This window comes from Cupressus sempervirens, chromosome 7 (assembly GCF_028749045.1).
Source record: "Cupressus sempervirens isolate cs-2001-9-10 chromosome 7, ASM2874904v1, whole genome shotgun sequence".
In the NCBI taxonomy this organism is placed as follows: Eukaryota; Viridiplantae; Streptophyta; class Pinopsida; order Cupressales; family Cupressaceae; genus Cupressus; species Cupressus sempervirens.
Window position 1 is genome coordinate 54706154 of NC_143124.1, and position 72089 is coordinate 54778242.

At 36.7% G+C, this 72089-nt stretch overlaps 1 protein-coding gene and 1 long non-coding RNA gene across 2 annotated transcripts; both read right to left on the reverse strand.

Annotated features, from left to right (window-relative positions):
- Positions 1-3032: 3032 nt before the first annotated feature.
- LOC149545451 (ABC transporter G family member 32-like) lies at positions 3033-15480 on the reverse strand. The gene is made up of 5 exons (XM_089793769.1): positions 15340-15480; positions 15174-15257; positions 14765-14898; positions 14662-14677; positions 3033-3155 (listed from the first exon to the last, which is right to left on the reverse strand). Exons 1-5 carry the CDS (start codon positions 15478-15480, stop codon positions 3033-3035), a joined length of 498 nt encoding a protein of 165 aa, XP_089649895.1.
- A 1393-nt stretch (positions 15481-16873) lies between these two features.
- LOC149545452 (uncharacterized) lies at positions 16874-17372 on the reverse strand. Its single transcript, XR_016354256.1, has 3 exons — positions 17298-17372; positions 17079-17194; positions 16874-16989 (listed from the first exon to the last, which is right to left on the reverse strand). It is a non-coding gene; the product is annotated as an uncharacterized LOC149545452 (long non-coding RNA).
- Between the last annotated feature and the right edge of the window lie 54717 nt (positions 17373-72089).

Consider the following 72089-nt stretch of genomic DNA (forward strand, 5'->3'; position numbering starts at 1 on the left):
ATTGTCGTCTCTAATGTCGCCAGCTAATTTCTTCATCAAACTGTCGTTTACGCGCAAATTAGCGTCTGTGTAGATTAACATCTGCGCAGATTGGCATCTCCGCCTGTTGTAGTGTTTTCTAAGATTTATTACCTAGTTTTTGGCTGTCTTGTTTAAGTCATTCTTTTTACATGCTTTCTAAACTCTAAGAAATGAACCTGTATGTTTAAGAATACCAAAAATCACTAAAAACAATCTTGGAGCTAAAGTTATAATGCCCTTTTGAGAGTCAAAAGCCATCAACCATACCCTTATGATGCCAAATTGAGAGCTCATAAGGCTACTAATTTGCCATTACCCACTCCCATCCATCGAAGCATTTGAGCAAGCAAATTGAGCATACATCCACATCAAAGGACACATCTACAAAATCAAGAAAACATTGAGTGTTTCATTTTTTGGGTTTGCATTCCTTAACTGTTTCATTTGTCTAATCTCATATGTGAATATAGTTTTAGTTTGTGAATGTTTCTCTTATTGCTAATATTCTTTGCATACTAAAATCTTGTTTTACATTTTGGCACGTCCAGTGGGACCCCGCTATGGGTCATTTTTTTCATCCATTTCAATCTATATTTTGTGCTTAAAAACTAACAATTTAATGGTTTTTGTTGTTTGAGTTGTTGCAAGGTGTGTTTTCTTGTTTTTCCAGGTGGAAGGATGCACTAGAGAAGAAGACATACCCTAAAAAATTCAAAAATAACCAAAAAAACAAAAAATTCTAAAAAAAACTCACGTCCGTCGGTTCACTTCGCGCAGTGTCGTCTCTGCAATTTGGTGTCCCTACAAAACGTCGTTTGTGCAAACTCAACCGTCGTGTTTGCCATCTCAACTGTCATCTGTGCAAACCCAACCGTCGTCTTCGCAAGTTCAATCGTCTTCTACGCCTGTACAACTGTCATCTACGTGAGCTCAACCGCCGTCTCCGAAAGTCCAAACTGTGGTCCGCAAATTTTGGCATCTCTGCTTGTCGAACTGACGTCTCCGCCGTCGCAATCTGCCAACTATCATCTTCGACGCCGCCAGCTACTTTTTTCATTAGACTATCGTCTACGCAAATCAACATCTACGCAAATTAGCGTCTGCGCAGATTGGCGTCTCCGACTCTTGTAGTGTTTTTTAAAATTTGTCACCTAGTTTTTGACTGTCTTGTCCAAGTCATTGTCTTTGCATGCTTTCAAAACTCTAACAAATGAACCTGTATGTTTAAGAACACCAAAAATTACTAAAAACAATCTTGGAGTTAAAGTTATAATGCTCTTTTGAGAGCCAAAAGCCATCAACCATACCCTTATGATGCCAAATTGAGAGCTCACAAAGCTACCAATTTTCCATTACCCATTCCCATCCATCGAAGTATTTGAGCAAGCAAATTGAGCATACATCCACATCAAAGGACACATCTACAAAATCAAGGAAGCATGGAGTATTTCCTTTTTTGGGTTTGCATTCCTTAACTGTTTCCTTTGTCTAATCTCATATGTGAATATAGTTTTAGTTTGTGAATGTTTCTCTTATTGCTAATGTTTTTTGCATACTAAAATTTTATTCTACATTTTGGCACGCCCGGTGGGACCCCGCTATGGGTCATTTTTTTCATCCATTTCAATCTATATTTTGTGCTTAAAAACTAACAATCTAATCGTTTATGTTGTTTGAGTTGTTGCAAGGTGTGTTTTCTTATTTTTGCAGGTGGAAGGATGCACTAGAGAAGAAGAAATACCCTTAAAAATCTGAAAATAACCAAGAAAACAAAAAATTTTGAAAAAAATTCGCGTCCGTCGGTTCACTTCGCACAGTGTCGTCTCCACCTATCATCTCTGTAATTTGGCATCTTTGCCTGTCGTCTCTGCAAAACGTCATCTGCGCAAACTCAACCGTCATCTCCGCCATCTCAACTTTCGTCTGTGCAAACCCAACCGTCATCTTCGCAAGTTCAACCGTCATCTACGCCTGTACAACTGTCGTTTGCGCAAGCTCAACTGCCATCTTCGAAAGCCCAAACTGTTGTCCGCAAATTTTGGCATCTCTGCTTGTCAAACTGACCTCTCCGCCACCGCAATCTACCAACTGTCGTCTCCGATGTCGCCAGCTACTTTCTTCATCAGACTGTCGTCTACGTGCAAATTAGCGTCTGTGTAGATTAACGTTTGCGCAGATTGGCGTCTCCGCCTGTTGTAGTGTTTTCCAAGATTTGTCGCCTAGTTTTTGGCTATCTTGTCTAAGTCATTGTCTTTGCATGCTTTCAAAACTCTAACAAATGAACTTGTATGTTTAAGAACACCAAAAATCATTAAAAACAATTTTGGAGCTAAAGTTATAATGCCCTTTTGAGAGCCAAAAGCCATCAACCATACCCTTATGATGCCAAATTGAGAGCTCACAAAGCTACCAATTTGCCATTACCCACTCCCATCCATCGAAGCATTTGAGCATACATCCACATCAAAGGACACATCTACAAAATCAAGGAAACATGGAGTGTTTCCTTTTTTGGGTTTGCATTCCTTAACTGTTTCCTTTGTCTAATCTCATATGTAAATATAGTTTTAGTTTGTGAATGTTTCTCTTATTGCTAATGTTCTTTGCATACTAAAATCTTGTTCTACATTTTGGCACGCTCGGTGGGACCCCGCTATGGGTCATTTTTTTCATCTATTTCAATCTATATTTTGTGCTTAAAAACTAACAATCTAATGGTTTAAGTTGTTGCAAAGTGTGTTTTCTTGTTTTTGCAGGTGGAAGGATGCACTAGAGAAGAAGACATACCCTCAAAAATCTGAAAATAACCAATAAAACAAAAAATTCTAAAAAAAACTCGCGTTCGTCGGTTCACTTCGCGCAGTGTCATCTCTGCCTGTCGTCTTTGCAATTTGGCGTCTTTGCCTGTCGTCTCTGCAAAACGTTGTCTGCACAAACTCAACCATCGTCTCCGCCATCTCAACTGTCATCTGCGCAAACCCAACCGTCGTCTCTGCAAGTTCAACCATTGTCTACGCCTGTACAACCGTTGTCTGTGCAAGCTCAACCGCCGTCTCTAAAAGCCCAAACTGTCGTCCGCGAATTTTGTCATCTCTGCCTGTCAAACTGACGACTCCGCCATCGCAATCTTCCAACTGTCATCTCCGACACCGCCAGCTACTTTCTTTATCAGACTATCATCTACGCAAATCAACATCTGTGCAGATTAGCGTTTGCGCAGATTGGCATCTCCGCCTGTTGTAGTGTTTTCCAAGATTTGTCGCCTAGTTTTTGGCTGTCTTGTCCAAGTCATTGTCTTTGCATGATTTCAAAACTTTAACAAATGAACTTGTATGTTTAAGAACACCAAAAATTACTAAAAATTTATTTAAAAAAAAAAAAAAAAAAATGTTGCTCAAAACACTCTTGAATGCCATGGATAAAAATCAGCCTTTCATTGGAATGCATGCTTAAAATAAACAAACTCAATCTTGAATGCCTAACAATCAATGAACATTGCATGGTTTTGATGCATCTCAATGATGCTCGCATTTTCTTATGTTGACGATCTCTCGACTTCCATTATGCTGACGACGCTGTCAAGTTGGAATGAACATTGTATGCCATAATCACGAGTGTCTTTAATCATAGCTTACAAAATCTAAATCATCAATTGGAAAAGAACTCTACTTTTTAGTCCAAGGTCATCCAAGTCTTCTCTCCCCTTATCATCTTTCGAGGCCATCTTGGGTGCATAAGATTAGGATCCAAAACCTTGTTTCTCTTTTTAGGAGGCCTGCTTAGAGATTTCATGACCCCTTGGGATGACCTCAACTCTAGCATTCCGGCGGAGTATAAAGATCGGGAGGTCAATCGAAAGACACCTCTCTTGGGATCAAGATTTTTTCACTTGGGCTAAGCCTCAAGGAACTTTATACCCTTGAGAAGTGAAAGAAGAGAAGTGGGTTACCGCTCCTCTCGGCTGTGTGACATATTTTTGGTTTCATCTATGGATATGGGCCTCACGTACCTTGTGTATATCGAGGACTCCCTAGCTAAACCAAATTTCATCCTTGAAGAAAGCTTCTGAGGATGTTGGTGTGTTTGACGTGCTTGCTCCAAAATTTTGTCTGCTTGTTTGTTCATAGCCTTTGAATGAATGTTTGCCAACTTTGGTCAAAATCTCAGAAAAGCAGAAATCTCCTAGCTCAAGGCATACTTAGCGTAGTCACTGCCTCATCAAAAGATCATCCAAGCTCCCTTAGTTCTTTTCTTTAGAACAATCCGAAATCCAAAGTCCATCCAAATCATCCCCCCCCAGCCAGCTAGCAACCTAATCCAAAATCACACCCAAGCCTTTAAAGAGTTGTTGTCACTCTACTAGAATTTGCTATCCAATCAATCCTACCAATCAACCAATCTCACCAAAGTTATCCCTCTGACAAAGCATTGTCTAAGGTAACCCAACTTTGTCACTTGTATCCCTCATCACCTTGAGCTAAAGGTTGGGATCCACAAGTGGTCAATCCCGTGTCATGCCCATAGGATCATTAGTCTATCCTTAAGTTGACACAATCTCCACCAATCCTGCACATAGGAAAGCAAAACTCTCACTTTTTGACAGCATACCCTTGAAAGTCTTCCATCCACATGAAAGCCAAAAATCCCCAGCCAATCCTCCTTAGGTCTTTCGTACAGCTTTGACTCGCCCTAGGAAATCTTTCATCGGCCAATCCAAAATCTAAACTTAATCCAAATTCGACCATGAGCTTCCGTGTTCATCCATATGCAAGACCCCATCCCCATCAAACTCATCATCAAAGCATGAAGTACCAATCCTATCATGATATATTCGGTCGTATTGTCCTTGCTCCTGCTACCTCCTATTCCAATAATGATGAAGATCTTGTTGACTATGAAGGGTATCTTGAGAGCCTTAGAAACATTCCACCAACCATCCCCCAAAATCCAAGAGTTATTCCAAACTATCTAGTCATGCCATCTGATATCCCAGCTTCTCCTCCATCACCCAATCAACCAAGCTTCCAATCTTCCACCCCCATCACACTAGCTATTCCTGTTAATCCACCTCCACTTCTGACACACAAGTCTCCAAGGAATCTCCTAAAGGAAATACAAGAAAAGCCACCTCCAACAGTCGATAACCCATGTCATCTAATCCAAACATTTGAAGTAGTCAGTAATGAAGCTTCCCCATCTATAATATCACCTCCATCTCCCATAGCTATCATCCCCATACCATCTATCAAATTGCTTAAAATCCTTCCACTTCCCACAAGCACCAAAATCCCACCACCTATCAAATACCTTCAAATCTTATCCACATCCCCTCCAAGCATTTCCCAAATCTCTCGTGATGACCCTTATGCATCCATCTTCTACTCACCCATTTCCACTACTGAATCTCCCATCTATCCATCCACTGCCTTTGAAGAATCTATCCCTTGACCTCCTATCACACCATCCACTCCAATCCAATCCTATCAAGATCTTGCCCAAAAGCATGTTGACATCCCCCAAAGCATAAATGAAAATATCATCGTATCATGTCTTCCATCCATAGCGCAGTCACCATCCCCTCCATCTCCAAAAACTCAAGCCATACCTCCTGTACTAAAGGATATCTTTTCATCCCATCAGCTAAATCAAGATCCTATCCTACCATCTCCTCCGCTCCATGCTTCCATCTTACCACCTATCCAAGCTATTCCACCATCTATAATCTACCCCCTTGGTTCACTTACATTCATCCATGGTGGCGTCCTCTCAGCAAAAGAATTAAGAACAGTATCTCCCCATTGCAGTACATTTGATAAAGCACCTCCACCATTTTCTGCAAGCAAAAAGTATCCTCGTCTAGTTCAAATGCTCAATCAATGGCATTATCAAGGTCAAGGTTTAGGACCACAAGAGCAAGGAATCAGAAAGCTTATTATTGCACAAAAGAATCAAGGATTTCACGGTCTTAGATATGTATCCAAAGGCTCACCATCTAAAAGTGTTGGTACACCACACCCCCAAACCAAGCCTATCTCCAAACCCACCATGCCAGCCTCCCATCACTCCTTCAAGAAAGCTTATGTCATCCCCCCTCCACCACCCTTGCAACCCAAAACAACTTACCATATCCCCCCTTCATCTGCTAAATCCATTTTGGGTCCCTATGTCCCAAAATCTACCATCCTCCATCCTCCTATCAACCATCATTCAAATCCTATTCCATCCGTTCCTATGCAAGATCAAAAAAGGCACATATCAGGGCACATCATCCATCATCATCCTCCTACATGCTCTTCCATATCCTCTCCCTCTCACAAAGCTTCTCCTAACCATCTTCCCAAAGCTTACCACAGCAATGTAAATGCCAACTTCAAAATGCATAAAGCTAAAAATCCACATCCTAGGAAATCATATGTCTATTTTGAAAGACATACTCCAAAAAGGAAAAATCCAATCAAAGAATGCAAAACAATGCAAAAGCCTATGAAAAGAAAATCCAAAACTATGTGGATCCCAAAGAAAAAAGTTGAAACCCGATGCATAATGGCATCCACCATTGCTAATCCTCCATCTAGTGACTCATGTCCCCCATCTCCTAACTCCATCTTGGGTGCCTATATCCCCAAGTGCGCTTCCACAAATCCTCCATCAAGCCCACATCTACCATCTATCCCCCATATGCTCTTTTCACACCTGCCCCAACATGTGCCAATGTTGATCCTGCAAGCATCCCCATCTCATGCTCCTTTCCATCCTTTTCATCCCTCCATATCCTACCATCAATCCCATCTAATCCAATCTATTGATTAAATCACACATCCGGTGTACCAATAGCTAGCAACAAAATTGAACATTCCAATAGCTAGTGAAAAATTCCAGAGAAAAAGCCAAAAATAGCTGAAGAAAGCCAAAATCATTCCAGCTAAGTCCAAAGTCAAAAAGTCAAAAAGAAAAAGAAAAAGAAAAAGAAAAATAAAGCATCCAATGGTGAAAACTTGGCAATACAAGTGCCTTGGACAAGTACCATGATGAAAATTTGGAAAACAAGCGTCATGCGTAATCCAGCCATCCCCAGCTTAGCCTATCATCCTCATGCTTTTGGTCACATCTTGTCATCTAGCTCCATCTTCCAATCTATCCATCTATCCTCCACCCTCCAGCTTCCATCTCACACCATCCACTTATCTCCTACAGCTTCTGCCAACCATCACAACTATCATCCATCTCCCTAGCATCTTCAGCTTTTTCATCCTAGCTTCAATCCTATCACATCTATCATAAGATCTCCTTCCGCATGTCATCTTCTGATTGGGGGCATTGTATTCCTTGGAGATCTTGTCTTGTCCATCCTCCCTTGTCATTGGTATCTAGCTCTAGGCTATCCTCATGCAAACCCAATGTCAGCTCTTTATATCCATCATAATCCTCGCTATCTACTGTCCTATCCAGCCATCTCATCCTGCTCCTCTAGCTATCCTTGGTCACAAAATCTCTCATCATCATTAGGAGGCATCCTCTCCAAATCCATATCTTTTGCTATCACCCCATCCTTAGCTTTTGCATCTGGCACCAACGTCGAACCATCCTGCTATCCTATCATCCTAAGCTATTTGCATGCTTGTAAATATCTTGGTCAGCTCCAGCTTGTAAATATCTTGGTCCGTCAGCTTGTACATCCTCTTTAGCTTGGTACCATTATATCTATCCGGCTTTCGTGTTAGTTCATCCTTGGTCAACATATTGCACACATTGCACACCTTGGTTAGCTATTTCAATGCATCTTTTAGCTAGATTTCCTATCACCAAAGTGTTATCCTTCTTAGTTCAGCTTGCCAGATGCATCACTCATCCAAATCCACTAGCTTAGGTGCTCTCAAATAGGTCCTTGCAGGATATAGCTTTCCTTGTGTCTGATCTTGGTGCGTTAGTACCTCATCCTACCCATCTCATTGGCAAATGGTTCTCTTTTGGATTTTTGCTTTCTTTTGATTTGGGATCTTCCCTTTTGGGTCTTGAAATATCTTTTCCAAGCAATATCCTTGTTCCCTCAAGGTTGCCACGATCTTCCATATCATGGTATGCTACGAATGGGGCAATTAAAGCATAAGGTCTTGATCAGGTCTTTTGCTTGTTTTCTTTTTCTGCTTGTGGGTTACCTAGTGTCGTTTCCACGCTGCTTCCTCTGGGATTCATATGTGATACGGGGGCAATCCTTGTGTGTTTGTTTCGAGTCATTTCGTCAGTCCTCTGGACGGTTGGTGAAAAAGCCTTGATGTTCTTGGTAACCTTGGAAATTAACTAATAGTCCTATAGAAAATCTAGTGCTCAACTACATGGTGGTACTTCTCTTTGAAGTATCCCCCTGCTCAAAAAGCTTCAATGGATTCCCTTCATCTCCATTATCCCCCATCCATATCCAGCACTTATCCTAGCTTATGCATCAGTATCTCTTTGGATCACTCCACACGCTTAGTTTTAGGGATCCACAATCCTAGTCTTAGGGATCCACCAATCAAATCAATCCACCAAGCCTCATCTTTCGAGATCCACAATCCTAGTCCTAGGGATCTCTGAAACCCATCGTCCGCCAATCTAACTCTTTAAAATCCCGTTGCATCAGCTTTATCATTCCATCACCCATCTCCCTACCATGGATTCCTTTCATAGCGCTCTGCTCCTCCACCCCCCCCCCCCCCCCCCCCCCAACCTTGGAAAGTCTTAAACTTGCTTTACTCTTGTGCCTCTAATTTTCCCTTTATCATTCTCCCATAGTGAGAGTTTGAGCTAACTAAACCTCTTCTCTTTGCCAACCTGTGTCTTAGCTCATCTCAATTTCTTGTATTTTTTAAGTTGTCGAGCCTCATTTCTCTCCCCATCGCCTTCTTAAGGGGGCATCATCTAAGTCTAGTCTCTCCTCTTCTTATCCGAGACTGTGGCAACCTTGTTGCTAAAACATCTTCCTCGTGTCGTCTTCATTCAAACTTCTTTGAAATAGTATTGTCTCAACACTATGTCAAAGAGGGGCAAAATGTAGACACCTAAATTTGATTAAACTATTTTAGTAATCTTATTTAGTTATCTAAAAAGACATCATTAATTAAATTCTTATTTAGTTAATCCTTTGCCATCCCCTAGCTGATTAATTTAATTAATCATCTATAGTCCTAATTGATAAATCAAATAACCTTTTATTTATCAATTAAATCCTATTCTTCTATCTAATTCCAAAAATCTCCATTTATTAAATAAATCTATTTGATAAATAAAATCCTCAAATCCGAAAACCCCTAACTTATCCCTAATCTTCCATTTAGCCTAATCCACCCCATCTACCCATACTAACCAAGCTTAGCCACTAACTCACCCAACCTCATTAATTCCATCCACTTGCACATCTCTAACATCCCTAATCTAATCCTAAACCCAAGCCTAATCCACCCCCTAATGTTGTCACATTCCTTAAACAAGTTTAAGACTTTCCTAATCCAAACCAAAGTCTCCCCTCAAAAATCTCAACCACCAAGTCATGAGTGCTCTTACAAACCATAAAAGACTCTTACAAGCCCACTCATGACTCTTACATCCATCTTCCACACTCTTCCCTCTTCCACACTCATTCCTCTTACATCTCTCTTACATACTCAACCCCACTCATCATGCCTTTAACCAACCCTTTACCCTATCCTCTCACACTCATCCTCCTTGTGACAAGTGTCACCTTTCCATTGGTGCTAAACAAGCACAATCCATGTGCTCCCCTTTGAGTGCATCTTAGCCCTCCTTAACCATCTCCCCATCCTTGCATCTAAGCCCTCCATCCCTCTACCCCTTAGCCTATAAATTGAATCCCATTCCAAGCCATTTCAATCACAATCTTGGAGCTAAAGTTATAATGCCCTTTTGAGAGCCAAAAGCCATCAACCATACCCTTATGATGCCGAATTGAGAGCTCACAAGACTACCAATTTGCCATTACCCACTCCCATCCATTGAAGCATTTGAGCAAGCAAATTGAGCATACATCCACATCAAAGGACACATCTACAAAATCAAGGAAGCATGGAGTGTTTCCTTTTTTGAGTTTGCATTCCTTAACTATTTCCTTTGTCTAATCTCATATGTGAATATAGTTTTAGTTTGTGAATATTTCTCTTATTGCTAATGTTCTTTGCATACTAAAATCTTGTTCCACAGACATCACTCAGCATCCACTAGAAACTGGCACTTAGCATCAACTAAAAACTGGCACTTGACATCACTCGGCATCAACTAGAAACTAGTCACTTGGCATTGACTAGAAACTGGTCACTCGACATCAATTGGAAACTGGTCACTCGGCATCAACTAGAAACTAGTTACTCGGCATCAATTGAAAAATTGTCACTCGGCATCAACTAGAAACTAGTTACTCAACATCAACTAGTAGAATGAACAAAAGTGCAAGATTAAAAGGAAACCCAAGATTCTCTTGCATCATTAAATCACTTGTTTTGGTAGTGAGTTCTTCTTTTACTTGAAGTTGCATGTTTGGGGAGTGGGCTCTTCTTGCATACATTGTACTACAACTCCTAACAGGGATTACAAATCTCCTAATAGGGACTCATATATACTAAATGTTGTAATAGAATCCTAACAAGGTCCATCCTCTAACAAGGAATATTTATATTAGTACATAATCTTGTGGGCATCATTCCCACCATGGTTTTCCCTCTGATCGAGGGTTTCCCTAGTCAACAAATCTAGTGTGATTGTCTATGTACATGTTTGTATGGTTTTTGTTTACTTTGGTTGAATGGTTAAGTTTGTTTAATGAAGATAAATGGTTTAGTTGTTGGACAACTAATTCACCCCCTCCCCTCTCAGTTATCTTGGTCAACTATTATTTCTAAAAATTGGTAGTAGAGCATCAAGTCCTTGAAGATAAATCTTAACAACTTTGGGAGATTAGTGGCGAGTTATTTTAGAAAAGATAGTCCTAAATCTGATGGAGGAAATTTTGACACCTAAAAGATGGAGCTTCTTGTTAAGAGATTGGAATTGTTCACAAATTTGAGCATTGAGTTTCTAGATAGAGGCACAAGAAAGGATAAGTTCAGATCCAAAGAAGACATGAAGATCAAGGAAGGTATTGATCTTGTTATGAAAAGAGAGAAAGAAGGTATGGAAATTTTTTCTTGTTGGATATGTAATGAGTTTGGTCATTATGTGTCTACATGCCTTGAGAGAATAAGGAAATCTAGAAAGAATTTTCTTTTTGATGAAGATGAATAATTTAAAGCAAGTATGGAAGGATTCTTGAAAGATTGTGATGATGAGCTTGAATTGATTAAGGAAAAGGAAGTAGTAGAAGAGATAGCTTTGGTAACTATTGTTGATCCTAAGGCTAACCATGAAAATGTGGAAGTTATCATTAGCAATGATTTGTAGAATGGGAATCAAATTGAAGAGTAGAGATCTGATCCTAGAGCAAAAGAAAGAGTTGAGTTGAGGACTCTTGATGGCATTGTAGAAAGAAGAAATAGACCAGTTACAGAAGTTGCAAGAGCTATGTTAGTTGAGAATGAAGTATCCAAGATGTTTTGGAGAGAAGTTGTGAATACAAAAGTCTACACTATGAACATAGTACAAGTCAGGAAAGACACAAACCCCTTATGAATTATGGTTTGGTCACTTACCTAAAGTTAAGTATTTCAAATTTTTTGGCAGTAAGTGTTATATCAAAAGAGATGATATTGGTAAGTTTGATTCTAGAAGTGATGAAGGTATGCTTTGAAGTTATTCATTGAAAAGAAAGGCTTATAGATGTTATAATTAGAGAACTAAGACCATTATGGAAAGTGTAAATATGAGAATTGATGAGAAATTCAGGATACAAGAGAGAATAGTTGATTACAATTTAGATGATGATGTTGTTACTAAGCCAAGAAATGATGAAGTATTTTTTGAGACTAACAATGATTTTTAGAATGAAGGAGAGTAGGTACAAAGATCAGAACCTTCAGTAGAGTTAAGAGTTGAGATAACAACTCCTACTTTAGGAAAGAACATGATAAATAATCACCCATCCGAGTAGATCATCACAAGAAAAGATAAAGATGTGATGACAAGAAGTAGAGTCAATGAAGAACTATGTTTGATATTTCAAGTTGAACCCAAGAATTTAGATAAATCATTTAAGGTGATTATTGGAAATGAGCTATGAAAGAGGAATTAGATCATATAGTAAAGAATGAGACATGGGAATTGGTTTCTAGACCAACAGACAAGAATGTAATAGGAGAAATGAAATATTTTCTAGGATTGTAGATTGTATAGAATAAAGAAGGAATCTTTATTTCTTAGACTAAATACTTGAAGGATTTATTGAAAAGGTTTGGTTTGGAAACATACAAACCCATTGAAAGATCTATGGTAACTAGACACAAGTTATCTACAAAGAACGAGACACCTAGTATTTAGCATAAAAAGTACATATCTATGATTAGAGGATTGCAATATCTGACTCACATAAGGTTGGATATAGAAAATGTAGTTTGAATTGTTGCAAGATTCCAAGATGATCTTAGAGAAGCACATTATGTAGTAGCCAAAATAATATTTGGATATCTAAAATGAACATCTAAGTTCAGATTGTGGTATGATAGATCAAATGATTTTACTCTAAGTGATTATATTGATGCTAATTGGACATGCAATATGGATGATAGAAAAAGCACCAGTGGTGGAGCCTTTTTTCTTGGAGGAAGATTGGTTTCTTGGCTGAGCAAGAAGTAGGATTGTACATCACAAAGTACAACAAAAGCAAAATATATTGTAGTAGCAAACAATTGCAATCAAGTTGTTTGGATGAAGAAAATGTTGAAGGATATAAGGATAAAAATCAATAAACTTGTCATAAATTGTAATAACACAAGAATGATAAATATGTCTAAGAATCTAGTGTTGCATTCACAGACTAAGCACATTTCTATTATCACATGTTGAGAGAGAAAGTTTCAAAAAAGGAAATTAGATTAGGGTATGTGCACCAAGTTGTGGTGCAAAAAAAATGACACCTAAAATTATTTTTTAAATTTTACAAAGCACGTATGCGCTATAGTGCGCATGAACTTTGAAAAATTAGAAAATTTTATAAATGGGCTACAAACTCGTAGACCATTTTATCATTCTTTTTGGCGTTTGCATTTTCCTCAATAATGCACATACGGATTGAAGAAGTTGAAGAATTTTGTCACCTGTCTCCTTGTCACCGAAGTTCAAGATTGGGATCATGTAGTATGTTTTCTACCCTTGTTTTTGCATTTTTTAAATATGTTTTTGTAATGTTTTGTAAGTTTTTACATTATTTTGTAGGTTTTTTCAATTTCGCTTTAATTTTTTTATTTATTGAGATTGCAATTGGTTTCTTATCAGGAAATGTGAATAATCAACTGTCAAATCCCCAGCTAGATCAACAAAATCAAAATGAAAACCTTCTACAAGATCCTAATCAAAACCCTCCACAAGATGAAAATCAAAACCCTCCACAAAAAAGAAAGAAATTTCGCAACCTGCACTGATTGGAAGACCTCCTCCTAGCACCCAAGCCAACATAATGAATGAAATAGAAAGAGGAAAAAATGAATTAGAAGCACTCATTGGTAGGTTGAAAGCTTGTAGTCAAACCAATCCAATAAGAGCACAATTAGCATCCTCCCTCAAGTCCATTATGAATATGTGGCTTCCATTAGTGGTCAGTTAAATATTTGGTGTGTTAAGTGAGATGAACAAAGAAGATATTATTCAAAAAAATTATCATATCAAGATGTAAAATAAAAATAAAAATACCAAAAGGTAGCATTTATGCATTGTTTAAAAAGCCTGGTGAACAAGATATTGTTAAAACTACAACTAAAAGATTTCCCATCCATTGGTGCATATATGATGGTATTAGAAATAACTTTTGGGATAGACTGTGGATGGTCTTTGATGCCCCTCCTTGCAATAATCATGAGGTTCCAATGTATTTCTTAAAAAAATTGTATTGTGAATTTGTCCTTGGGGAGATCCCTACACTAATAGATTTGGCATCGATTTGTGACGGCTATGTGTCGCAATTACGATAGCAATGTGTCGCCACTGCGATAGACATAGACGTCATAGTTATTTAGTCACAATTTATGATGTCTACCCTTTCCGTCGAAATTGTGACGCCTATCCATCGCTATGCAGCCACCTTGTTGTCCCATCATCCTCATCGCAATTCTTGTATTTTCCGTCGCAATTGCGACAGGGTTGCCGTCGCACCTACAACAACCCCGTCGTAATTGGAGGGTAGGTGTGATTGACAACTGCGTCACAATTCTTGTGTTTTCCATCGCAATTACGATGCCAACCCCTCCAATTGTGTCGGGGTTACTATAGGTGCGAAGACAACGTCGTCGCAATTGCGACGGTTGAAGAATAAAAAGAATAAATAAAAAAATTTGTGCTTTAAGCTATCCTTCAATTGATATTGGAATACCTTTATTGAGGGTTTATCCAATAGGACCAGTGCTGCTTCCATAGGAAAGCCATGCATTATGCTAGAAAGGGCTGAGAGTACTTTGTCTCAAAATGAAGCTCTCTTTAGCCTGGAACTGGCTTGCTCAAACTATCTACCAGTGCCATGTTTTGCCTGTGATAGGAAAATGTACAAGATAGAAAATAAAATGTAAAATCCATTGGAACAGGCTGAAGAGATCAATAAGGCAAACTCACTCACCTATACAATTCTGATGATTTATAGATTTCACTAAAGTTGACACCTAGACGGTGCTCTTCTAACATAGAAGTTACTTCCAGCATCCACGTAGCTGGATTATAACCTTCCTTGATTTGTGGAACCCCCTCAATGGCCTACATGAATCATTTTCAATTAGCTGAAACATATATGATGATTGCAGCTAGTGCTTGACTCTTAAGCTCAACGTATTGAGAATGTTTGCTAAAAGCTTAGTGGTCAACACTATCGGCCATGACCAATTCATTGTATATAAAATCAAGTTCCTATTGGTTCTAGTACAATAAACTATGACTACTTACAACTCCAAAATTCAAACTACTCATCAAAAGGTACCAGATTCAGATCTAAATCTCTCAACAGAATAAAACCGTAGTGGATGGCATCTTACTGAAAAATATTCTATAAGTTTGTTAGAATTGTGACCAAGTGGACCTGCATAGATAAGCTGACCTCCTCGCTTCATTAAGAATAGCTGCAACATATTTCATTTAGCTTTAAGAAGATGCCAATTTCAAATGCTTCACAAAGCTATTTTAAAAAAACCAAATCTTTACCTCGTCAAATACCTCAAAGATATCAATACTAAGCTGATGGATTGTGCAAACAATAGTTCTCCCCGTGTCAACTATATTTATTACTGTTCTCATAATTATAGCTGCTGCCTGAGCATCCAAGCCTGAAGTTGGCTCATCCATGAATATAATTGAAGGATTAGCCACAAGCTCTACTGCTATTGTTAACCTCTTACGCTATTCAGTAGATAGGCCATTCAGTCTAGGAAGCCCAACCAAGGCACCTCTCAAAGAAGTGAGTTCCACAAGTTCCATTACTTCATCCACAAATATCTGAACATTGAATTTCACATTGTAATATTACATATATAATTAAATAGAATAAAAACAAAAATAGAGCAATGAGGCTAGAGTAGGAATTTCGAATATTAAAAAACAAATAAAAAAGATGGTGCCGAAAGAATTCCAGATTAATATTCATCGGGAGTTCAATTTAGAAGGAGATTGTTACAGTGAATATTTTTGTAACACTTATCAAATCTTTGGTAGCCAGCAACCTCTTTGCACTGGACTTCAACTAGGTTGTTTATCTGACAATAGTGAGTCAAGGCATTAATAACGAGAAGTCAAATGGAGATCCTGATATTCAATGCTCACAAGATCAAAACAACTATCGTGTATACACCAAATTTATGGTTGGCAATGAAACTAGGGCTAGGTTTGAGGCACCTACCAAGCTTCTACATGCTCAATCTGTCAAGTAGATGAGGACACTACCAATAATCTATTTCTCAATTGTAAGTGGACTGTTCAAATTTGGTGTCTACACAGCTACGATTCTCTATAGCCATGCTTGGATTGATGATCCAGATATCAAGAGATTTAAATTTAATTGTGTTATATCCATAGTAACAATACGGTTAATAAATTAGAGGTAAGCATTAATTAGAGAGAGATGCCTATGTTCCAATTATGAAAATACAAGGAAGCAAGTGGGGAAATGATTATGAACCATCTTCCCCAGTGAGTGATTTGAATTGCTCTCACAACTCCTAAGTTGCCAAATTGGAATCATAATTGGGAATGGGTAGTTGAATACAACATACCAATACAACAATGTTTTTTGGGGTTGGGTAACTCCATACAAAAAAAAAAAAAACAAAAAGGTGACATTAATTTATTTTATTAAGTATCCTATACAACTAAATAGAAAATATACGCAGTTAACAATACTTAATCATACTATAAAATAATCTGTACATAAATTGTAAGACTAAAATATCCAAGGTAACATATTTACGCAATTTGGTTACTCCAAGAAAAGATGGTGACTTATTTCAATTTGGAATATGTATCAAGTCTCAAGTCTATCTGTGATATCTTATTCAGAACAAAAATATGCATAACCTTGCAATGAAACATAGTGGTACAAGCCTTCCATAGAATATTCAACTATATGTTCAAAAGAGTTAATACATATACTATTATTGCTCGGTGTTTTCAAATCTGTTAGTACTGTAATTGTTGAATAAGCAATATAATTGATAAATTGTTATATTATCTCTATAAAAGAAGTGACAGATTTAAACCAGAGAAGCAATAATTTGCAAAATCACTGATTATACCTGATTAATCATGATTGTGGAGCCAGCCAATATCTTCCCTGAAAAAATCTCAATTCATGTTTCCTTCCTTACAAAAACAATAGATATATGTAAGATTATATATAATGATCAGTTCAAAGCCAGATTCAATGAAAAATAGTATTTTGCACCACTAACCCTGTTCAAGGAAATCACTCTGCACATCACCATCATAATTTTTGCATGCCCAAACATAGGCACCATCACTCTTCAAATCATAGGCTACCATGTCATCAATAAGCCTATGCTCATACCTGTTCATGAATCAATCATTGAAAGAAGTTATTGTGTGCCCAACAGAATCAAGATAATCAACATTGCAATCTTCATATTATTGTGCCAAGAAACAAAACCAACCAGATTCCTGCTGCGTCATATTTATCTTTCCAACTAGCCTCATATACCTCCTGGAAGATATCTTTAAACCTACCAATTTAAGTCACATATAAGAAGAATCTTCGAGAATATGAGGATCCTTAAGCTAGAGAATCATAAAGAATGATAACATGGGAAGTAAGGTGTGTTAGAGAAAAAGGTAAAAATAAGATCATCAATCCTTGTATTGATTTGAAAACATACCTTCCATCATATTTTTTTAAAATTGTGTTTTTAGTACTCAGGAAAAGTGGCCATTTCTTCTCATAAGCTGTTTCCATTGATGCATCAACAAATGCACAAATAGACTGCACAAAAATAATTTTATGTGCATCAATACCTAATTTCTTCTCATAAGCTATTGCCATTGATGCATCAATACCTATGACGAATCACAGAACACTCTAAAAAAATCAAATCTAGAAATTTTACCTTCTTATCAGCCACCTGGAAGGGTTTCAAGGCTGCACACGAGCACTCCTTCTGACCAGACAATGTAAGATGTATGGGCATCAAACTAGCTATATATTTACATCTAACATGAAAACTATAAGGTCTTTCTGGTTCTGATGTTTACTTATAAGTCCATGATCAAATTAGGAATGAAAAGATACAAACTTTGGTCTTCACAAAAATTTAATACACACAAAACTGAAATACCAGCAATATCTATTGTGGGGCTAGATGGATTTATACCTATTTGGGCCTGCTTGCATCTTGAAATATGGGATGATTGGAAGATTAAAACTGGGTAGAGGACACGTTTTGCATAGGAGGACTACTCATTTTCTCGTAGCAATGGATAGAGAAAAGAGAAAGAGAAAGATGAATCTCATCCTTACCCCAAGATTGAGTCTTTGCACTGTGCTTTTTATTCAGACTAGGCTTTGATAAGAAGGGAGACAAGGCTTGAGAAGGAAATGGACATGGCGAAGAAGAAGAAGAAGCAGATGGATTACGCATAGGCCAAAGGGAAAGAGAATATAGTTTCCGAAATCCACCAAGAGCCAAAAAAACTTGTCATCTTGTGCAGCTTTATGCCATATCCTATTAACACATGAGGTTGTTGCCAGTGTTCTTGCATCCATGTGTCGGTGTAATTGGGAGCCTCCGAGATGACTTTAGGGAGATCAAAATTAAAGCATTTGATATTGGGGAAGGAGCAAGAAATAACGGATCTTGCACTTTGAGTGCATTTTACATCATTTAGGGGCTTTAATAGCCTATTACATCATGTAAACACTACCTTCCACCCATAACTCTTCCTAGGAAACCCTAGGACTTCAAATGACCCCTTACATCATATAGACTCCCTATTTGTGCCAATTTGAGCTTCACTTACATCTTATTGAGCTTCACTTTGTTTCGAGAATAGTTTAATATTATCTACTAAACAGGGCCAACCACGTAAAGGTGGAAGCTCATTTGGCCCCACCCCCCTCCCCCTAACATCACTCTACATTCCCCATTAACATCTAACATTCATTCATTCTTTCAACCATTAATAAAATGTAACATTCAATCAATATCACATGATAACATTCAATCAATATCACATGATAACATTCATAAACACATTAGATTCATTAACATGCAACATTCATCAATATTCTGCATTAACACATAATTCATGAACATTCATTAGCACATAATTAAATTCATTGAGACATAAAATATAGTCATTATCAATTAAGGTATGTAGTGACAATCATTTCTTTTTTTTCTTTATATTTCTTTTTTCTATGTAAGCTCTAAGAGGAGCATCAATGTCATCATCAATTCCCCCCTCATCAGTTGTTCTGTTCTCTATTCTTGATGATCTCAAATTCCTATGCTGTTGCAAAGGGGGGTCCTCTGCAATAAAAAATAAAAGAGTTAAATTAAAAATAATTTATTATAATTGTTACAAGTATTTAATTATTTTAAATAACATAATTGTGTCTCTTTACCTGATCTGACCACATCATTTTGTCTGGACTCAATGTCAATATGGTCATGAACATCGACCCCTCGATCCTCTACAGCTGCTATACAAACTGTTACGTTAATCCAAACACCAATTGCAATTACATATAAAAAATTTAATAGCAAATGTATACCTCCACCACTGGGATGCACATCATGCGGACCTTCGACATCCACAAATTGTGTAGAAGGATTGTCAGGCTGCATTCCAACATCCTATGCATTGTTATCATTGCTTGATTAAAACAGATATACTCACTTTACATTGGAACTTAACATCAAATAGACTAATTGGTAAAGTATTCAATTTGAAATAAATTTCATTTAGCTTATTTACCTGTGGCTGAGATGCATCAGTATTAGAACCTTCCACACTAATTTCAGCTCGTAGCCATTCAGCCATGGCTCTATAGCCTTGTTGGAAGCCAATTCTCTTATCGTCTTCTATGGGGCATCTCTTGAACTCTGAGCCTTGCATTTTTGTGTGGTATGGTGAATTTTACTTGCATTGTTTCACCAACCAATGGAGGGTAGTTAAAATATCAATAGCAAATCATCTATATCCATCACAATATAATAGGAGAAAAATCAAGCATTTTTGATGGAGCAATCTACTATATAAATGTTGCATGTTTGTATGCTTTTCTTGTACCAACATATTTTCTCCAAATTCTTAAGTTGGGTAAGAGTTAGTTCAGCTCTTTGGAAATAAAAATGGCTGCAAGTGCTGCTGCATTCCCTCATTCTTTCAATCACTACCTTTATTCTCAACTATTGGAGGAAAATTCAGTCAAGGGTGAGATTTTAAATAATGTCATATTAGTGAATCACAAGTTTTCTTCACTAATCTAGATTGCAGAGTCTTGACTTCAAATGTTGAATTGTTTATATTGAATATGAAAATCCACTACTGTTATTATATTCTATTGACCTATTTATAATTGATGAGCTAAATAAGGGAGTCCTAGCATTTCCCTTCACATTATATAAAAAATTTGATACAATTTTTCATTTACTAATACTTACAACTCTTGCTTGAAGTTTTGAAAAACCACCAGAACCGAGCTTGTGTGTCCCGTGCTTTTCTAGTCTTGCCTTTGTTGCCTTTGATGTGTCAGGAAATCTATGAAAAGTTTGAAATATGTTAGATAGTATAAATATGGAGGTTAATTAGTACATAATTAGATTCTCAATAGTATCACATACCTTTTTGTACTCTCCACTGGTGTAATATTATTTTTCTTGTCAGCTTTATACTTTCCATCCAAAATCAGAGCCTGCCACTCAGCCTCAGGAACATAGGGCGGTTGCTCGTACCTGGGGTTATCCCATAAATTTTTTCTATACTGGTCCCTAATATACTTCAAACATAAACCAGCTTTTTCAAGGAGCTTGTTTCTCTCAAATGCACGAGGTCCAAAGAGTTGGGTCATGCTTTCTATAAGATCATCCTTCAACGGTTTGCGTTGGTGATTCCACCTTTTAAGTAAAAAAAAACATGTTAGACTCATAAATGAAGTGAAGCTACCTTTAATATAGTTCAAGAAATGGATGAAAAGGAAAAATATTATAGCAATGATATGAAATCAAAATAGTGGTTTGGGGTTTTAGTTAGGATATGATGTTCCACCAGGTACGCATGGTGGGCCCAAATATTCACAAACACTCATCACCAAGTTTTCTCCAAAAAGATCATTCCCTAAAAAACAATCATGGGATCATTAGTCGATGAAGAGTGATCAAAAACTAAATTACTATTATATCACTATAGAATAATAATAACTTTAAAGTACCTGGAACTTTGGCTACTTTTAATGGAATACCTTCATTGTCGCTGACGATCAATGTGACATCCTTCACCGTTCCTGTACTAGGAACATAGGAACATCCAAGAAATGATGTTGCAGGTCCTATTACAAAAAGTTTCATAAGTTTCATAAGTCTTTGTCACGATCAAAGTATAAAAGAACAAATGATAATTGATGTTATAAAGTTGTAAAAAAGAAACTGTTTGTTGCTGTCATAAGAGAGAAAAAGAGGGATTTGTGTACCAGTAGATGGTGCAACAGTCGATGCATGTAAGCTACGTGTTTCTAACTCAGTAGTCGAAAAGAGATTTTTGGTTGTCCTGGATGGAGGCGGCATCATCATAGGATTCAATTGATGTGAAGCTGAAGAATAAAATTGTTAGAGCATGCATAAATATAGAACGCGTGGACTAGCATGGACAAGATTTTTAGAGCATTAAAAAAAAGGATTGTTTGAGCATGTATTGTCAATGATTATGATCATTCCTATATATATTCAGTGGAAAATAGAAGTGGGGAATGGAACATGCGATCTACCTGAACCACCTACAACACCCTCATCATGGGAACGGGGCTCGAAATCAAGCAAAAAACTCTGTAAAGACAACGCATCCATATTTTAATTAATGCCATAAAAGAGCATAACATAAAAACCATTATTGAAGTCTTGTTATAATTAAAAATTTCATTAATACTTACTTTTAAGGACTCAGAGGTGTACAACAATTCAGATGCCCTATCTTTTATTTGTTGAGTCATAGGCATTATGGTTGCCAAACGTAGAATTTCTTTGCTAATTTTCTTGAAATTAATTTTAATCGAACCGATCGGGTCATCGGTCTCTGCTAAATTGATATAGAAAGGGTCCTCCTTAGGGGGGGGCCTGCTGAGGGACTGCAGGTTCCTTTCCCTCCCTCCAACCACTAGCCCTCTGTGACAACAATAGTATTAGTATTATCAAAATTACTCCAAAACAATAAAGAAAACAACATTAAAAAAATAACATTTTGCTTCTATCTAGTTTGCACAATTACAAATGAGTTTTACCTGCTCATGTGTAGATGAGCCGGGAGCATCGTCAGCATCCCCTCCAGGCGGTTGCTCCATATTGTGCCCCTGTGTCAAAGATGAAGTATAAAAATGTTAGCCAAAAATTTATTGACTAAATGGTATGTTGGAGTCATTGATTAGAATTTGGTTTAATAGTATGTACCACCCCCATGATAGTAGCCTCATTTGTATCTATGCGGTTCAAATTGTAATCAATAAGAAGCTCTTCCCCTGCACGTATTGATTTTATTGCACAGATGAATACACGATTTCCCTCACGTGCCTCAAATATGCAATTGGGTTGCTTTATAGTTGACCCAGGTTGTGTACTATTTATAAAACTTGCAATATTCCCTGTTGCTTTTAGCCTTCCATCAATGTATATAGCCACACTTTTACTTTGATTATTATCTTGCTGTTGTATATAATTTGCGGAGAGGGCATACCTATGCATACTTTTTTTATATTTAACAATATGCATCTAACTTTTGTAATCGTAACATGGTCAACCATACTCCATCAATTCAAAAACTTTGTTGTAAGACACCTTTATGTCGTCCATAGAAAATAGGCCCAAACCATGTAGTGATGATGGTGCTATGCGATATATCCTCTCGTTAACACAAAAATTAGTGTTTATTGGAGGAAGTTCCTTGGGTACCCAATGTTTCCATAGATGTCGGTACCTCAAGGGCACCTCGATGTCGCCTTTCGTCTCATCATCATAAGAACATGACCCCCCTTGAGCAAGGAAAAATTTCAAGCGTTTATTGAATTTCCTTCTAGTCCTTTGACCTCTAGTTAATCTCCCTGTTCTAGATAAACTGCATGTCTCACTTTCCTCTTCTATTCCTATATTTCCCTCACTCGAGGAAGACACTTCTGACAAATACCTATTCATTGGTACCTGCAAATGGGAGAGATATTAGAAGACATCAATCTTACTATTGATAAGTGTATTAAATAGACTGTCTATAAGGAGTATTGACTTATACCTGTTGATCCATGAGACTGTGCGGGATGCTCCTGAAAGGGGTTCAATTTCCTGCAAATGTAATTCAATTATCGTGAGCATAATCACATCATAATCATAATCACATCCATCATTAGCATCACATAAAAATAAAAAACATTAAAAGGTACACAATAAAACACTTAAATCAGGCTCACATTATAAGCCTACTAGGGAAGTAGGCCTAGTGAAGGGCTAAAACTGGGTTTTTGTATCAGCTGATGAGTTGAGGGCTTAGTCACCTTGGGGGCATGCTATTTGAAGTTGTTTGATGCGTGTGGAGGTGGAGGAAACACCTAGACTAAAGCCACTTGCATAACATTTTGAAATTCAGTTAGATATTTTATATTAATTAAGATAACTGTAATTTCTTCCAAAACCCATTATAATAATTTTAAAATGGATTACTGGTTTCTTTTTACTTACCGTGTAAATCCCATAGATCCAAATACATGTACTGAAATAAGTTTTCTAGTTTTAGTCTATAAATCAACATACTGATACAATGTTATTCCTATTCTAAAATGAAATGTTAGAGATACTTGAATTATTAACCAACAAATTGGGTAAGCACTTATATTATGTTTTCCCTATGAATTTTATTCTAGGTACAACTCCCTTTTATAGATATTTAATGAATTCCCTTTTCTAAACTAAACACTTACAAATGCTTCTGACCTGAAAGAAAATAAGGCTCAATAAATTCATGCATCAATATGTGTTTTAAATAGTTTTATTTAATTAATTTAGATTAATAGTTAATTTAGATTAGCAGTATTCTATTTGTAGTTGAAACTTGTAGCTTTTAAATAGATAATGAATAAACTATGTAACCATATATATAAGACAAATATATTTCTATCAAGAAATGAATATTAAATAGATTAAGGATTGATGGCATACCTCTAAATTCCATCATCATCATCCTCATCGTCATCATCATCATCATCATCATCATCATCATCTTCCTCATCATCATCATCGTCGTCATCATCATCATCCTTGCCATCATCGTTGTCGTCGTCGTCATCATCAACATCATCATCAACATCAACATCATCTTCATCATCGTCATCAGTAGCAGCATCATCGTCATCATCATCTTCTTCTTCTTCATGAAAATTTGTGTCAGGAACACCATCCAAAAACTGTCAATCGTGATCACCATCTACATCATCTTCTACTTCTTTGGTATCTTCTTCTTCCATCGCATTATACTTTATTGGCCTTCCTCTCGGTTCATGTCTAACAAAAAATGACCAACCCAGTTTATGTGGAACCTCTGAGTAAAATACTTGCTCACATTGGCTTGGAAGAACATAAGGCTCATCCCCAATTGGCTCAAACGACCTTGTATTAACCATTGTAAATCCATTATCATGTTCAATAACAGTTCTATCAGGATCATTTGGATTAATTCATAGCCTATACCATTTGACAACGAAGAGTACTAATTTGAAGGAACTAAAGTCACACTCAATTATCTCATCCAAAATGCCATAGTATCGATTTTCAGACTCTTGAGGATGTAAGTTGTTTCTAGATGAAATATTAGTCACTTGAAAGACTGCAGTTATTCCTGAATCACAAGTTTTCTTCGTGTCATCCAACACTTTGATGCAAAATTTCTGACCATTACAGAACATAGCCATGTGGTGTTTAACCTGCAATAATATGTGAAACATATCAAAATTATTGAATTGTGAGTTCATAAACATACAGGTGATTAATAAATTTGTACATACCTGGAAATATCTTGAACCACATGCTAAATCTATTTCCCTTTGTGTAACATTGGAATCTCCATTAAGATGAGCTTCTTTAACCAATGAAGATACACCTTCCCATGTTAATGTGCGACAAGAATGCTGACATCGTTCAATCCATACTATCATCCAATCAAGATTGTTTGCAATAATGTACTGCATCCCACTCTCGAGCACCTGTACAAAAAAAAAATAGACAACTTACAACTGATTTATTTTGAAGGTTAAGAAATAATTTATTACAATAACATCTTATAATTTATTACCTCTCACTTTCCTCAATGTACCTTTCCCCATCAAGCACTCCCCTTCTAATTTTTTAAAAGGCTCGAGATCCCAAATGCGATCTACATGGATATTTGATGCAAACTTAGGAAGATATTCAGTAATGTACACCATAGTCTAGTATACCATATATCCCTCTACCATAGAACCCTTAGGGTGTGCTCTTTGTCGAACCAAAGCCTTCAAAGATTTCAAATGCCTCTCAACCATTCACATTGACCTAGTGTGTATAGGTCCACACAATTCAATCTCCTCAACTAGGTGTATTAGGTAGTGTTTCTGTGCATTGAAAAAAGTTGGAGGTAGACACTTTTGCATTTCACACAGTAAATGAGGAATTCTTCTCTTTCAATAGTTTATATCTTCTTTATGGATTTCTTTAGATGAAAACCACCTACATTAAGAGATTCAAGTCACAAAAAATATATAGATATGAGACTTTACAAAATAATATACAATAGATTACATAGCAAGAAAAAAAAATCATGAATATAATAAATATATACAACAAATTGAACAGATATTACTGCTTACCTCATATATTTTCCAAGATCGTATATCACTTGTTTGATGTTATTGTTGAAGTGCTCTGGGAGAGATAGAGGAAGCACGTACTACAGTAATTATAAACCAATCATTTCATTGTTTTCTAACATAAAATAATGAAAAATTCACGTAGTTTATGAATATATTGTAAATATAAAAGAACATAACTTACCTTGACGAAAGTATGCCAATCATGCGTTTTGAGCCCTGGCCCAAATTCACTTTTTTTTGATATGAGATTGTTTATGTTTGCAGCAAATCCTGTGGGAAATCGAATTTTTCGTATGACTTCTTTTATGGCATCACTTTGCTGCTCCGTTAATAACCATGGAAGGGCACTTATATTAATCTGATCTCTGTTGCTATTTGAGTCAATGAAATTTTTCAATGCATGATTGGATTCATGTATGTCATTACAAATTTTGAAAATTTTTTCTTTGTCACGCCTTCCATCCAATATTTTCCACAATGTCTCTGTTATATTCTTTCCAATATGCATAGTATCAAACAAATGCACAATTTGTAAGTGCTCGTAGTAGGGCAACCTACTAAATTGTCTAGGATAGTTTTTTAGTCCCTTTGGAAGGTTGTCAGTATTGCCTTGACGACCTTCATGATCATCAGTTACACAATTAGTCAACAAAAATCACAATAGAAATATATAAATTATAAACATAAACCATTAGGTGGAATGACATTACCTTGACAATTAATTCTATTATATTCCAACTTCCATAGGCAAGGTGTCATTCTTCGTGGCTTTGATGTAGTCTCTTCTTTCCCATTGAAAAGATGTTTTTTCGTACTTCGATACTTATGATTCCTGTGGAGGAAGTGTCTACACTCATCAAACACCTACTTTCCTAAACTTTTTGAATGACGAGATTTCATCTTTGGACCACAAACTAGACATGCAAATTTTCCCTTTGTTTGAAGACCTACAAGATAATGATGTAATTGGATTATTAAATATGTTGATTTTTATAATTAGAATTATTGTGGGCAACTTGAATTCACTATAACATACCGCAAAAATGTGTTAGCCCTGGGGCATCATGTATTGTCCATGCAAGTATTGCATGGAATTGAAATTGTCATTGTCATATTGGTCTAGACACATCATACATAGTGACATCGTTCCATAACTCCACCAACTCATCGATAAGAGGCTCAATATATACATTCATATCTTTTACTTGATATTTACCTACTTGAATGAACAATAACATTACATAGTTATTGTGACCGTTCTACTGCAAGATTTGTAAGTACATGTAAATTAATAACTATCAAATGATAAGATACTTGGAACAATCATTGCCAACATAATGTGCTCCCTCTTTATTGACATCCACGGAGGAATGTTATTGTTGATAACAAAAATAGGCCACACCGAGTAAACATATCTCATCTCTCTAAATGGATTGACACCATCCGCTGCCAATGAAAGCCTGAGATTACGAGGTTCTTCTTTGAAGTGTTGCCACTTTTCCTCTATGTGCATAAATGCCAAACCATCCGTAGGGATTTGAATAATGTCATCTCGACTTCTATTGCGTGCATGATAATCCATAAATTGAGCCAAGCTACTACACCTGAATAATTGTCGCATCCGTGGAGTAATGGGTATGTAACGAAGAACCTTTTGAGGCACCTTTTTTGTTAGTCGATATGTTCGATATCTACTCGTATGACATACAGGGCATTGTGTTGCAAATTCATGTTCTTTATAATATATAATATGATAATTGGGACAAGCATGTATTGCTTTATAATCCATTCCAATATCTTTCATAACAATAGTTAATTCTCGATATGAGCAAGGTAGAATATTTGATGATGGTAACAGAAACTCGCCTATCAATCTACAAAAAAAAATATAAGTTGTTAATATAAACAATATTAGTGGTACATTATTCACCCTTTGTTAACTATAAAGACATATATGACATACCTTAACATACGTGACATTGTTATGTTGGATAAACCATTCATAACCTTCAAGTTCAACAACAAAAATACAACAGAGAGAAGAGTTGTTTGGGAGTCTTTGTATAGGGGCTCGTATGCCTTCTAAAGTAGAGGTACATCGAGGCTATCATCATCATCATGATCAGATACGCTTGGACTAGATGTGTCATGGATCATTGTATTTATACCATCCTCTTCAATTGTGTTTTCTGGTGCATGATCGTCATCTTCCATGGGATCATTATCTTCACCTTGGATATTTGCACCTCCATGTTCCTCCACTTCGAAAACCATATTCTTCGGATTGTTGTGGTTCATATCATGTACTTCCCTGGGAAGATCAACCTATATAAAATTGATTAACATAAATAAACCATGATCATCAACTCATCATCAAGTGATTTCATATGTATATAAATTGTTAAAATGATATAATGAACGACTTACCAGTGGATGATAGTCATGCCCCCCTTCAATGTGACCATTCTCCCTACAATGTCTCTTGACTGTTTTGATTAGCAGTCTTCTATTGTTTAAGCCCTTACAAATATTGCAAGGACAATAACATTTTCCATCACCTTTTCTTTTCAAGTTAGACCACAATCTAGCGATTGTCTCCCTATTTTGTTCTTAACTTATATTATCTCACATGATCGTTCTTTGTAGGAAGCAAAAATCGGGCTATGAAAACTTCGGTCTACTGCAACTTTCAAAAACTAAGCAAAACTGTTGAAAGTACACAAATCTTCTTAGACCTAGCTAAATACTTTAATATTTTAAAAATACTTTCTTTGACTTTATTCCTAAGCTTATTTGTAAAACTTTGACCAACCACCTAAAGGTCTTATTTCAAGAGACCTTACAACATTAAGCCACTAAAAGCAATTTCAAAACATATAAGCTAAAAGTCTAGTTAAAATATACATTAGAATTAAAAAAATAAATTTTCATACCCGAGTGCGCGGCTATTACTCGTGCAACGACCTTCTTGGTTAGCTGTAGAAGCTCTCCATCAATCAAATTATACAAACTACAAGGCCTAACAAAATTTTTAAAACATATAAGCTACAAGTCTAGTTAAAATATACATTAGATTAGATTCAACAATAGCAAGCAATGTTATTCAGAATTAGATTCAACAAACCTTAGCATTGTAAATAGCCATCTCCTCTAAACTGGACTCCAAACACGAGGGGGCATTCACATACTCTTCCCCTAAAGGTATCCTGAAGAACAAAAGCCACTATTCTTGAGCTTGTGAATTGCACCTCAAGATGAATGAAGCTTAAAAGGAATGAAAATTGTTTTCATACATTTAAATCAGGATGTAATATTTATTCATAAGTATATACCTTGCAAGCACTTAAAATTGTTGTCATATGTGTTGCGGGAAAAGAAGAATTTTATACTTATGTGTATAGATGCACTTCCTGTATGCGATCCAAAGCTCGAATGTTATCAAGTGTGTCCAATGATGGGGAGAGACCTCTGTGCAAGTAGAAGATCTGCAATGAAACAAAAGAAAAGAAATTTTTCTTATAGTAAGAACAAGTTTGTTGTGCTGCACAAGGTACCAAAAAAATAGTGTATAATATCTTTTTCTTTACCTGGCTTTCAATTCAGCATGAGAGCCTTTAATAGAAAAGTCAAGTTGATAACATATATATAATTTTTCCATAACTAGATTTTATTTTGACTAGGTTGGGCTAGGTGATCTTGTGGAGATCTCTGGAATATTTCTTCCTATGCCTTACACAGGCTTTCGAGCCATGTGAGCAGGTTTGGTGGCTGATACATACCTAGAAACAATGTCAATTACTCATTTCAAGAAAAGATATGAGTGAGTTTTAGCTTTTCGTATGTCATTAAATTTTCTCTTTCTTGTTTTGTAAGGGCTTCTATTTTTCCAGACATGATCCTCATTTCATATAAGAAATACCATCAGTGAAGCTATATCACACTTTATGCTAGGACCAATAGGGGAATAGTAAAAATAGATTTGATCAAATGTCAAAATCATTCCTAATAGAAAAAGTGATTACATTTTTAGGCAGCAGGATGGTTTAACTACTATATTCATTAATAATTGAAAAATTGTTTACAAGGCTTGTATATGAGCTAACCTTGGTTATTGACACATTAACATCAGCTATAATGACATTAAGAAGTATTTTTGAATTACTTAAACTTCTCTTGGCTTGGTATTTTGGTGGCCTGGTATTTTGGTGGAAACATTTGCTTGCTGATTTGAAGGCTAATAGGTCTATTAGTATGGCAGCTTAAACTTGCATCGACTAATTTAGTTGTCTTGATAGGGTTCAAACTTAGATATTGATCTTATTGTTTTTGCATGTTGCAAATTTTGATAATAAGCTCGTGACATTGAAAAGTCTCAAACTTGATCCAAATTTTGATAATAAGCTCGTGACATTGAAAAGTCTCAAACTTGATATGAGACTGGTTCTGACAGATCTCAACTTTTCATAATGAGCTTGTTATTTTGATAAATCTCAATCAGGGACTAGTTTTGCCCATTGCTGCAATTTGAAAAAATGACCAAACATCATTATCTAGTATGAGTAGCTAGCATGATTCTAGAGTAACTTTGTATTATCAGTGAAGAAAATATCAAAAATCACAAATTGGGTACAATTAGTATGTTATGGAGGGACATGTCTCCAGTTAAATTTGCCACACAAGTTATCTAAATAGCCTTAAATAATTGGAGTAAATTAACAAGAACCAACATCATCATATTGTAACAATTGAATGTGTATCAAATGTTGTCAGTGACATCTTATAAGTATCAATATTAACTCTAGTTAATGTAGGCTAAATGAGATCTACCGGCATTAGAAGAATATTGAGTAACATCATCACCATTGTAGTAGGCACATTTTTCACCATCCAAAGTAGATTGAACTCTCGCAAGATCTAGGTGGTAAATCAACCTTGGATCTCCACTACGAATGGTTTATCCAACCAAACTTCATATGCCTTATAGAGCTTGAAGATGACTTTGATGTACACAGTAGGAGCAAATTTGAATATTATTAGATTTAGTACATGTTGCTTTTGGGTTGGTTAGATGTTTGAACTTTCTATTAACAACATTTGTAATCTCAACATGAGATACACTTATATCTCCCCTTGATATAGATTTTATGGGTTTCGAATATTTTGGGACATTAAAACCAATGGTCTTTGTAACCAAGCCTTTTTTCTCGTCTGCTTTTTGAGGCTCCCAAACTCTCCCAATAGGTTTGGATAAGTAGTTAATTGTGACTTAACTTATTCTTGTTTTCGTTACTTTCGTAATTAGTAGCTATGGACAATAGGTTTAGACACAACACTTTGGCCTTTTGACTTAAAGGAACACGTGATATTTTTCCAAGGACATATAAGTTTTATGTGTTTATATTTGTTGAAATATAAGAAGAAAGTGCAGCATGCTTCAGATCTTTTCTCTTTGTGAGCTAATTGATCTTGTAATCTATTGAGTTCTTTTCTTAGCAATATTGTTAGCTACAAAATTGCATGAGTGGAAGATTATGTTGTCTCCAACAGTCGTATATTAATTCTGCCTCGTGTCATGCTTACATGAAATTGTAGAAGCAATAATCCAAGATTCACCGTATATTGTAAACATGAATGTAGGAAAAAACTAAAAAATTATTTGATACATTTATAACATCAGATTGCACATTTATTACTACATACATCCTTATTTTTCCCAAAAATAACCTTATTTGTCTATAATTTACAGATGTTGCCAAATGTTAAAAGCAAAATCCTCTATACCCAAATTTTTTTAGTAAATGTGAGCCATTCCAGTGCATAATGAATTAGTTTAAACATGTTTTCTTATGGCAAGAAGAAGCTATTAATCACTGTGCAATTAGATTCTCTACAAATGAGAATACTCTTTGCAACTGCAGTATACTTGTGAGGTTTCCATTTTCAATGCTACTTACATTTTCCATGTATATGCATGAATTTTCAATGCCCCGACCCTCTCAATGCTGCCAAAGTGATCTCCCCCGCGCGCGCCTTTCCTTTCACAAGAACCCTGTGTCGTGTGATTTCATGCAAATGAGGGTTTTTCACTTTTTTTTTTCTCTTATATCCCGCTGGTGTTGCAATTGCGATGCTTGTCATCACAATTGCGACGAAATCGAGCTAAAATTGAAAAAAAAAGACAAAAACACATTACCTTTTCTTTCCGTTTCAAATTAACATCGCAAATTGAGGTCTAATGTATTAGTGCTAATTATTTTGATATATTGGAATCTCAAGGTAGAGGAGATGGTTCATCATTTGAGAGGCCAAGGGTACATTGTGACCCTAATGTAGTTAGGGCACCTGTTGTTAAGCCATAGGGTGAGCATGTGATTATTCCTTTAGTTGTGAAGGAACATGTAGAGACTAGCACCCTAGGGACTATTAATGCTTTGACACAGAGCCTAATTCATTACATGAGTCTATTAGGTGAGGAGGAGCCTTCTGTGCATTATAGTCACATGTGCACATCATGTGGATCCTTATGCACATTTGGCAGTCATGTTGGAGATAGTATGGATGATGGGCTAGTCACTGATCAGTTCTTGAGTCAGACATTTGGCATTAACACACAATTAAATTTCAATTATAATAAATTAATTTGATCATATTTCATATGTATAGTAAATGACTAATTAATTAGTATGTATTTAAATTGTTCAAAATTTAGGGTAAAAGTGTTGCTAGCCTTAGTATAGATCACCTAGCCCCATTTTTCATCCTGTCAATGAGTCGAGAGGTATGTATCAATTTAATCATTTAAATTAATACATATATTTATTAAGTAATCATATGAAGGTTTGAAATTTTTTATTATGCATGTGCATCAGTTCTCTATTGGACCATCAACATTCACAAGGGACTCCAAGCCTAGGCATGATATGAACTTCGTAGAGGTAAATTTGTTTGATGTTAATTTAATTCATTTGATTATATTTGTTTCATGTTTTATGTAACATGAAAATTGTATTATATGACATGTAGCTATTGACATTTGAGACTCTTCCTCATCTTCACTAGTCCACCGATCATGGAGTTGATGCAGCGATGGCTAGTTCAAAGCCATTGACTAAGGTATGAAAGAATTTTCTTGGTTTTAGTTGTTTTTTATAATAGTTAGTATAAAAAATTTGAATGTTATTTATAAGTGATTATATTGATTGAATTGTTGTAGGGCCTTGTTACACCGGATCACCTATGAGCCTTTGAGGTGGATGTACAAAGTGACTATTTGATGGTGGTAAAAAAATAATTAATTTTGTGTGTACATATATTTTATTTCAATGTATAGTAATTATTGATTCATATCTACTTTTTTTTTATCATCTCGAGTTAGAGAAGAGCCTAAACAAGAGGACGAGTGAGCGTGTGTTGAAGACCTCATCATCCCCATCATCTCCCTCCACATAACAACCAAAGACCTCTACGGATTTGTTTCCTTCCAGATATAGTTGATAGATGCACATGCATAGGCATTAGTGGACATAAATGTTGGATTTTATGTCAGTGAACATATTCGATATTCATTTGATGTGTATATGACATTTTATATTTGATGTATGAAATATATTTGATGCATGACATTATTAGACTTATGACATTATTGGTTAATATATGATATGTTTGTTCATGTATGACATTGTTGGTTATCATAATATATTATTTGTGTGTTAATGTATGACATTATTGGCTATCATTTTATATTATATGTTTGTTCATGTATGACATTATTGGTTATCATAATATATTATATATTTGTTCATGCATGACATTGGTTATCATAATATATTATATGTTCATTCATGTATGACATTATTGGTTATCATAATATATTATATGTTTCTTCATGTATGACATTATTGGTTATCATAATATATATCTTATTTTTATTGTTTACATTTTAAGTACATTTTATGTATTTCATTTTAATGTAAATTATATCCAAAATGATGCAGAGTGTTCACACCAAAAGCTAGTAGATTCCTAGCAAGAATACTTTTAAGGTAAACTACCTTTCCCACCTTTGTAAGTGTCTTCAAAGACTCTTTCCAACTTGGTTACAACATTGAACAAACTTCTACCTAACTTCAAAAAACTACTTGATCACTTTCCCTATTCAAGACTTGGGAAGCAATACGGGAAAAATGAGAAAATTTGAGAAATAGATCATAATCAACTTCTTGCTTCAAACTAACATCTTAGACACTTCAATTAACACCTAATAACTATCTCACAAACTTCAGTCTATCATCTATTCCATCCTTATAATAGATTCTTCAACATCCTATGAGTGAAAACAATTTTTCAACATCCCATGACTGTATTTTCTTTGCAACAACATGTAATTTGTTATTTTTTGAACAACTCTTCACAAAGGGAAGTGATTATGTTTCAAACCCATGAAATGACTATTAAGACAACCAAGAGGATCCTTAAAATCTTCCACTAAATTCATTCATTGATAACATGCAGTTATATAAGGTGTAATGACTCAAAACACTTATTAACTTATTAACAAAAACAACAAAAAAAGAAAAATTGTTAGGACTAAGGAAACTTGGGTTTATAGGTGACCTCAAGTTCCTTGACCTTGTAAAAAAGGATAAACTTATTACCATAAAAAAATAACACATTCAAATGATGTGTATGATCACCCCTTTACCTTTTATCACGAGTCTCCATCATTGGATGAGATGAAATATCTAGTTGCCATAATAAAAGATCATTGCCCTATGTCATTTAGTGACTCTTAGGGATGATTTAGTTTGACATTCCTAAGAATGTTCAAGTGCTCAATAGGATGGGAGGATATTGGGGCTAGTATTGACCCAACAAGCTAGAGCTAATGGAATAGATAGTTTGATCCCATGACAAAAGGTGAGAGATATTTGGCAATTGGCAATTTCGTACTAGCTAACACTAAAAGTTTCAGCATCACCCTAGATGGCATTGCAAAATTAAAATGAAATAAGATCTCCAAAAAGCGAGACAAGTTATTATAGATCTCTGTAACACAGTCCTATACCACCCAGAATCACATCCATACCTCACACAAGCTCAAAGATCTGCCTCGTCAAAGATCGCTGCCCTATGGCATTTAGTGTCTCTTAGGGAAATTTTGGTTTAGTGTGCCCAATAATGTTTGAGCACTAAACAAGATGGGATGATCTTGGGGCTAGTGTTTACTCAACCACCTAGAGCTAATAGAATAGACAGTTCAATCTCATGACGAATGGTGAGAGAGATTTGGCAATTGGAAACTTTGTATTGGCCAACACTACAAGTTTCAACATCACTCGAGATGGAATCGCAAAATCAAAATGAAGTAAGATCTCCAAAAAGTGAAAAAACTTATTGTAGATCTCCATAACATAGTCCCATAACACTTAGAATCACATCCATACCTTGCACAAGCTCCAAGATATGCCCCATCAAAGATCACTGCCCTATGACATTTAGTGAGTCTTAAGGACATTTTAGTTTGGCATGCCTGAGAATGTTTGAGTGCTCAATGGGATAGGAAAATCTTGGGGCTAGGGTTTACTCAGCCACCCAGAGCTAACAAAATAGACAATTCAATCTCATGATGAATAGTAAAAGAGATTTGGTAGTTGGGAACTTTGGATTGGCCAACACTACAAGTTTTAGTTTCACCCGAGATCGTATCAAAAAATCAAAATAGAGCAAGATCTCCAAAAAGAGAATGTAGTTATTGTAAGTCTCTACAACATGGTCCTATAGCAGCCAAAATTGCATCCATACCTTGCATAAGCTCCAAGATATGCCCCGTCAAAGATCGCTGCCTTATGACATTTAGTAACTCTTAGGTACATTTCAGTTTGGCATACCCAAATACATTTGAGTGCTGAACAAGATGGGATGAACTTGGGGCTAGGGTTTACCTAGCCACCCAAAGGTAATAGAATAGATAGTTCAATCCCATGATGAATGGTGATGGAGATTTTGTAGTTTACAACTTTGTACTTGTCAACACTACAAGTTTTAGCATCACCTGAGATGGTGCCACAAAATCAAAATGGAGTAAGATCTCCAAAAAATGAGAGAGGTTATTGTAGGTCTCTACAAAATAGTCTTATAGCACCTAGAATCACATCTATACTTTGCACGAGCTCTAAGATATACCCCATCAAAGATCGTTGCCCTATGGCATTTAGTGACTCTTAGGAAAATTTTGGTTCAACATGCTTGAGAATGTTCAAGCACTCAATGGGATGGAAAAAGCTTAGGGCTAAGGTTTACCTAGCCACCTTGAGCTAAAAAATAGATAGTTTGATCCCACAATGAATGGTGAGGGAGATTTGGTAGTTGGCAACATTGTACTAGCCAACACTATAAGTTTCAACATCACTTGAGATAGCATCACAAAATCAAAATGGAGTAAGATCTCCAAAAAGTGAGAGAGGTTATTGTAGGTCTCTAAACATAGTCCTACAGTAGCTAGAGTTGCATCCATACCTCACATCAGCTCTAAGATATGTCCCATAAAATATTGCTACTCTATAGAATTCAGTGACTCTTAGGGACATTTCAATTTGGCATGCCCAAGAATGTTTGAGTGCTCAACAGGATGGGATGAGCTTGGAGCTAGGGTTTACCTGGCCACTCAAACATAATAGAATAGATAGTTTGATCCCATGATGAACAGTGAGGGAGATTTGGTAGTTTCCAACTTTGTATTGGCCAACACTACAAGTTTTAGCATCACCCAAGATGGCGTTGCAAAATAAAAATGGAGTAAGATCTCTAGAGAGAGAGAGAGAGAGAGAGAGAGAGAGAGAGAGAGAGAGAGAGAGTTTATTTTAGGTCTCTGCAACATGGCCCTATAACACCTAGAATTGCATCCATACCTCACACAAGCTATGAGATATGCCCCATCAAAGATTGCTACCCTATGGCATTTAATGACTCTTAGGGATGTTTTGATTTGGCATACCCTAGAATGTTTGAGCACTCAACAAGATAGTTTTAGCATCACCCAAGATGGCGTTGCAAAATAAAAATGGAGTAAAATCTCCAGAGAGAGAGAGAGAGAGAGAGAGAGAGAGAGAGAGAGAGAGAGAGAGATTATTTTAGGTCTCTGCAACATGGCCCTATAACACCTAGAATTGCATCCATACCTCACACAAGCTATGAGATATGCCCCATCAAAGATTGCTACCCTATGGCATTTAATGACTCTTAGGGATGTTTTGATTTGGCATACCCTAGAATGTTTGAGCACTCAACAAGATAGTATAATCTTGGGGTGAGGGTTTACCTAGCCACATAGAGCTAACAAAATAAGTAGTTTGATTCCACAACAAATGGTGAGAGAGATTTGGTAGTTGGCAACTTTGTACTGGCCAACACTATAAGTTTTAGCATCACCCGAGATGGCATTTCAAAATTAAAATAGAGTAAGATCTCCAAAAAGTGAGAGAGATTATTGTAGGTCTCTGTAACACAGTCCTATAGAACCTAAAATTGCATCCATACCTCGCATGAGCTCCAAAATATGCCCTATAAAAGATTGCTACCCTATGTCATTTAGTGACTCTTACGGATATTTCAATTCTATGTTCTTGAGAATATTTAAGTGCTCAATGAGATGGAATAAGCTTGGGGCTAGGGTTTACCAAGCCAATCAGAGCTAACATAATAGACTGTTTAATCCCATGACAAATGGTAAGGGAGATTTGGCAATGGGCAACTTTGTACTGGTGAACACTACAAGTTTCAAAATGACCTGAGATGGCATCAAAAAATAAAAATGCAGCAAGATCTCCAAAAAATGAGAGAGATTATTGTAGGTGTCTACAACATGGTCCTAGAGTAGCCAGAATTGTACCCATACCTCACACAAGATCTGAGATATGCCTCGTCAAAAATTGCTACCCTATGGCATTTAGTGACTCTTAGGGACATTTTAGTTCAGCATGCCCAAGAATGTTTGAGCACTTAAAAATATGGGAAAAGCTTGGGGCTAGGGTTTACCCAACCACCTAGAGCTAACAAAATAGATAGTTCAATTCCATGAAAAATGGTGAGGGAGATTTGGCAATTGGAAACTTTGTACTGGCCAACACTACAAGTTTCAACATCACCTGATATGGCACTGCAAAATCAAAGTGGAGTAAGATCTCCAAAAAGTGAGAGAGGTTATTTTAAGTCTTTACAACATAGTCCTATAGCACCTAAAATCTTATCCATGCCTCATATGAGCTTCAAGATATACCCCATCAAAGATTGCTGCCCTATGGCATTTCGCGACTCTTAGGGATGTTTAACTTTGGCATGCTTGAGAATGTTTGACCACTCAATGAGATGGGATCATCTAGAGCTAACAAAATAGATAGTTCAATCCCAAGATGAATGACGAGGGAGATTTTGTAGTTGGTAACTTTGTACTAGCCAAGACTACAAGTTTTAGCATCACTCGAGATGGCGTCACAAAATCAAAATGAAGTAAGATCTCCATAAAGTGAGAGAGGCTAATGTAGGTCTCTACAACATAGTCCTATATCACCTAGAATTGCATCCATACCTCACATGAGCTCCAAAATATTCTCCATCAAAGATCGCTACCCTATGGCATTTTGTGACACTTAGGGATGTTTCAGTTTGGCATTCCCAAGAACATTCAAGTGCTCAATGAGATAGGATAAGCTTGGGGCTAGGGTTTACCTAGTCACTCAGAGCTAATGGAATCGATAGTTTGATCCCACAATGAATGGTGAGAGAGATTTGGTAGTTGGCAACTTTGTATTGGCCAACACTACAAGTTTTAGCATCACACAAGATGGTGTTGCAAAATCAAAATAGAGTAAGATCTCTAAAAATCAAAAGAGGATATTGTAGGTCTCTATAATATGCTACTATATCACTTGGAATTGCATCCATACCTTGTACAAGCTTTGAGATATGCCTCGTCAAATATTTTTTCCCTATGGAATTTAGTGATTCTTAGGGACATTTCAGTTTGGCGTGCCCAAAAACATTTGAACACTCAAAAAGATAGGATGAGATTGGGGCTACGATTTACTTGGCCACTTGAAGCTAATAGAATAGACAATTTGATGCCACAATGAATGGTGAGGGAGATTTAGCAGTTGGCAACTTTGTACTAGCCAACACTACAAGTTTCAACATCACCCAAGATGATGCTGCAAAATGAATAAGATCTCTAAAAAGTGAGAGAGGTTATTGTAGGTCTGTACAACATGATCCTATAACACCTAGAATTGCATCCATATCTCACACAAGCTTTGAGATATGCCCCATCAAAGATCACTACCCTATGGAATTTAGTGACTCTTAGGGACATTTCGATTTGGCATGCCCAAGAATGTTCAAGTGCTCAATGGGATAGGAAAAGATTGGGGCTAGGGTTTGCCCAACTACCTAGACCTAACAAAATAGATAGTTTGTTCCCACAATGAATAGTAAGGAAGATTTGGTAGTTGGCAACTTTGTACTGGCCAACACTATAAGTTTCAGCATCACTCGAGATGGCGTCACAAAATCAAAATGTAGTAAGATCTCAAAAAAGTAATAATGGTTATTGTAAGTCTCTATAACATGGTCCTATAGCATGTAGAATTGCATCCATACCTTGTACAAGCTTTGAGATATGCCTTGTCAAAGATCACTACCTTATGGCATTTAGTGACTCTTAGGGAAGTTTTGGTTTGGCGTGCTCAAGAATATTCAAGTGCTCAATGGGATGGTACAAGATTGGGGCTAGGGTTTACCTAGCCACCCAGAGTTAATAGAATAGATAGTTTGATCCCACGACAAATGGTGAGGAAGATTTGATAGTTGGCAACTTTTTACTAGCCAATGCTATAAGTTTTAGCATCACTCGCGGTGGTGCCACAAAATTAAAATGGAGTAAGATCTCCAAAAAGTGAGAGAGGTTATTGTAGGTCTCAGCAACATGGTCCTATAGCACCTAGAATTTGATCTATGCATCACACAAGCTTTGAGATATGCCCCATCAAAGATTGCTGTCCTATAGCATTTAGTGACTTTTAGGGACATTTTGGTTTGGCATGCTCAAGAGTGTTAAAGGGATCAATGGGATGGGAAAAGCTTGGGGATAGGGTTTATCTAGCCACCCAAAGCTAACAAAATTGAGAGTTCAATGTCACGATGAACAGTGAGAGAGATATGAGCAAGATATGTATGCCTAGGTCACTTTCTGCAAGATATGAGCAAAAGTTGCTAATTAGGAAAAATTGGGTCTTTTTGAGTTTTTGGTCAATATGCCTAGGATTAGGTGTTGTTAGTTATTTTTTAATAGTTTGGAACCTTTTCCAAGTCCTAGAAGTGAAATCTAGTGAATTTTGCAAAAGTTGCACTTTTTGTACAAAATTGCAAAAGTTGTAAAAGTTGCTTAAAAATGAAAATCTGGTTGAAAACCTTCTAACCTTCAAAAAAATGTTTCCCATGCTCATATAATTGAGCATGGATAGTTACAACTTCGCAAACTTCCACTTGCAACTTTTTTGCAAAAATTGCAAAAGTTGCTCAAGCAACTTTTTGAGCAACATTGCAACTTTTGAGCAATTTTTTTTCTTTACATATTTAGGTCAAATGGGTCCATCTAGGACTATTATAGGACCCTAGTTAAGATTCCTAGGACCTATTAGGTAACCAAATACCTTAGTTTACCATAAATATTGAAAGGCAATGACTAAATTGGCTATACAAAATTTTTAGATAGAGAAGTAACAAGTGCTATAGAATTTTCCACGGAGCAATGTGAAGTAAAGCCTCAAATTGGCTCATATTAGTAGGAAAAAAATTTGGTCATGCACTTCATTCCAACACCACAGATGTTTCAATTTGAAATGCATATTCATCAATGGCCTTGCATTTACCGGACTTAGGAAGCCATGATACTCAAGCTAGGCATGATCCCTCGAAGTTCTCATCAAAATATATTAATAATCTTAACAAAACAACAAAAAGCTCATTGCCACCTTTAAATGGAAACTTGAGTTTAAATGGAGATTGTCAGTTCCCAAACATGTCCTAGTCAAGTAGATGATTGGTGCATGAGCACCCATTCTAGACTCATCAAAGAAGGCACCTAAGTAACCTAGATAGTTCACTTAGGATAGGTTGTGATGTAGTAGTGAACGGTGGAAGCTTCTAAAAGGCAAGCCACTAGGCAATTAGACAAGGTTGGAATCCTTTAAATTTTCAAAAAAGAGGATTTAGTGTTGGGACACTTATCACAAGCATCAATAATGAGCTTATCATAGTTATCACAACCCAAATAAGTTAGGGAACCTAATCACTAGGTTTTTCAAAGTTCAAAAGCACCAAAATATAAGGATTCTCCAAAAGCCTAATAAGGGAACTAATGCAAAAAGCACAACTAAGAAGCTTCAAATGGGCTTCCCACTCTTGAAATCAATCAACTGACTATCAAATCTTTAACCTTATTACAAGGTTTTAGTATACTCTAATCCTCCAATGGATAAAAGAAATATGTTGTCGAACTTCGCCAAGAATTCAAGGACAAACAACCAAACTTTCCTACTTTATGGGTTTTGCACCAATCTCCCACAACTAGGTTAATACTAGGAAAACACCCTAGAAGTTTTTCCAAGGGGTTCTAAGAGGTTAAGTTATCTTAGGGCACCTATTTACCATAGACTACACCACTGGTTTTAATCATACACTTGCACAAAGCATCAAACCCCAATTTGGGCTAGTAGCCCTATGAGCCCCTTTTAGCACTCCTAAAATGGTTTTTGGGATCTAACTTCACAATGTTTCAAAAAAGACCCAAAAAAATTAGGTTTTTTAATACACTTTTCAAAGCTAGTTCAAATCCAAAAGCATCAAGTTCGAGCCCCACTCCGACATTCCCTTTCCTTCACAAATCAACATAGACCTAAGTGATCAAGTTAGGTTTGGTTTACAAAGCAACAAGTAGGAAATGGGGTCATGGAAATGAATTCAATTACTATAAAGGTTTTGCAACACTAAAATAACTTATTTCCAAATGCTTAACCCTTCATCGATTCTCAAACTCTTGCCATTCACAAATCAACATGCTACAAGAGGTCAAATGCTTCATGGTACGTGACCGAGGGCTTGATTGGAAAAATCAAAAAACACATCCTCCAATATTGAAACCTTGGAATCTTCAAAAGGACCCTACTAACTACCATTTACCTAGTGGCCATGAAATTTCAACCAAGGAAATTGCAGTTAGAGGCCCATTTTTGCTGTGTGCACCAAAATGCTATCCTAAAGACCTAGTTTCATTAAAAATACAATAACTTGAGTTAGAAAACATGTAGAATGATGAGACTAGAAGAAAAAGAAATCTAATTCAATTTTTTGTCTCAAAAATTCATCACATTTGGTTTGAAAGTCTGTATAGTTCATGCAACATGCAAACAATAGTAAAAATAATTCCAAAATTGAATTTCTTTCTTTGCAACTTTTTCCAATCCGTACATTAATGCCCTCCAGACCTCAAAAATGAGTTATATATATCTCCTATGTCTATTTTAATTGTTACAACCAATATTTTAATAGTTATAACCCTTTTCCCACTAAGTTGCAAATTTGAGCAACTTTTACAACTTTCAACAATGCAACTTTGAACAAAAAGTGCAATTTTTACATTTTCACTTGATTCCACTTCTAGGACTTGGAAAAGGTTCCAAATTAACTAAAATTACTATTCATACTTTATAAATTCTTTGGGCCTCAAGGCAGCACCCAAGAAAAATTTTTGGGCCCTATTTTATTGGGATTTTGGGCTGACATGTAATTATTAATTATAACCCTAAAGTAGTAAAAATACTTGTATAAAAGGTCTTAGGGTTAGGGATTGTTTCATAAGGTGATGTAGAAATTGATTCTTGCAATGGTATTGAGCTGTAATGGATTACAAATTGTAATCAGATTATAATCACTAGATCATAAAAATAGTGGACTTGCTATTTAGTGGACATAGCCCAAGGTTTGGGTGAACCATGTTAAATCTTGGTGTCTTGTGTTTTTTTTTGTGTGATCTATTGTTTTCTGATATTGGTTATATTTTCATATAATTGTTATTTCTTTTTCGGTTTAATCCTAAAAATTTGGACCCACTATAGCATTACACCACTGGACTAGGATTTTTTATCTATCAATATTGCTCCATTTTTGTACTTTAGTTCTTCACAAGCTAAGGCTCTTTTGATGCATGCACCTGTACCATCATGCTCTCCCTTTACATGACCAGCCTTTGTGAAATTCCACATATATTGCATTCTAGACAACTTGTGCATTCTGCTCAACCAATAGAATATCTGTGCATTCTTGAATTGAGATGCACAATTGTCTAACCAGATAATGTACTGATGATATGGTATGCCCTTGTTAGCCAAATGTTCAAAAAATAGTTGAAAACAACCATGTACAAACTCCATAGAATGTGATCAATCATCGTTGATGTAAAAAATGGTACTCCTTCAAAATCTTCCTGTCATAGTTTGTACTTGGAGGTGAATGCATGAATGTTATGTGAACAAATATGGAAACTTGTTGAGAAATATAATATTTTTTTTGCACCTCATTTTGTGGTTTTAGTGTGTAGTTTTCTACAAGGTCTACAATCAAAACAATGGTATCTAGTGGAAACATATCCTTTTACAACATGAATTGCAAATCCAGCCATCGAGCTTTATGTGTATGCCTTGCATACTTGTAAATAATATTTTCACAAAAAATCTTCATAAACTCATACACTAGAATCTTTTCAATGACTAAATCACATCTTTTACCCTATTTCCCATCTTTTAGAGCATATTTCACTGTCTTATATTTTTTGTAATCTACTATTTCATTTCCAATTGCATGTGTACTATCCATATGTTCACAAGTTGATAAAAGTTGCAAAAAACTACAAAATAAGCATGTACCATCCAAGAATGATGTCTCTTAAAATTGTTGGCCATCCCCTATTTCACATAAAATGTTGGATATGAATTCCCTTGAAGATCTTGGTGGCTCATTCATGTCACAATCCTACAAAACAAACTTAGAATGCAAAAACACACATATATGCCTACAAACATAAAAATGGTTATACAATTTAATATGTATCCTACAACAACAAGTTGTGCATGTGTGATTCATCTTCACATAAAAAAGTTTACCCATCTCAAAAAATCTTTGACTTATTCAAATTTAAGGATACATACTAATAAATTTTGCAAAAAATTGTGTTTAAGTTGAGTCCAAAATTTTTTGCATGTAGGTCACAATTTTGGCTACCAATCCTCCTTCTCACAACATCTCTTTGATTAGGAGAAACATGTGTGTTATTTTTTCAAAAATATTTGATCAAAGATTTCAAAGCTTCACTAATTTCTTTATCCTTTCATAGTAGTCTACCACTAAATGTCCATAACTCATTTTTTGTTAGATCTTCCAATCTCTCACACCTTAGCATGGCTCTCCTTAGAGTACCTCTACTAATTTTCAATGTTTTGCTTGTCTTTCTCATGAGTTAAGCTTTCTTCATTTGGGTACTTACTATTGTTGATGTAAGTAATTGTCTTGTGATATTACTATCTTTGGTGCATGATTTAAAACCCACTTTGTCATAAGCACTCATTAAATTCTTTAAAATGCTTTTTCATTTGAATCATCCATCATTCTTAGCCCAATAATCTTCATGATAGGCCTAAATTTTTAATTCCTCATCATTTCAACAAATAATTGGCATTTACCTATAATATTTAATTCTTCAAAGAATAACCTGCACATAAGATTAACTTTTCTTTGATAAGTATGCTTGCTAATCTTGTTAAGCATTGATTTCAAATTGTTAGTATCAATATCCATCAAATATTTTGATTTTCTAAAATGAATTCTAGAAGGTGTAATAATCTCTTCCATTCTTTCAACATTTTGAACATCAACATAAGGTTGAGTGCTTTGCATACATTGAACTGAAGATGATGTGCTTTGGAAATAAGATGCAAAAGATGGAATATCACCTACTTGAGATTATGATGTTGTGCCTTCAACATGACATGATGGAGTGTGTACATCGTCGAATCTACAAATTAGTGTCTCTTCAACATGAGATGATGATATGACTCCAACATTGGAAGATGGTGTAGCTTCACAATTCAATTGTCTTCTTGAGAATAATAGTCTTATTCATTCTTTTTGTCTTTTCAATTCTTCCTCTTTGTTTCTTTGTATCAGTGGTTCTTGTTCCTCTTCAAAAGTGAATTCTTCATTATTTATTTGTAATTTTATTTGTTCATGTAGTAGTTTCATTTTATCTCTTTTAATTGCCAACTCTCTTTCCCTCTCTTTTATTGTTTAAGTTTTTCGTTTCTTCCTTGGCATGATGATGATTTCTATATGTCAAATGATTCAAATATCTGAATTACTTACAATTTATAAATTACAAATCATTCAAATACACATATAAATTACAATTATTTCAATGAATACACAATATATATTAAACAACTTCTCAAATTTCTAACCATTTTCAAATAAAAATTCATTCAAACATACAAATTTCAATGAATTCACTATATGTTAAACAACATGTCAAATTATAATCAAATTTGCCTCTATATAACAACAAACAATAATATTAAAAAAGCCTTCAAATAGTGTATCCAATGATTGAATTTGGTTTTTGCTAGCTTCAAATAAAATGAAAGAATATTCAAAAAACCTTCAAACAATGTTTTCTAACTTCCAATAGCTTGAAACTTGTGTTTTCTATCAGAACTACAAAATGCACAACAAACAAAAAGTAGAATATGGATCAACAGGGACTCAAACTTGCATTATGACCATTTTTGGTGTTCTCATATAGTGCGCATACACTATGTGAAGAATAATCTCTCCCTATCCCACCATCGCCCATCCCCTACTCTCTCTCTCTCTCTCTCTCTCCCTGTTCTCTCTCACTCTCTCAATCCTCTCCCATCCCCTACTCTCTCTCGCTCTCTCTCCTCTCCCATCCCCTATTCTCTCACTCTCTCTCCTCTCCCATCCCCTAATCTTTCTCTATCTATCTCCCTCTCCCACCACCTACTCTCTTTCCCACTCTCTCCCATCCCCTACACTCTCTCTCACTCTCTCTCCTCTCCCATCCCCTACTCTCTCACTCTCTCTCCTCTCCCATCCCCTACTCTATCTCACTATCTCTCTCCTTTGCCATCCCCTGCTCTCTCTCTCTCTCTCTCTCTCCCTCTCCCACCACCTATTCTCTCTCACTCTCTCTACCATCCTCTACTCTCTCTCTCACTCTCTCTCCCATCCCTTACTCTCTCACTCTCTCTCCTCTCCCATCCCTTACTCTCTCACTCTTTCTCTCCTCTCCCATCTCATACTCTCTCACTCAAGCTACTCTCTCTCTATCTATCTCCCTCTCCCACTCCATCTCCCACCACCTACTCTCTCTCAATTTCTCTCTCCCTTCCCCTACTCTCTCGCTCTCTCTCTCTCTCTCCTCTCACATCCCCTACTCTATCTCACTATCTCTCTCCTCTACCATCCCCTACTCTCTCTCTATCTATCTCCCTCTCCCACCACCTACTCTCAGTCACTCTCTCTTTACCATCCTCTACTCTCTCTCTCACTCTCTCTCCCATCCCTTACTCTCTGACTCTCTCTCCTCTCCCATTCCTTACTCTCTCACTCTTTCTCTCCTCTCCCATCCCCTACTCTCTCTCTCAGGCTACTCTCTCTCTATCTATCTCCCTCTCCCACTCCATCTCCCACCACCTACTCTCTCTCAATTTCTCTGTCACATCCCCTAATCTCTCTCTCACTCTCTCTCCCATCCTCTACTCTCTCTCTCTTATACACACTCCCATCCCCCCCCTCTCTCTTGTTGTCCCTCTCACACTCCTTCTCCCACTGTTACTCTCTCTATCTATCTCCCTCTACCACTCCCTCTCCCATATTTTACTCTATCTCCTATCCCCTACTCTCTTTGCTCTCCCATCCACTACTCTCTCTTGCTCTCTCTCCTCTCCCATCCCCTACTCTCTCTTGCTCTCTCTCTCCTCTCCCATTTTCTACTCTCTCTATCTATCTCCCTCTCCCACTACCTACTCTCTCACTCTCTCTCCCATCCCCTACTCTCTCTCTTGATCTCCTCTCCCATCCCATACTCTCTCTCTCTTAGGCTACTTTCTCTATCTATCTCCCTCTCACACTCCATCTCCCACTGCCTACTATCTCTCACACTCTCTCTCTCCCATCCCCTACTCTCTCTCTCTCTCTCTCTCTCTCCCATCCCCTACTTTCTCTGTTACACACACTCCCATCCTCCCTTTCTCTCTTGCTCTCCCTTTCACACTCCCTCTCCCACCATAACTCTCTCTCTATCCCACTCCCTCTACCATCAATTTTTCTCTCCCATCCCCTACTCTCTCTCTCTCCAATCCTCTACTCTCTCTCTCTTACACACACTCCCATCCCTCCCCCCTCTCTCTCTCTCTCTCCTTCTCCCACTCCCTCTCCCATCACCTACTCTCTTTCTCACACACACACTCTCTCTCCCATCCACTACTCTCTCTCTTACACACACTCCCATCCCCCTCTCTCTCTTGCTCTCCCTCTCCCACTCCGTCTCCCACCGCTACTCTATCTATCTACCTCCCTCTCCCACTCCCTCTCCCATCACCTAATCTCTCTACCATCCCCTACTCTCTCTCACTCTCCCTCTAACACTCTCTCTCCCACCACCTACTCTCTCTCTCTCACTCTCTTTCCCATCCCCTACTCTATCTCTCTCCCTCTCCTACTCCCTCTCTCACTTCCTACTCTCTCTCTCTCTCTCTCTCACTCACTCTCCCTCTCCCACTCCCTATCCCATTACCTACTCTCTCTCTCACTCTCTCTCTCCTATCCCCTACTCTCTCTCTCACTCTCTCTCATTCTCTCCTCTACTCTCTCTCCCATCCCCTACTCTCTCTCCTATCCTATACCCTCTCTTTTCCACCCCCCACTCTCTCTCACACTCTCACACTCTCTCCCATCCCCTACTCTCTCTCATACAGACAATCCCATCCCCTCTCTCTCTCCCACTCTCCCACTCCCTCTTCCATTTCCTACTCTCTCTCCCATCCCCTACTCTCTCTCTCCCCTCTCCCATCCCATACTCTCTCTCTTTCACACACACACTCCCATCCCCTCCCATCTCTCCTCTCCAATCCCATACTCTCTCTCTCACTCATACACTCATCCTCTCTCTCTCTCTCTCTCTCTCTCTCTCTCTCTCTCTCCCTCCCTCCCTCTCCCTCTCCCTCTCCCTCTCCCTCTCCCATCACCTACTCTCTCTCACTCTCTCTACCACTATTCTCTCTCTCATTGTCTCACACTCTCTCCCATCTCCTATTCTCTCTCTTACACATACTCTTATCCCCCCCTCTCTCTCTCTCCCTCTCCCACTCCCTCTCCCACCACCTACTCTCTCTCTCTCTCTCACTCTCTCTCACTCACACACTCTCATCCTCCTCCTCCTCCTCTCCCTCTCTCACTCTCCCTCTCCCATCACCCACTCTCTCTGCCACCCCCTACTCCCTCTCATAGTATCACACTCTCTCCCATCCCCTATTCTCTCTCTTACACACACTCCCATCCCCCTCTCTCTATTTCTCCCCCTCTCTCTTTGACCACCTACTCTCTCACACACACACACACTCTCTCTCTCTCTCTCCCATACCTTACTCTCCCTCTTTCACAGACACACACTCCCATCCCCCCTCTCTCTCCTCTCCCATCCCTTACTCTCTAGATCTCTCTCACACACACTCCCATCCACCCTCTCTGTCTCCCTCTACCACTCCCTCTCCCACCACTTACTCTCTCATACTCTCTCTCTCTCCCATCCCTTATTCTCTCTCTCCCACCTCTCCCATCCCCTACTCTCTCTCTTTCACAAATAGACACTCCCATCCCCCTCTCTCTCCTCTCCCATCCCCTACTCTCTAGATCTCTCACATCCCCTACTCTCTAGATCTCTCACACAAACTCCACCCCCCCTCTCTCTCTTCCACCACCTACTCTCTCTCCCTCTCTACTCTCTCTCTCCCATCCCCTACTCTCTCTGCTACCCTTGCTCTCTCTAACACTCTCACACACTCTCCCATCACCTACTCTCTCCTACACACACTCCCATTCCCCCTCTCTCTCCCTCTCCCACTCTCTCTCCCATCACCTACTCTCTCTCCTATCCCCTACTCTCTCTTAGGCTACTCTCTCTCTCTCTCCTCTCCCATCCCCTACTCTCTCTCTCTCTCTCTCTCTCTCTCTTTCACACATTTACATTCCCATCCCCCCTCTCTTTCTCTCTCTCCTCTCCCATCCCCTACTCTCTCTCTCTCTCTCACACACACACACATCCCATCCTCCTCTCTCTCTCTCTCTCTCTCTCTCTCTCTCCCCCTCTCCCTCTCATCTCCTACTCTCAATCTCTCTCTCTGCTACCCCCTACTCTCTCTCTCACACACACTCTCACACTCTTTCCCATCCCTTGCTCTCTCTCTTACACACACTCCCATCCCCCTCTCTCTATCTCCCTCTCCACTCCCTCTCCCACTTCCTACTCTCTCTCCCATCCCCTACTCTCTCTCTCCCCTCTCCCATCTCCTACTCTCTCTCTTTCACACACACACACTCCCATCCCCTACTCTCTCTCATAGACACTCCAATCCCTTCCCCTCTCTTTTCCCCCCTCTCCCACTATCTGCTCTCTCTCTCTCTCTCTCTCTCTCTCTCTCTCTCTCTCTCTCTCTCTTCCACCCCCTACTCTTTCTCTCACACTTCCTCTCTCTCCCATCCCCTACTCTCTCTCCCCTCTGCCATCCCCTTCTCTCTCTCTCTCACACACACACACACACACACACACACACACACACACACACACACACACACACACACACACTCCCATCCCTCCTCTCTTCTCTCTCTCTCTCTCTCACTCTCACTCTACCTCTTTCCTTCCAAATTTATGTCTTACTAGTGCATGCACACTAAAGTGCACACATGCTATTAAGACCAAAATTTAAAAACCTTTAAATAGCACATGCATGCTATAGTGTGCACATGCTATGTAAATCTTTGCATTCAACCAAGCCTAAGGCTTGGTTTTGTCTTGGGGTTCCAACACAAAGATTTGGAGTCTCTAAACTAGTTTGAGACATGTTTTGCTGCAAACATACAAAAAATGATTAATTTTTCATGTGTGATCTCCTTTGAGTTCTCTCGTGGTTGAGCTTCAATAAAATCAAGTTACGTAACGTTGTAGGCCTCTGTGTTAGCTATTTAACCATATAATTTATTTTTTATTTGAACTATTTCAAGCCTTTCAACTATAATTTCTTTTGAATGTATGTCCATTTTTTTCTCAAAAATTAACATGTACTAATCGGGCTGTAGATTTTAGCCCATTCATCAAATTTTGCAACAACTTAGTTTTTTAGAAATTAGACTCCATTCTACACACTTTGAAAAAAAGAAGTTTTTAGTTTAGATTAGTTTTCAATCATTTCCAGGGGGAGCACATAGATATTTCACATTTTTGGGATGTGCTTAATTAAAAAATTCATTAGAAAATTACACATTATAAAATAACCCAAAAAATATGGGATAAACTACATAGTGTTAAGTAACTTTTGACCAGAGTGATTAAAGAATTTCAAAGAAAAATTTAAAGTTTTAGTGGGCCACACTTTGTACTATGTTATGTTTTTTCTGAATAAACAATACCACTTTCTGTGGCCCCCTTTTTTGAGGACCTAAGACTAAACCATTTTATAAAAAAATTAGTAGTTTAGAAACTAGATTCAAAGGACTACTATTTTTTTTTTCTCATATCTTAAAATCTTGAGCATAATTATCTTCAAATTCCTATTGAAGTTTAGAAATTGCTAATTTCAAAAAAAAGGTGTAGGTTAAAGGATGTAATCTTGAAGGATTTTTAAAGTCAAGACCACATGTAAGGTCAAATGAATCCTTGATGTCATTATAAACCAGAATGTAATTTGAACCAAAGGTCATTTTTGGTTAATCTAGGTTGTTTTAGGAATTTGTAGTTCCCTAGGAGGTTTTAGTCACCTTAGTAGTCATCTGGAATGATTTAGAAGAATAGGTGGGTAATTGGGACAAAAATTGTCAAAAGAGTAAAAAATTGCAAAAAGTTACAATTTTTTGCAAAGTAAGTTGTCAAACTACTGTGGAGTTTTATGATCCTCGAGACCATTCAAAAAGTGGTTGTGACTGTTGGAGGACATTGATTTAAGGTCTCCTCAAGTGGAGAAACCCATTGTACGGATGAGTGAACAACACACATTGAATAAAACTCAAAATTTCTACCTTTTTCTCTATTGTTCCAATTCTATATGGCTTGTATAGATTGGTAGTAGTGAAAGTTTCAGATGGTTGGATAGAGGATTGAGTTAGTGTTCCATTTCATTTGGTTTGAAGTATTTATCTTACATACAACAAAAGCTACATCAGTTTTTGTAGAGGTTGATCAGATTTACCCTAAATTTGAGGGTTTCTTCAAGATGGCCTCCCAATTTGCAAATCCACTATGGGATTTCAATGAGAATTTTGGGAATGAAAGTTAGGAGAGGGTACTTAAGATGGCAAAGATTTAGAACTATAGGAGTAGGGTACTTATTTTTACCAGCAAGCCCTAGATTGAACATTGCCATATGTCTAGTCTAGATTTGAAGGAGAAAGAAGGTTTAGGCTTCAAAACTAATTGATTTGACCCATGTGAAGGGTGTAGGAGGATTAATTAGATGTGAAGAAGAGTTTAAAGGGGTAGAGCTAGATCTATGAACCCATTTTCTCATACTTCCTTTGTAACCCAGCCTAATCTAGCCAATTATGTCTGTGACTCAAAGTGGGTGTAAGTTGGTGCTGGAACAGAGTCTGAGTTTGATCTTTTGGAATCTCTATGATGTGGTTAAATGGTGTCTAAATAATTCAAAAGATAGTGTGTTCCTTTTGCATGATTTGGGAGTTTGACTGAGAAAGCTAGGATTAGCCCTATTAGAAGTGCTGGTAACAATTGTGCAAATCAGTTGTTGGGTGTTGGAGGACTTCAAAGTTTGGAGTTTCTTGAGGAATTAGGTCCATATAAACATTTTATATCAAAAAATTTTAGTTCTAAACCCATCTAAGGAGAGTTTCCTTTTAGGCCCATTGGAGATAGTGAGTCCCTAAGAAGTTGTGATTGATCTAAGTTAGTTGAGAATCCTAGGTTTGAGGGTTGGGAATGTTGAGTGGAGTCCACTTGCAAGGGTAGAGTATACCTCTATTAGAAACCCCTTTGATCAGTCTATAACCTTGAAGGAAAGTTAAGGTGTCATTTGGAAATTGGAAGTGCATTTGGTGCTTTTGTTGCAAGCTCTACATCAAGTGGTATCATAGCCACTAAGAGCCTAATTGGAGAGGAAAGATGTTAGAGAATGAGGGAGGAGAGAGGGAGATACCTCTTAGGATTAAAAATGTGGAATTGGCCAAGTTGGTCAAAGAGAAGATGGTAGAAAGAGAGAAGAGTATAGAACCATGAAGAGAGAATTGGATAGATTGAAAGAGAAAGTGGAAAGAGGAGTCTTATAAGACTCTGAAGGAGAAGGAGAAAGGAATGAGGAAGAAGATCCTTGGTAGGATAGACAAACCATGTATGAAGATTAGAGAGAAATGTTAGAAGCCTTGGAAAGTGTGGGAAGGAAGGACCAAAGATTAGAACTTCCTATGTTCAGTGGAAAACTAGATCTAGAGGAGTGTATGGATTGGCTTGAGGCACTTGATAACTTCTTTAAGTGTGATAACACACCTGAAAGCCAAATAATGAAGGTAGAAAAATAAAAAATGAAAGGGTCTACCCTTAGTTGGTGGAACTTCCTGCAGAATGAAAGGAAGGATGAAGGGAAGGAACCCTTGGCAACATGGAGGAGGATGAAGTTAGAAATCAAAAGAAAATTTGTTCTTGAGGAATGTGAGGTCCTGATACACTAGAGGTTGTAAAGTCTTAGACAAAAGGACTTGGACATGGGGGCTTATATAGAGGAGTTTCATAAATTCACTCTAAGGGCCAAGATCCCTAAGAATGAGAAGCAAAAACTAGAAATGTACTTGAATGGACTCAAGTAATCCATCAAGGATGAGTAGATATTCTTCAACCCCAAGCTAGTACCTAAATGCTATTAGATGGCCCTCAAGATTGAAGATAAACACAAAAAGAAGAGTGACTCTCAAGGTAGAGGAAGAGGGAGAAGTACTAGAGGTGGTGGAAGATTTGGAGGTAGAGGCTCATCCAATAAGTCTCAAGGGGAGACAAGAAATCAAGAGAAGACAAAAGGAGACACAAATCCTAGAGGAGGATTTAGAGGTAGGAGACCTAATGGGAGAGGAAGGTTTTGAGGAAGAACTCTATGGGTATTCACTGGAAGGTGTTTTTCCTATAACGAGATAGGGCATAGATCCTCTAGATGTCCTGAGAAGCTGGGAGGTAATAACCAAGAAGGAGATAGAAGGATCCACTTAGCCCAAGAAGAAAATGCACAAAGTGACCAAGGAGCAAGAGGAAATGCTGATCCAAAGAAAGAGGAATCTTTAATGTTCAATAGAAACCTACTAAAGATAGTTACAGAGTAGGAACCACCCCAAAGGAAGACCTTATTCAAGACCTTATGCAAGGTAAAAGGTAAAGTGTGTAAGGTAATTGTTGATTCCTATTCAACTAATAATATTGCATTAGTAGAGATGGTAAATAAGCTTGTATTGAAGAGGTCTCCTCATCCTAACCCTTACAAAGTTTCATGGTTAAGCAAGGAGTAGAAAGTTGTAGTTAATGAACAAGTTAATGTTGAATTTCAAATTGAAGAGTACAAGGACAAAATTGTTTGTGATGTTGTGGAAATGGATGGTTGTCACTTATTTTTAGGTAGGAAATGGTAGTATGATGTCAATTCCAAGCATGATGGGAGGAACAATGTATACATCATCACCAAAAATAGGAAGAAGTACACTATGAGGCCATTGCTAGAGGATGAAAAGGAGACCCAACATGCATCTAGTGTGATGATGGTTGGGGAGAAGGAGTTTTTGAAGACCATCAAGGTGAAGTACATACCATGATTTTCCATTTTAGTAAAACCAAAACAAGAAGATAAAAAGGAGGAAGGCAGATCAGGAATAAGGAATGTGGAACCCAAGGAAGTAAGGAAACTTTTGGACAAATGCAAGGAAGTTATTTTAGACCCTGCTACTGATACTTTTCCACCATCTAGAGAGGTAAGGCATTGTATTAAATTTATTCTAGGCTCTACATTGCCTAACAAGCCTACCTATAGGTTGACACCAGAACAAAATAAGGAATTCGCAAGGCAAGTTGAGGAATTGCTTGCAAAAGGATTCATAAGAAGGAGTATCAACCCTTGTGCAGTCCCTACTTTAGTGGCACCTAAAAAGAAGGGTACATGGAGGTTGTGTACAGACTCAAGATCCATAAATAAGATAACCATCAGATATAGGTTCTCAGTGCCTAGGATGGAGGATTTGATGGACCACCTAGAAGGAGCAAAGTACTATTTTAAGATTGACTTGAAGAGTGGATACCACCAAATCAAAATAAGGGAAGGAGATGAATGGAAAACTACCTTCAAAACTAATGAGGGACTTTATGAATGGATGGCGATGCCCTTTGGCCTTTCTAATGCCCCAAGTACATTCATGAGACTTGTGAATGAAATTTTGTAACCCTTTATCAATTATTTTGTTGTTGTTTATCTTGATGACATATTGATTTTTAGTAAATCTAGAGAAGAGCATCTAACACACTTAGAATTTATTTTGAAGAAAATCAAGGAAAGGGAATTGAAGATAAACTTGGATAAATGTGTCGTCATGAAAGAAGAGTTGGTGTTCCTAGGTTAGTTGGTGTTCCTAGGTTCCTAGGTCTAGATTTGAAGGAGAAAGAAGGTTCAATCTTCCAAACCGATTGATTTGACCTAGGTGAAGGGTGTAGGAGAATTAATTAGATGTGAAGAAGAGTTTAAAGGGGTAGACCTAGGTCTATGAACCCATTTTCTCATACTTCCTTTGTAACATATCCTAATTTGGCCAATTAGGTCTATGACTCAAAGTGGGTGTAAGTTGGTGCTGGAAAAAAGTTTGAGTTTGATCTTTTGGTATATCTAAGAGATTTATAAAGGGTGTCTAAAGAAGTGAAAATATAGTGTGGTCCTTTTTTAGGGTTTGGGAGTTTGACCGAGAAAGCTAGGATTAGCCCTATTAGAAGTGCTGGTAGCAATTATGCAAATTAGTTGTTGGGTGTTGGAGAACTTAAAAGTTTGGAGTTTCTTGAGGAATCAGGTCCATAGAAATATTTTCTATTAGAAAATTTGAGTTCTAATCCCATCTAAGGAGAGTTTCTTTTTAGGCCTATTGGATATAGGGAGTCCCTAAGAAGTTGTGATTGATCTAAGTGAGTTGAGAACCCTAGGTTTGAAGGTTGGGCATGTTGAGTGGAGTCCACTTGTAGGGTAGAGTATACCTCTATTAGAAGCCCCTTTGATCAGTCTATAACCTTGAGGGAAAGTTAAGGTTCTATTTGGAAATTGGAAGTGCATTTGGTGCTTTTTCTGTAAGCTCATACTCCCCTTTTGGCATCACAACTTGGTGCACTTACCCATTGGAGTTTGTGATCACTAAAGAGAAGATTGTAGATATATTCACTAAGCCTCTTATTTAATATACTTTTGAGTATTTTTGAGGTATGCTCAAGGTTATGCCCCTTCCTACATCAGAGTAGAAGATGCAAGCGTGCATTAGTCTAGTGTAATAGAGCACCATTGTTGTCTGGACTGAATGATAATGCTTCCTATATGGGGGAGTATCTAAGATGGACAGAGTCATCTAGGAATATTCTTGAATGTTATTTTGAATAGTATCTTTAGATACTTGAGCTAGTAAGAATCAATTGTTGCAGAGTTTGATGTAGTGAAGTTGGTTATTGAAACCTTTGACATTGATTTCAATATGGGAGATGTTTGGCATGAAAAAAAACATGTACAACATGACAATTTGAAAGTTTGGCATAAGTACAGTACGTTCAAAAGAAGCACAACATGGAATGATAGTTTGATAGAAAGCACATTGAGGTAAATCAATGGGGGGAGAATTATTGATGAAGAAGATTTGAAAAGAAGATGAACAGTCCTTTGTTGGTATTCTTGGAACTAGATGTTTTTCATCTATGTTGCCATCAATGCCAAAGGGAGAGATTGTGCAAGATTGTTGGAAGCATGAATGCTAATGATATTATTATGGGGGAGTATTATAGATATGTTATTATATCTGATATGTTACATTCATGACTGAGTATGTCATTGGTGTCAACATAGCATTTGTCTATGGTATTTGATAGAATAACAACCAAAAGATCAAGTTGGTGTGGATGGATAGTTGAGTATTCTAAATATCCAAGGTTATGGGAGATACTTCTGAGTATCTAGTATATGTAGTTAATGTTAGAAGAAGAAGTGATAAGTTTGGAAGAACTTATGTAAGTTTTGGTGATGTTTGTTTTGAGATAGAGTTATAGAGGCATGTTCTGGTAACCTTAGTATATCTCTTAGTAGAGTTGTTATTTTGAGAGACAAGGTTGAGGATGTAAAGAAAGTATGTAGGTGATGATGTGGCTAAGTTTTCTCATCATAATATTGTATGTACAGAAAGTTATTCAAGTTGCAATGTGGAAGATTAATAAACTATCGCTAAGTGTAACATGTTCTTAATGTGGTCCTATAATGATTAATTGAGGTCTTATAGTCATTTGAGGGAATTGTATTATGGAATCAATATAAATGAAGGAAATTTCCTTATATCATGTAGCATGGTATGGCATGGTTTTTATTGATGAGAAGCAACGGTAAGAGTGAAATTCAAAGTTGAGCAGAGCAGTGTGGAAGTGAAGGAAAATTCATTGTCGAGGTTTTGCTAAGTGATCCAAGGTTTGATATTTGGATATGAGGTTTGTGAACTGGTCTACAAGGTTTGATAGTGATTGGTTTGGTTGATAGAACAAAGGAAAGAAAATAATATTAAATTACTTTTTTGGGCAGTAAGAACTTCTTGTAGTTGAAATTGTATGTTTGGGCAGTTGGCTCTTCTTGCATACAATGTACTACAACTCCTAACATGGTTGAAATCTCCTAATAGGGATTCAAAGTCTTAATAGGGACTCATATGTACTAAATGTTGTAATAGACTCCTAATAGGGTCCATCCTCTAACAAGGAATATTTATATTAGTACGTCATCTTGTGGGCATCATTCCCACTAGGGTTTTCCCTCTGATCAAGGGTTTCCTAGTCAACAAATCTGGTGTAATTGTCTATGTACATCTTTGTATGGTTTTTGTTTACTTTAGTTGAATGGTTAAGTTTATTTAATGAAGATAAATGGTTTAATTGTTGGATAACTGATTCACCCTCCCCCCTCTTAGTTATCTTGGTGGACTATTATTTCTAGCAAAGTTAGCCCATGTGAAGTTGAGGATAGCTTTAGGATAATGTCATGATGACATAGTTAAGTGTGCAGATATGTATAGACAATATGACACAAGTTATGATTGATTTACTAGTACTAGTGTTTAATAGAATAGAACAAAGCATAATAGAGAATTGATTTGTGCAATTGAAGGAATTATTTTGTGAACACAATAATTATCAAGTCATGGTTAATTGACATCCCAAGTTATAATTGGGAAAGCATGTGAGAGCATGAAGGGTGACACAATATTGTTTTAAAATAATCAAGGTATAAATGAAGATCTTATCTTGCATAGATAAGTGAGTGGTGTGGATGATTAATGTGAGCAATATATGTTGATGCAAATTATTGTGAAGGAAGCTTACATAATATGTGAGCTCTATGTGATACAAGATCTCACATATGGTTAGAGAAAGTGCAAGAAGAAAGTATTGTATGTATGCCTATTCTTGTGAAGAAATTCATTGTATAATTTCATGTTAAGGAAGTGGGCTCTTCTTGCATATATTGTATTTGATCTACCAACTCCTAATAGGGTTGAAAAAACTCTTAATAGGGTTGAGGATTTTAATAGAGCCTAGTCCTCTAACAAGGACTTGAAACATTATATTTACTTCATAGACTTCTTACAGGTTCAATATCCTTAACAAGATTCTATTGTTTAGTGGATCATCTTGTGGGTATTATCCCCATTGGGTTTTTCCCTTGGATAGGGTTTCCTTAGTTAACAAATAATGGTTTTATGAGTTCTCTATGTGTATCATTATATTTATTTTTCAACATTTATGGTGTACTATCTTATGCAAGTTATAAAATAGTTAATAATATTCAGTTGTGGGAAAAAGTTTGTAGAATATGGATTCACCCTCCTCTTAGTATTATCTATTTCTAATAGGAGAAACTATTGCATAGTATTGTTGCCAAATAAAGGAAGTGGTAAATGCTATTAGAGGTGCTCAAGGAATTATATCTAATGAAAGTATTATCAACAAGGTATTAAGGACCTTACTCCCTATCCATGAAATCAAAGTATCTACAATTCAATTATTGAGTTGTGCACTTGGTAATGAGATATCCCTAGATAGTCTGATTAGTAGACTCACTACATTTGAGTTATCAAGTTTTGATAATTATATACCTACTAGTTTTGAATGTTCTTTCAAGTATCAACTAAACCTTGATGCATATAAAAGCTATAAAAAGAGAAAGCATGTGGATTGTGATATTGAATGAGATGATGATCTTGAAGCATTATTGACAAGAAGACTACCAAGAGGAAAAGGAAACTACAAAGGTAAACTTCCTGTTATCTATTTTACATGTAAAAAAGTTGGTCATATTACAACAATATGTCCTAAAATAGATGAAAAGGAGGAAAGAAAATACATAAAATACCAAGAAAGGAGAGATAATAGAGATAGCTAAGGTAACAAAGACTAGAAAGGAAAAGGTAAGGAATTTTGTTGCATTGCTAAAGAAGATGGTTCTTACAGTGATTATGATGAATATGATAAAGAATTTGTATATATAGAAATGAAATATTAATATGATGAAGATGAGAAAATTGATTTAATCTATCATGTGAGTAATACTAATAGATGGATATTTGATAATGGTTTCTCACATTACAATTGAAGTATTGGCAAGTTTGGCAATGATGCAGAATGTTATGTGAAAGGTAAATGATCAATTAAACTGAATGATAATATCAAATGTGACAATGTATATTGGGTTAATGGATTCAAATATAACTTTTTGAGTGTGGTAAAGTTGAACAATTCAGGCTACTGAGTAGAATTCTAGAAAAATAAGGAAATAAATATTTTATGCTACTGGTGAAATAATTAGAAGTGAAGAAAAAACAAGTTGTGAAATAATAGTTTGAATATGTTTGGTTATGGAATAAAAGGCTATGTCATTTAAAATATGATAATTTGGTAAAAATTAGTAAGATAAAAAGAGTAAGAGGGTTACCAAGATTAAGCAAAATCGATAAGGTGATGTGCATAGAATGTTAAATGGGAAAAATGACAAAGTCTAGTTTCAAGATATAAATCTATTCTTATGATGATATTTTGGAGTTGGTTTAAACTAATTTATGTCATTTTATTGGAGTGAAAAGATATTGCGGTGAAAAATACTTTATTCTTTTTGTTGATGACATTTCTAGAATGATGGTTGTGATGCTTTTAAAAGAAAAAATTTATTCTTTTCAAATGTTTAAGTGGTATTTGGATGTAATTGAGAAGGGGATAGGAAAGTGTCTAAAATTTATGAGATCAAATAGAGGTGGTGAATTCACATCTAATGAATTCAACGTGTTCTGCAATGACAAATGAATCAAAAGAAAAATGAGTGCACCAAAGACTCCACCACATAATTGGATAGTTGCAAGAAGAAATAGATCAATAATGGATTGTGCAAAACCACTGATGATGGAGAAGAATGTTTCATAAAAGTATTGGAGAGAAGCTATAAGTTCTATTTTTTATACTCTAATCCAAGTTGAAGACAAGAAAGGTATATAAAAACCTCTTTTTAACTTTGGTATGGATATGCACCTAATGTCAATTATTTAAAAGTTTTTGGAAGAAAGTTTTATATACTAAAAGATGCAAGGAAATTAAAACTTGATGAAACTATATTTCTAGGATATTCCACTAAGAGGAAGGTATATATGTGTTTGCAGTAAAACACTAACTTTTTTTTTGAAATTGCAAATATTAAAGTGGATGAATTTCTAGATAAGAATGAAGAAGAATGCAAGAAAGAACTTGGAGATTATAGAAACTTTTTCTACATCTATGGAGGTGAACCTAGTACATACCCAAACCAAAAAATGAGGCTACTGATCATTAACAGTGAGGTATCATGGAAATTAAACAAAAAAGTTTTGTTGAGCATTAGGCTATAGGAGCCAACTCATAGAATGAAGAATTCAAATGAAAGAATGAGGAGGATGAAAATTAGATAGATAATTCCAAGTTAAAATCTAAGGTACTTGAAGAATATGAAGAATATGGACCAAGTCAACTAACAATGCAGAGAGAAGATTTAAAGTTGTCTTAGAAAAATATGTAAGGAAGAACCATACACTAGATTAAATCATTGGAGACAAAGATTCAAGAGTCATGAACATAAGTAAGTTGAAGAATGATACATGTTTATTATATGAGTTTGAGCCTAAGTGAGTTGAATATTCTTTGGAGAATGAAGATTGGATTAAGGCTATGAATGAGGAAATTGATCAGATGGAGAAGAATAAAATATGGACATTGGTACCAAGGACAAAGGATAAGAATTTGGTTGGAACCAAGTCATTTCTTAGAAATAATTTAAATGAGAAAGTTGAAGTCAAAAGTGTTGCCCCATTTTTCATCCTATAACTATCTTGCTAAAGTGGAAATTTAACTTGTATCATGTTTAGTCTGGTCGATTTAGTTGGTCCTTTCCTCCTTAAGTGATAAGTATCCCCATCGGGTTTCCATCTTCTTCCTTCTCCCGCATTACATAACCAGGTGGGTTTCCTTATCATCATGAGTCTTGTGGGTAGCTTAGAACCTTGCTCAATTTAGATTCTTGGATTATGTTACCTCAGATGAACCTACTTGCAGCTCATTTTGATCTAGGCATAAAGAAAATTGAACTTGCAAAAAATCTAGTTTCATCTTCTCCTTGGCGGGTTTTCGCACCCTGAAGGTGAAACTCCGCAGAGATTTATGAGTACAATTTGTGAGCTTGAAGAAGGAGAGTAGGATTATATTATGAATTGATCATTCAACTATTGCCATATTTTTACCGTGGGAATCATTCAAAATTCACTAAGATGATAAGAATAAGATTCAATATAAAACTCTAAAACAACTTCTCCTTGGTGAACTTTGAACCAAGAAGTTAGTTTTTCAAAAAGGCATTTATGGAAAGGTAAAGTAAGTCAGTGGGTACTATTTTTCACTTTTGAAGTCTCTTTCATATTTTTTGAATGCTTGAAGTCAAGTAATTTGGACATAGGAGGCAAAACAAAGACAAAGGCAGAAAAGAGGAGATTGCCTTCTCCTCTGTAGGGTTTCTACCCTCGAAAGAAATTTTCCACATCTAATGGAAAATCAGTCTTGCAAGCATGGTTAGTTGGAAAATCGATCACAAGGTGTTTTGGGAAAGTAATGGAAGCATATTTTTTACATCTCTAAAAGTATTTTAAATAGAATTCAGCCAGGTGGGTTTTCTTCCAAGGAGTACTCTATTTCTATTTCTCTAAAACTGGTTAAAAATGGGAAAGTAAGTCTATAATTAAAGAAAGTTACTTTTGGGCCAACGAAAATAGTGAAAGGATAGGGAAAAATCCATTAGAAACCTCACATTTACTAATTTAATGGATTTATCCTTAAATTCCCTTGTGTGGCGCGAATCATGAAAATCAATGGATAGATTAAGGGTTCTTATATAAAGATGAACATAATAGATTTTCAAATTATTGCTTTCTCTTTTGAACTATTATGCTATAGTATTGAATAGTGCTTTCAAAAACATTCAAAGTTAAAAGGTTCACTCCTCTAACTATTTGCAATTGTTGAATTTCAGTTTACCTCTATATCAGACAAAATGGCAACAAGATTAATTGGTTTTGATGGACTAGGTGGAATCAAGTCTACATGGTAGAATATCATAGACACTTCACTCCATTTCTTCAACATGCAAGATTTCCAAAGAAGCCTGAGGATGGAACCAATATATCCCATAACATAGAAACTTTGAGGAAGTGGATTAGTAGAAGCAACCAAATTTCCAATAGCAGTACAAGCCCTAGAGCTAATCGTTGAATGTATCAATCACTACAACCTAGATACTAAGAAAATCTTACTACTTGATCAATTAATAGGCAAGTAGTAGTCAATTATCTTTAGATTCCAAAGTGAGAATAATTCTTTGAGTTGATAGTAGGAAGAGCTATGTCAGAATTGTCTCTAAAGAAAATGGCATGGCAGAAAGAGATTATGAGATCTTGGTTTTAGAAACCAAGGGGAGCTAAGAGTAAGGTTCCTAAAACCCTTTTTGGCACCGATCTCAAGCTTGAGATCATGGACATTCTTTTCCTTTTGCATTGATTGAAAGGGGAGGTAGAAGCACTTAATTTTGTAGAACATTATTTCTTTTTGGTACAAATAATTTTCTCAGATACATAGTATATTGACTGGGCGTATGAGGTAAGCAAGCATCTATCTAGAGCCCTTAGTGCAGCAAAGTCCTATAATTCATTTTACATGTCTTCTTTCTTAATATATATGTTAGCTTCCCTACAATTATGGCCCAGCCTTCCCAAAATAGAGAACTTTCTAGATGATGTAAAGAGTTATGCATTTTACCCATGCTTGTAGTTACAGAATAGTTATGCAGAGTATATTAGAGTTAATGATGCATTCACAATGAGGATTTGTAGGGAACTCCAAGGATACCCAGAGAGGAGATTTAGCCCAAAAGTGATGGTGGCCATTAGTCAGTTCTCATCCTTTTCATATTTACATCTTGTAGCTTTTGATGGATTCCCTGTGAAGCTACCTAGATACCTGAATGATATGAACATGCTCATTGAGATTGTGAGACAAGCAATTCAGGTGAATGTGCTAAGTACCAGTTTGAGGAAGAAGGGGTATGAATCCCCCATGAAAGCTGGAGCCTAAAGTTGTGAGTCTCGATCAGATGCTAAAAACATGCTTAAGGCATTCAAGAACAAGTATAAGTTAGAGGAGTATATAGTGGTGAGGCTATGTTTGACCCAAATGGTTATGCTAGAGATGTGCTTCAAATTGGAAGTGTAATCAAGCATGTTACTATTGTGGAGGATTATTGGGTAGATTGAAAAGATGACTTGGAGAGTTGAGATTAGGCTTTTTCCAGATTTACAGTGGATCAAGTAAAGACATATGGCATTGACTTGGATGTGGAAGGGCTAGAAGATGATGGGCAAAATATGTATAGTAAAACATATTTAACTAAAGTAAGGAATACTCCTAATAGTTTTGAACCTTATGTGGATATAGCGGAAGATTTTGATGTTATTGTGGCTTAGATCATCAAGAGGACTGGGAAATGGGTTGAGTAGATAGCAAAAAAGAGCCAGAGTAAGAGTAAGACTACTCAAGCTTCTCTAGCCATTACTACTCATACTTCTTCTCAGAGTGCCACACCTAGTGTTACAACTACAACTGCTCAAGGACCTACTCAATCTATAGGAGGAGGTGATCAACCCCTAGAGAAGAACATTTCAATAACTCCAACTTGTTAGGGTTGTTTGCTACCAGTTATTGTAGCCCGAGCTAGTACTAAAGAAAAGAAGATGGAAGAGTCAAAAGATGGTGTTACTGCTCCAGTCTCATCACCTCACACAACTCCAATTCCATCTCCTCATCATAGCCCTATTCCATCTGCAAGTGCTCCTCTTTTGAAGTCAACTAGTTGCCCCATTCAGATAGTAGAGATTGGGGATGAAAAGAGTAGTAGTGGTGAGTCCACTAAATTTGATGAAGCTATGAAGAAAACTCAAGAGGAAGAGAAAACCTTGAGTTCATCTAGGCTTCTTTTTCAAGATCCAAAGAATCCTCTCTCTACAACTATAGTAGTAGTGACTCTAGTAAAGAAGAAGATGTTTAGCATAGAGTCACTTGGGACAACCTCTAAGCTGATTGGTATAGAGTCTTGGTTAGAAGACACCTTAGAAAGGAAGAAGAAAAGAATAGGCGAGAGTGTACCTATAAAGGACATTGCATCTCAAGCAGTTTGCTCTAGGACTACAATGGTGAAAGCTAAGAAGTAGAAGACCCTATCGATACTTGGGCAAGATCCAAAAATAGGGCACTTGACCATGGAGATAGTGAAGCCAAATAAAGTGGGAAGAATTGAAGATATGTCACTTGATGACTTCACTCTACACTCAATTGATATTGGAGAAGCTAGACATGATACAAAAGTGGGCTTGTGGAGATCAAGTAATGAGGTGATAGAAGAACAATTGGAAAGCCTAAAATTATCAAAAATTAAGATGAAGGCCGAGATATAAGAATTGAATAGGTTTATCAAGAAATTGGTTGTTCCATTAGCAACCGTCATTGATGTACTTGCTACTCAGAATCCTACCACAATAGAAGTATAGGCTTTTATCTTGTATCTCCAGAAAGATAGGCATTTTGTCCAAGTTGGAAAGGAATGGATTGAGAAACTCAATTAAGATGGAATTGCTCTGATTGATCAAATTGGAAATGTTATCCTTCGATTGGAAACTAAGAAAGATAATATCATATGTAATTGCAACACTTTGGCCATAGAGAAGCCAAGATGTGATGATTGCATTTCCCTTCTGAAAATGATCATCCAAATGAAGGAAAAAGAGGTGGTTGAAGCAAAGATTTTAAAGAAAGGGACCGAGCCTCTATTTGAATGGCTTCAAAGTATGCAATTTAAGTTGGAGATGATTCAAGAAGCTGAAGGACTTAAAGAAATAGGAGAAAAAGTGAAGAAGACCCAAGATAGAGCATTCAAACTCATGTGAGGATTACACACTGATTCACAATCCATTGTGTAAGGGAAAGCTCTTATTGGATTAGATGTAACGAAGAACAACTTCTCCACATACTTGAGTAATCTATCTAGAATGACTTCAATCAGTCAAAATAGAGTGGTAGAGTTGCAAACACTTTGTGGATGTGTACACGTGGCTATGGAAGAATTGCCAAATTAGTTAAATGTTGTGAAGGAATTGGCTCGAGAGCATTCAAAGTGGCTCTTGAGATTCACTAATGTACATGTGCCTAGTCATGAGGAACTAGTTCTAGTTATAGTTGATGCCAAGGCATATAGGGAAAAAGATGAAAAGGGGAAGAAGTCCAAGTGATTCAAATAATGCCTCCATTTCACTTTCTTTTGCAAAGTCTGTCAATTTTGTAAATTTTGTAATGTGACAAACTGACATCTTGTCATTTGTCCTTCTTAGAAGATGAACTGATTAATTTTTTATTGTAACGATCATCTCTTAAACCCTATATGTACGAAGTTGAATGATGAATAGAGGGTCGGCAATTTTTTTTGGTGTTAAATACTTCTTCTTGCAGAGACAATCGAGAGTATTTTATACTAATTATTTTCTATTCCAGATAGTGTTAGTTTAAGTTTGTATCTCTCTTATGGTTTGGATTGGAATTAGGAAGAAACAGAGTTTTACTTCCTTTATTATACAATGAATGAACATGATAAGTATTGTTATTGTTCATTCTGAGAGGAATTTTAAGTGTTATCAATTTTGCAGGTAAAGTATAGATTTAAGTTCTTATAGTTTAGCTCATGGGAAAAGTTTTATGAATTCATAAGATGTGTGGATGCATAAAACCAAATAGATTATTAAAAAATTTCTATTCGCCTGATTTAGATTTTGTCTAGTCTAGCTTGGTTATACCTCTACTGTTCTTAGGTTAAGAACACACCCCCAATTAGATGATAGGAATAAACATAATTCATTGAAAATCTATCATAGGGAGTTGTACCTATTAATTTAGAGAAAAGCCCATTCATCTACAGATGGCTTTTCAACTGTTGTAACCAAATATTGTTTAGAACTTTAGGTATTCAAGAGTCAAATCAAAAAGAACAAATCTATTTACCAACAGATTTTTGGCAACTCTATTGGGGATACAAATAGTCACTTGAACAAAAAGCCTATGTCATGAGGAAAAATGGTACTACCTCATGAAATATTATTCTAGTTCTCCAACCCAACCTTGGTTTTCAAAATGATCAAGAAGATATGGTTTTTTCACTCAAGATATTTGTTTGGAGACATAGGAGGAACATAGAACATTATAGAAATGCAAACCAGGTATTGGAAGAAGAAGAAAGAAGAGCTGAAGCCTTAGAGAGAGCTATCCAAAGGAGAAATATCTAAAGAGTGGAAAGACAATTGGGGAAAGAAGCTCAGAGATAAACTCAACCTAGCATCCTAGAAAATTTTTGGTTCCTCAGAAGTATTAAGGAACAAGGTGGAAAAGACCCTATCTTTGATAAGCTTACAAACCTCAGTTTTCCTATCCTAGACATTCTGAAGTAGAAAAGTGAAGACAAAGGTCAAAGTAGGCCATCTTCACCTGTTATAGATTAAGATACTAGCACTTCTCATTCTACCTGTCAAGTGTTAGCACTACACAAGGTAACACCCCCACCAGTTGTTAATTTTCCTCCTTATATCTCTAGAGTAATCATGGCTACTCCATGGGCTATGGAAACAGGAACCTTAGCCTTGAATGCTTATCACCCACTTTTGACTAGATCTAGGAAGAATTTCCCTAAGTTTTTAGGTGATGGGAAAGTTACTACCGATGAGCATATTAAAGCTTTCTTTGTAGCCACTCACATCCTAGGTGTTGGACATGAGGATGTAGTTGTAAGATTGTTTATGGAAACCCTTACTGATAGTGCAGTAGACTAGTTTTATCACTTAGATGATGGTTCAATCACTAATTGGGATACATTAAGAACTAATTTTGAAGCAAGGTTTAAAACTGCAGAAGATGAACATGTCCTATTGACACAACTTACCTCTATCAAGAAGCAACCCACTATGAGCATGAGGGATTTCGTTGCCAGTTTCAATAAGATTGTCAATTAGATTCCAACTATTGCTAGGCTAACTATAGGTGATTTGATGACTTTCTTCATAAGTGCGATGCCTCCAGATATTAATTATGATCTGAGAAGAGAACATCCCACTAATTTGGCTAACACCCAAAAGAAAGCAATTGAGTGTGAGGATGATTTAATTTTTGCAGGAAAATGAAAACAAGAACTTCATACTAAGGGAAGTTCTAGTAGCACTGCGTCATCTGAAGAGATGATAAAAAAATTATCAAATGAGTTGGTGGCCATTAAGAAGTAGTTACCTAGATTTAATAATTCCTACCAATGGAATTACCAAAATTTGCTTGGAAGAAGTAATGAAGGAAAAATTCTATAGCTTACAGAACCATCACCTAGATTGCAAATTGAGGTAGCATCAAAGAAAGGAAACATGTGTGTCTTTCATTTGACCACAGATCACGATAGTGAGAACTACCCAAAAATAACTCACATGATGCAATTATTGTCTACTAATGAGTTGAACACTGCAACTCCCACTTTTGAGCTCAATTCCTATCAAAATGGAAACTCTAGAAACTTATTCTTAGAATATGAGTTAGATTCTGAACCCAAGGCAGAATGTTATGCAACCATTGATGGGACTTCGTACATAGTACTTGAGGACAAAAATAGAAGAATCAATCCTTTGGTCATGCTCAAAGAAATGACTCTAGTCCTTTGACAAGTAATGCATCTGCTGATCAAGGGACATCTGCTTCACATGTGGGTAAGGATAAGACATCTTTTGATTTTATCCAATTTTGCGAGGAATCAAAAGTTCAAATTTCCACTATTGATTATTTGAAATCACATCCTTCTGAGCTAAAAGGATTAATAGACCGGTGTAAAGGAAACACATCAGATACAAATTGTAACATAATGGTTGACAAAGAAAATGAAACCTTAACATCTGGTATATTTAACCAAAAGGATTCCACAGTCTTAGCAACATCCCTTGGGCAAAAGCCTGAGCCATTTTATATATCATTATGTATTAATGGATGTGTGTTGCATAAAAATGTAACTAAAGGAAAACACATTAAGCAACTAATGCACATTCCTACATTATCATGCAAAACCTCAAAATATGAAAGAAGACATGTAAATGAACAACAAAATAGCACTATGCAAACCTCATGAAACCATCGAGTGTAGATGATTTCATTGCTCATGGGATGTGGTTTCTCACAAGTCTAGTAGCATAACAATAAGGTAGATAGTGCTTTTTGAGAATGAGGAGAGGGCTCTCCTTTTATAGGAAAATGGATGGCTAAGATTGAATGCAAGATGGAGGGCTAGGATCTCTTAGGATCGATGAGGTGTCCATGAGGTGGAGGCCAAGTAAACTCCACATGGATTAGGGTTTTGACCATTCAAAGGGGGAAATATGCTCACACATGTGTGAGAAACCTTTGATGGTGACATGATCAAGAGGTGTGAGAAGCATGGCTTCTCACACATGTGTGAGACACCTTGGAAAGTGACATGATCAATGAGGTGTGAGAAGCATGGCTTCTCACACATGTGTGAGACAACTTGATTCTCATGCAAGAGGACAAGTGTGCAAGAGGCATGCAAGATATGAGGGATGAAGAAAGTGTGAACATCTCTCACACATGTGTGAGAACACACTTAGGATCAAGAGGTGATTAGCTAGGATGATTAGGAAAAGAAAGCATGATTAGGAAGTGGGTAGGTCTAGCAAGATGGGTTAGGTAGGATAGTGAGGTTAGGTGAGGGTTAAATGTAGGAGCCATGTGCTTAAATAGGATTAAATGCAATATTTAATTCCTAGTGAGATTAGGAAAGGGAATTAATTAAGTAAATGACATACTTAATTAAAGTGAAAGGGTTAGGATGCAAGTGGGAATTGGTTAGGATTTAAATAAACCTTAGTTTATTTAAATCGATAAGGAAAACATAATTAAATAAATGTAAAATTTATATAATTAAGGTAGGAGAATTAAATAAATAATAAATATTTATTTAATTGGTCATGAAATGGGTTTTGGACAAATTTAGGTGTCTACATTTTGCCCCTCTTTGATATAGCATTAGTAATGTTATATCAAAGAAGAATAAAATATATTGGTTGAAAGGATAAGATTAGTAGCATGATGCCCTAGTCATGAAAGGATGAGGAAGGATGATGAGGATGGAAGGGTATGCCCCCTCGAGAGGACATGCAAGTTAGGAGAACACAGATGCTCTCTCGAAATGCAAGGAAGATGGAAGGGAGTTATGTTGCAATGCTGTGAACAACCTAAGTTTGATATTGTACTTAACACTATGCACCAAGGTATGAGGAACCAAGATGACAATGTGTCTAGTATGTGATAAAAAGGGGTCTAATACAACCATATGCCTTATGAAACCATGATATGGAAGATCATGATTCTTGGTACAATAGGATGCAAAGACCATGATACGTGCAAAAAATGCTAATGCATACAAGTAATCAAGCAGCCATGCACAAAAGACCAAAAGCAAACCACCATTTTGCCCCTAGTCAAGCTGAAAACCCATTAATGGATTTATTGATGATGATTGACTAAGGATGGCAAAGCTAATGCTAAACGTAATGCACATCCAAGGATTGGGAAGGATTCATCCCATGATAATGATGTTTGGATATAATAAATGGATTATTAGCTGATTGGGTCAAAGTGATGAATTGATTAAAGATTGATGTACAAGAGTGCAAGATTAGATTGATTGGATTAGTATTGATTGCACAGTTGATATGTTTTTTTTATTTAATTTTTTAATTTTATGGCAGATAGAAGAATGAACGTGGATGGGATGGAAAGAATAGATATTGATAGGATGAAAAATGATGATAGTAGAATCAATTTGATGTGAAAGAATTAGAAGAATTAAAAATTGATTGAAGAATGAATGAATTTGATTGAAGTGATCGAAAGAATTGGATTGAATGTGATATGAATGAATAGAATGGATAGAAATGAATTGATCAAACAAATGTGAGATAGAATGAATAGAATGGAACCAATGACAAGGGAGGGTCAAGGTATGGTGAATGGAGGAAAAGAAATGTGGTGTGGGTGGATGCAAGGAATAGTGAAAGGATATGAGGGGCTAAATGATAGGGTGGCAAAAAAATGCAAGGCCAAGGATCAGGTTTCGAAGGAGTCCAAATGCCCCATTCCAAGGATAGGAAAATGGAAGGAAAAATGGTGGGGAAGGATGCATGAAAATGGAAGGATAGTGTAAAGGCTAGTGGATGGAGGAAGAGAAGGCATGTGCTCTTCCAAAGCATGTATAAACATTTGGTATTGTGCCTCTAGTAGTGATCACGAGAATGGGCATGAAAGGGAAATGAATAAGGGATATGGGATGGAGGGTATAAAAAAGGGACGGGTAATGACATGAAGGATATGGATGAAATGTGGAATATGAAGGGGATGAAATGGTAGGGATAACCAAGATCAAGAACATATGAAAGGGGGATGGAAGTATATAGGAGTATGGATGGAAAATGGATGAATGAACATGACAAGGACTATGCGATGCAAGAAATGGAGAACATGTCAAGATCAACGATGTGGATGTGAAAGTGAATGGAAGTGCGTAGGATGATGTATGGATAATGTGCAAGGGATATGGAAAGTGCATATGGATGAATGAAAGGAAAGTGAAAGTCAAGATCAAAGATGGAAGAGGATAATGAATGGTAGATGGAAGTATGGAAGATATGTATGGAAGGGTGGTATGGATGGAGCTTGCGCCCAGTGTAGAGTGCAAGTGGAAGAGGAAAAGTGAATGGAGGGATAAGTGGAATTGGAAGATGATGGATAGATGATAGGAGAATGAAGGGAGGACTCAAGCATCTAGATATATGGATGGTATCCATTGAATTTTCTTTTTCTTTTTATTTTGCTTATTATTTTCAAGGAATTTTGGCTATGTGCTCATAGATGTTGATAGGGTAGTGAACGAAAGAAAATGGCTTAGGAAAAAGTTTTGATTAATGGATTGGAGTGGGTGGGAGGAAGATATGGTTGATGGATGCTAAGTTGGAAGGCTTGTGGATGGGTGGAAGACATGGTTGATGGATGCTATGCTGGAAGACTTGTGAAGGAAGCGAAAAGACCGTCATTAGCACACACCTTGAAGGGTGATGGAAAGGAGGAAATTGTGGAGGATATGTAGGAGAAATTTTTAATTTTGGGATATAGGCACCCAAAATGGATGAAGGAGGTGATGGATTTAGGATGGTGGATTTGGGAATATAAGGACCCAAAATGGATTTGGAAGATGGAAACTCAAATGGTTTAGGAATGAGGGAAGCCTTTGGATTGGCAAAATTGGATGCCTTTTGGAATTTTTTTTGAGATTCATTGCTACATTAAGTAGCTTTGGTATCCAAAAAAATTTTGCATTTTTGATTTTCAGCCTTTGTGGCCTTTTGATTTCGCTTTGGATCATATTTTTCTTTTCTTGAACATGTCGTTTAGAGGGGACATGTTGATCCTTTGATTTTTGTGGATTTTTAGCTTTGTTCACTTTTTCTTTAGCATCCAATTTGATTCCATTGGCTATGGTATGGATGCATGAAAGTAAAGGAGATGGAGAGTGTATGGAGGGTGAACATTGGAAGGAATTCAAGGAGGTGTGTCGTTGTTGATCTTTAGGAGCATGAGAAGATGGAGTGGAAGACATGTATATGGTGGATGAATGTATGTAAGGGCCCAAAATGGAAGGAAGGGATGAAGGGTTTGACAATGGAACATAAGGACCTAGAATGGATGGAAGATAAGGACTTAGAATGGATTTGGAAAATGAATGATGGGAATGTGTAAATTGGGATGGAGGAATGTTGGAGTTGGAAGAAGTGGAAGGCATACCAACATCTTGAAAAATTGTTTCATTAATGGCCCGTATTTAGTGAAGAACCATAAGCTAAAGAATTATAGGAATAGAGTTTGGGATGAGATAGAGAACCTAGACACCTTCTCTATTATAACAGTGCCAAGAGAGATGAATACAAAGGCTAACTCTCTTGCACTTTCTATCTCTCTATTGCTTCCTCACCCAGACTTTAAGGATAACAAGTATCAGAT

Excerpts from the sequence above, each read along its gene's own strand:
- LOC149545451 (XM_089793769.1), bottom strand. The coding sequence starts at position 15,480 with ATGGATGAGCCAACTTCAGGCTTGGATGCTCAGGCAGCAGCTATAATT. Across the intron at positions 15,258-15,339 it reads TCTTTGAGGTATTTGACGAG|CTATTCTTAATGAAGCGAGG; the intron begins GTAAAGATTTGG and ends AATATGTTGCAG. Across the intron at positions 14,899-15,173 it reads AACTTATAGAATATTTTTCA|GCCATTGAGGGGGTTCCACA; the intron begins GTAAGATGCCAT and ends TGATTCATGTAG.